The sequence below is a fragment of the Coffea arabica genome, chromosome 7c (assembly GCF_036785885.1).
Source record: "Coffea arabica cultivar ET-39 chromosome 7c, Coffea Arabica ET-39 HiFi, whole genome shotgun sequence".
NCBI lineage: Eukaryota > Viridiplantae > Streptophyta > Magnoliopsida > Gentianales > Rubiaceae > Coffea > Coffea arabica.
The window spans coordinates 16,278,838-16,349,504 of record NC_092322.1 but is presented as its reverse complement, the minus strand read 5'-3'; the positions used below and the strand labels follow the sequence as shown (position 1 = coordinate 16,349,504).

At 35.4% G+C, this 70,667-nt stretch overlaps 4 protein-coding genes and 1 long non-coding RNA gene across 21 annotated transcripts in view; 1 reads left to right on the top strand and 4 right to left on the bottom strand.

The window, feature by feature from the left end:
- Positions 1-4,800: 4,800 nt before the first annotated feature.
- On the bottom strand, positions 4,801-20,364 carry LOC113698698 (uncharacterized). Of its 7 annotated transcripts, none has more exons than XM_072058225.1 (15): positions 19,940-20,359; positions 19,746-19,834; positions 18,513-18,741; positions 18,250-18,376; positions 17,643-17,770; positions 17,491-17,560; positions 17,304-17,406; positions 15,751-15,868; positions 15,510-15,591; positions 12,909-12,953; positions 12,730-12,791; positions 11,918-11,990; positions 11,763-11,843; positions 9,455-9,535; positions 4,801-5,371 (listed from the first exon to the last, which is right to left on the bottom strand). In XM_072058225.1, the coding sequence occupies exons 2-15, from the start codon at positions 19,825-19,827 to the stop codon at positions 5,207-5,209; spliced, it is 1,446 nt and encodes a 481-aa protein (XP_071914326.1). In that variant the 5' UTR covers positions 19,828-19,834; positions 19,940-20,359; the 3' UTR covers positions 4,801-5,206. The 7 variants fall into 7 exon arrangements, 6 of the variants coding, with proteins under 6 accessions (XP_071914326.1, XP_071914327.1, XP_071914328.1 ...); XM_072058228.1 differs by lacking the exon at positions 4,801-5,371 and adding an exon at positions 5,655-8,290 and having other exon boundaries at positions 19,940-20,364; XM_072058226.1 differs by lacking the exon at positions 12,909-12,953 and having other exon boundaries at positions 19,940-20,356.
- A 1,151-nt stretch (positions 20,365-21,515) lies between these two features.
- On the bottom strand, positions 21,516-25,698 carry LOC113719424 (uncharacterized). Of its 3 annotated transcripts, none has more exons than XM_027244637.2 (4): positions 25,302-25,689; positions 23,882-24,421; positions 23,573-23,798; positions 22,951-23,508 (listed from the first exon to the last, which is right to left on the bottom strand). In XM_027244637.2, exons 2-4 carry the CDS (start codon positions 24,413-24,415, stop codon positions 23,060-23,062), a joined length of 1,209 nt encoding a protein of 402 aa, XP_027100438.2. In that variant the 5' UTR covers positions 24,416-24,421; positions 25,302-25,689; the 3' UTR covers positions 22,951-23,059. The 3 variants fall into 3 exon arrangements, with proteins under 3 accessions (XP_027098793.2, XP_027100438.2, XP_071912757.1); XM_072056656.1 differs by having other exon boundaries at positions 23,882-24,415; positions 25,302-25,687; XM_027242992.2 differs by lacking the exons at positions 22,951-23,508; positions 23,573-23,798; positions 23,882-24,421 and adding exons at positions 21,516-22,366; positions 22,464-22,818 and having other exon boundaries at positions 25,302-25,698.
- A 7,598-nt stretch (positions 25,699-33,296) lies between these two features.
- LOC140010792 (uncharacterized) lies at positions 33,297-37,038 on the bottom strand. The gene is made up of 2 exons (XR_011817937.1): positions 36,718-37,038; positions 33,297-33,584 (listed from the first exon to the last, which is right to left on the bottom strand). It is a non-coding gene; the product is annotated as an uncharacterized lncRNA (long non-coding RNA).
- A 5,789-nt stretch (positions 37,039-42,827) lies between these two features.
- LOC113699351 (DNA polymerase delta catalytic subunit-like) lies at positions 42,828-60,848 on the top strand. Of its 6 annotated transcripts, XM_072058220.1 has the most exons (30): positions 42,828-43,372; positions 43,537-43,647; positions 44,525-44,631; positions 44,910-45,069; positions 45,521-45,716; positions 45,855-45,990; positions 46,071-46,208; positions 46,811-46,888; positions 46,986-47,077; positions 49,459-49,525; positions 49,666-49,737; positions 51,601-51,687; positions 52,411-52,530; positions 52,654-52,752; positions 53,621-53,728; positions 53,851-53,946; positions 54,025-54,090; positions 54,484-54,540; positions 54,667-54,754; positions 54,914-54,993; positions 55,516-55,629; positions 56,868-56,982; positions 57,086-57,258; positions 57,409-57,480; positions 58,392-58,466; positions 58,545-58,634; positions 58,708-58,868; positions 59,804-59,877; positions 60,005-60,092; positions 60,234-60,848. In XM_072058220.1, exons 1-30 carry the CDS (start codon positions 43,129-43,131, stop codon positions 60,319-60,321), a joined length of 3,252 nt encoding a protein of 1,083 aa, XP_071914321.1. In that variant the 5' UTR covers positions 42,828-43,128; the 3' UTR covers positions 60,322-60,848. The 6 variants fall into 6 exon arrangements, 4 of the variants coding, with proteins under 4 accessions (XP_071914321.1, XP_071914324.1, XP_071914323.1 ...); XR_011817911.1 differs by lacking the exons at positions 60,005-60,092; positions 60,234-60,848 and adding an exon at positions 58,956-59,117 and having other exon boundaries at positions 59,804-59,864; XR_011817912.1 differs by lacking the exons at positions 58,545-58,634; positions 58,708-58,868; positions 59,804-59,877; positions 60,005-60,092; positions 60,234-60,848 and adding an exon at positions 57,835-58,067 and having other exon boundaries at positions 58,351-58,457.
- A 6,892-nt stretch (positions 60,849-67,740) lies between these two features.
- LOC113699328 (E3 ubiquitin-protein ligase RGLG3) overlaps positions 67,741-70,667 on the bottom strand; it is a 9,594-nt gene continuing 6,667 nt past the window's right edge. For all 4 annotated transcript variants that reach the window (XM_072058218.1, XM_072058216.1, XM_072058217.1 and 1 more), the window contains exons 8-12: positions 70,535-70,640; positions 69,804-69,931; positions 69,595-69,724; positions 69,458-69,514; positions 67,741-68,060 (exon numbers count right to left, since the gene is read on the bottom strand). In XM_072058218.1, coding sequence (XP_071914319.1) covers positions 67,977-68,060; positions 69,458-69,514; positions 69,595-69,724; positions 69,804-69,931; positions 70,535-70,640 — 505 coding nt within the window. In that variant the 3' untranslated portion in view covers positions 67,741-67,976. The remainder of the gene's footprint in view (positions 68,061-69,457; positions 69,515-69,594; positions 69,725-69,803; positions 69,932-70,534; positions 70,641-70,667) is intronic.

Here is a 70,667-nt window from a genome sequence, read left to right as displayed (position 1 = left end):
TTTTTATGCATAGTATATTTCACCAAAAATTTTTTTTCCTTTTATTCCACTTTTGTCCTTAATCATGTGCCGATCAAAGTAAGAAGTGGAAAGCAATCACATCATATTTATCTTTATGCATTACTAATGAAAGGCATAAGAGAAATTTCAATTTATAAAGTAGTTAGAAATTTCGAGCATGACAAATATTTTGAAACAACCAAAAACGAAAATTATGACGCTTTCGATGGGACGGAAAGCATGAGTGAGTCTGAATTTCATGAGTGAATGAATGATATAACTCGCACGATGTAGCAGCAGTACATCCTCCTCTTCTTCGAGCCCAGAGAGATCTATTGCACGCGGACTGGTTACAAGTTCAACAAGAGTTGCACCATATTCAATTACATCTGTCTGTCTTCTCCGGATGCTTTCCGGTCAAGAAATATTAAGAGGAAAGTGTCCCATAGTTCCCTAGACTCGAGTCGTGATGCATTAGTTTTGTATCCACTGAAAAACAGCTTCACACTCATGATCCAGATGGGATTTTTGCAGCAGCCTTCAAATCTATGTGTACAATGTTATAACAGATGCAGCGGAGCAGAAGAACAAACAATAACACAAGAATAACTTTGGGGAAAATCAGATTTTATTAGGGTTCCAATCGAAATAGTTTACAGACTAAGATAAGGTGTATATATATACAATCAAACGGATTGGATCCAAAAATAGGTCCAAAACTAAGACCCAAAATAAAACAGACACGGTAACTAATATATACCGTAAGTTCAACGAGACCCCCGAATAGCTCAGCGAAGGTCGAAGACCTGATTCAAGGCATCTCAACGGACAATTTTCTGATTGCAATGCCCAGACAGGTACCCCAAGCTATGTGCTGTATCAAAAGAAATTCCTTTCTGGCGGTTCAGTCTAGGCCTTTCTCTCCAGATTTGAGGTCTACCACATGCCCAAATAGATATTTTACAATTACTGCAGAGAGGTCATTCACATTACTGCAGATCATGCACAATAGTAACCAGCAAAAGCAACAAACATCTCTCATTTCCATTCTATCAAACAATAATAAATAATGGTTACAAGTATTCAACATATGCATGCAGTATTTCCATTCTATGCTGAGCAGTACCTTTTCAGTAAATAATTGTGATCAGATTCATCGGAAACAAACCTAACTGTAGAGAATAGATGCTACTACAAAAAAAAAAAAGCCCATTTACAGAAAATATTTATCGTGAACTTTTTCTTTTCTGCATTCAGAAATAAGATTAATTTTTTCATCTTACAATTTGGATACTGTTGCACAAAACTTGGAAACCTCCTACATAAGCCATTAAAAAATAATAGTTATTGCTTCCAAATAATTAATTTGTTTGTAAGTCAGTATCTTTTTCAATGAACATGATTTTGAAGCATTGTAAAATAGAAGACGTTTAAAAAAAGACAAAGCACAGCACGTAAATTTTAGATTGTTCTATTGTATGTTCGCTTACATATTAATAAAACTTCAATGTAAGACTCGTCCTTAAATGTTTGTCAAGGAGAAATAAAATAAAATAGAATTAAGACTTGCCCTTAAATTTCTCACAACTCCATTTGAACTGATGTTAGCCAAGATGTGATTTGAAGTAATTTTTGCAGTTTAGACTCGTCCATCTGAGGATGGTAAGTAGCAATTAAGAGACATTGAGTCAATATAGGCCACCCATATAGCATATCCCTGATGAGTATTAAATACCAATCGTGAAACCAAGAGATAAGGGTGGATTCGGCTCTGATCACCACCACGGGTCAGGGAGGAGGATTCAAATACATGACCTGTGAAGAAGTGACTCGTTCTTGCCAATTGAGCCAAATTTACTACTGGTAAGTGAATTACTAATGCAAACAGGAGGTTGCAAGTTTGACTCGTGGCGCCTTAAAAAGTTCTGGGTGAGGCCTTCACCCTCGAGTAAGAGTCTGACTCTACGAGTCCTTCTCACGCCGAATCCGGATTAGTCTCACTGAGGGTGGGGATACCAGGTGCTCAAAGCAAAAAAATAATAATAATAATACAAGCGATTAAACATTACTTAAATTGAAATCACTACTCTGTGAAAGTGAATCAACTTGATTTTATCCTCTTACTATATCATACATCCTCAATATGACTGCATGATGGATTAGATCCAGAAAAAACTTAAGGAATAGCACTAGTTTTGCTGGATTTCGACATTCATATTGAGAAGTGGGAGCAATCTTGTTTCAGTTCCATAGTTTGTCTTTTTTTTTTTTTTTTTTTTGAAAAATTTCATCTCTCAAATTTGCTATGTTGATTTTTAAGTTCATTCTACAAATATTTCTACATTGCCTTGTTGGAATCTACACCACAGGACACAAAAATAAATTTTTGACAAGAGCAAGAAGACTGATTCTCCGTAACAGCATCCAAAAACATGCTATCATCGTCATCCTCTTTGTAACACAGGACCCGATTCCTGATCAGAGCATGCACTATCAAAAACCAAACAAATAAAATATGCACAGAAGAGCTACATGGCAGATCAACAAAAGAAAACACGGCTCATTTCTTCCACAGCCACTAGAAATAATCCATCATTCTTAAGCACAAGACACTTAATGAAAACATAATCATAGAGCCAAAGAATCTGTTCCCAAGAGTGATGAAGAAATTAGTGTTAATCATTTTAATTGGTTTCTTTCGAATAAAATTCGTCATAACTATTTCCAAACATTTTAATCCCTAACAAATTGTTTCTATTCACTTTTGCTTTGTACAGCCATGACATCAAACCTTCACATTCTGCAGTACAAATTCCACCCCTCTCCTGCTCCACCAAAAAAGAACAATAATAAGAAAAAAGCAATTGGTAGGTATAAAACTTGCCAGACTCGGACAAGTGTATTATTCACATTGTGATGAGTAAGTATTACTTCCTTTTTTTTCTTTACCATTGTAGATGGTGACCTAATGGTATGCTTGAATCTTTTTGTTAATGTTGCCATGTGAGAGAGATGAAAGATGTAGCATTGGTAACATGAACAGATTGTGGTTTACTTAGCTGAAATATGATTTCCTTTTGCCAAATTCTGTTTTCCCATTATTGGTTCCACTGTCGGTCCTAGTGCCTGCCCAAAACGGGTGATCAAATTGCTCCCTTCTCAGATGGTCAACTCTCAAAGACTATTCAGGATGATTGAACTGTAACTCAATGAGTCCTCATTGATACTTGGTGATATAGTGGTCCAAAAAGATTGCTGGATTAGATATTCAAACTTAATCTGTAACGGAATAAATGATTTCATATGGGTTAATTGATAAGTAATATAATAGGTTTAATTAATTTTTGGATTAATGTTTTCTACATCTTGAGCGTACGTAAAGGTTCACTTATATTAGCAGATGTGGATACATGACACCTGTGTAAAAATAAATTTTCAAATTTTAATAAAAACTAGTTTCGTACATTAAAACCGGCTAGTGATTAAAAAAAAAAAACCTTTACCGCTTTAATATAAGAAAGATTAATTCATAATTAAATTACATTTGTGGTTTTTTGGAGTTCAAACTCTTAAAACATCCAATTTTGTTTCTAAACATTTCCATTAGCTTCAAATTCACATTAATGCACAGATCCACTTAGTTCATATGTAATGCATCATGATTTCTACTTCACAGCATGAATTTGATTTTCATTTATGAGATTGGCTTATGTGCTACTGTTACACAAATTACTCAATTCACTTGTTTCTTTCAATCTTGCATGATTTGAAAGCCTGAATTTTTTTTTTACATATTCACCCTTCTAATTTTTTTGTTTATTTGAATATTGAGATCAAGTTTGCATCTTTTCACCACTTTTGAAGAAGTGGATCTCGTTTGAAGTTGATTTTTTGAAACAAAGAAAAAGAAATGATGAGGCTAAACACATTCAAAGGAACAATTAGTATAACAGAGTTTATCCATTTTGCAATTATCAAGGCAATCCATTTGCTTCACAAACTAATATGATAAGTCCAAAAAAAAAAAAAAACCATCGTTACTCTTCTATTCCAGCTAATAGAAAATGCCTTTTAGGATTAAATTCATACAATAGTAAGCTTGATTTGAGAAAATAATGAAGAAAAATGTCTCCAAGGCATAATATGTACTCAGCTAAAAATGGGTATATAGAGCAACAATGTTTGTTTTGGTAAAACTAACAGAAATCAAAATTGTATATCTAACACAAATCTAACAGAGTACACTACTCACAAACGCATCTTGGCTAGAGATGATACATCCATAAAACCCCTCCCACCAAAACTGGAAACGAAAGACTAATGCAGTCATCAAAATGTTGAGAGTAAAGAGAAAAAGAAAGGAAAGACTCGTAAACCTGATGTCATTGTGTATACAGATTACAGAGCAATACACGTAGATGTTGGAGATGGCAGAAGGTTGGAAAGTTCTTCACTGAGATGACAGCTTTCAATACTGTTCCAGAAGTCTTCAGTTTCAACGCATTAGCGGACGCTCTATGCAAGGGAGAGGAGATTGCAAATCCTCAAGGTACAGTCAGGTTCTTGATCAAGCAAGCTCAGAATGATGATATGGTCTCAAACTACATGTTGCTCAAGGGCTCCAGTTATATTCAGGACCATGACTAAGCATGATTAAGGGCTATTTCACAAACAAGAGAAACAGTGATGCCATGTACCCCTTCCGGAAGTAAAAGTTGATCTCAAAGGAGTGGCATGTAATATAGCAAAACAAAGTTAATTTCAACCAACATAGTTTGCAGCAATATTGACCTGATAACATCGTTCAAATCTCTCTGAAATTCATAACTGGCGAATCAACACATGTTGAATAGTACCAATTCAGAAATACGAGTACTACAGGAAACTTGAATGGGCACCATAAGGAGTCTATAGGTAAAATATCTGCCACAGGCATAGATTGGTGCACTTGAGAAGGAACCTAAATCTATAAATAACTTAGTAGAATCTTTAACTCAGAACATTGTTAGTCTGAACAGTGGTAGCTAAGAGTCTGCATGTAAGCCCTTTCATCCTATCTGCATGTAAGCCCTTTCAGCCTACTTGTATCCTAAAAAGAAATTTCCTGATTTTACACGGGACATCCAATTTATATCCCAAAGAATAGAAACTACTGAATATCTTTGCAATACATAGCGAACATCAGAAGTTTTGCATGCATTTAAAGTTAGGCATACATGATCTCTTTTTCCGTGGTTATATATGGAGGAGGTAATAAACTTTTTGAATTGGCAAAAGCTTCTGTGCAACCAGATGGTGCCACACCAACAGGTGAATCCAGAACAAAGTCAGGAATTGCCACCAGTGTCTCCTCCAAAAGGGATTTTATAGTCTGTAAAATTCAAATAATCATGTCAACATGTGTAGGAAGCACAAAACTGCTAAATCATTTTCTGCAACAAACTAATCACAATCATATTAAAGTGCAGAAACGATCACAGAAAGACAGGAACAGCTGACTTCAAGTCCATGGATATGACGAGCAGGCTTTTGCACTCAGTAGCACTTTTAAGTTGAATGGAAATCCATAGATTTCAATATCTTTTTCCCAGCTAATAACAAGGAACAAATCGACCATCAATATGGACACTATTAATGGATTTTAAATCACCAAATTTTGGCACTATGTTGAGGTTCAAGAAATGGTTACTGCATGCCATATATCTGCTGCATTAATGTTTACAGGAGCTAGACAGTTTTGCATTTTACTGGGAAATAGGCAGTTAGATAATGGTTAGTTCATGGTGCTTCGTTCTATTGCAAAATCTCTCTCTCTCCCTCTCTCTCCCCCTCCCTCTATCCTTCTTTTTTTCTCAAATTGTATACTTAGTAAACAGGCAATTGATCAAGCAAGCACATTTAAACTCTTTCATACTCCTACTTCAAAACAAATATTAGGCTAGTAAAAAGATAGTCAACAATATTTGCAGACACCTTTGAGAGAACATGAAACAAAAATAAATTGACCTTACCCAAAACAAGATTTTCTTATATCATGGGATTTTCTTACATCATGGTGGTCAAACCCTACCTCTAAACCACCGCCCCTTGCCCAATAGGGCAGACAAGAATTTCCAAAGGCAGAAAAGAATTTTCAAACCACAAATTGCTGAAATAGTTAGGAGTACATGCAGCTAGTGATGCTTCTAAGATCACATTGCATGCATGGAGAAGTTCTATGAGAAATGTCTCAAACTGTTTTGCACTTTGATCAAATATCAACACTCTCATATTACTCGTACTTTCTTCAATACTGGTGCATATGATAGTAAACAAATTCAATAGCCAAAATTCCAGTTCTGATGGTTTAGAGGTTGTGAGGATGTTGCCAATTTAGTTTCCACTTCCCTCTCAGTTTTCTCCCAAGGTAAAGAGTAGTTACCTTCATCCAAGCAAGACCTCAATTAAAAGCCTTCCATTCACACAATCTCAAAACCTAGACCAAGCGTAGAGCCAGGAAAACGTATGTCTTAGAAGGCATGTACTATGAAAACCTCCAGACAGGATATCCTTCTTATGTGGCTAATCATAAAGGAAGAGGAAAAGAGCTACTGCACCAAAGAGTTCTCATCCCAAAGTAGTTAAACAATGATGCATGTTATCACAATTTTTATGTCTTAGAGGTACAGCAATAAGATTTTGTTGTCGCTAAGTCTTCCAACAATAACCAGAGTCTTCGGACAGTCAAAATAAATGCACATAAATATGCTAACTTAACATTTGGACTAATTTACCATCCAATTCCACTACAGACCACCGCAATTCAGGTTTCACATGGATTAGAATATGATATAGTATTTTCAGGATCTGCTATTCCTTAAAGTGACTGTGGAGCAGTCAAAAATTCAGCCAAGAAGACAACAATCGCTGTTTCTATCATTTTTGTCTATTATTTTTCCTACTCTTTTTTTTAAAAGAACTTCAAATTCAACTCCCATGGTGAAGCAACCAAACAAAACAATGGAGAAAAGCATTTAGAAATGAATGTTACAGATAGTGTTTTCAACCTTCAAAACCAATTTATACTACATTGGTTTTGAGATTAATCTCTCATCCTTATTTTATTTCATTTATAATATCTTTATTCTTTTAGGCTATGAACTGCAGCATAAGCCTGTAGGAACAAACATTTTGAGAACATCAGCAGTTTCAGCATTGATAAACATCAGGTTCTAATTGATGTTCTACGGCAGTCAACCCAATTCGACATTCAAAAACTAGCACAAGGTTGCCATTACTAAAACCGCCTTCAACAACAAGGGGATAACATAAAATCAATTCTCATCAGCCTATTGGTTAATACTCATGTAGAAGAAACTGTGTGCAAACAGAAAACTGTACAGTGACCAGACAGTTTTTTCTTGCTAACAATAGTACTTTTATAAAGTTATTTAAGTATACTCAAAAAGAAAAAAGTAAAGGTACAAGGAGGAAAGATCACCATGCCTTTTTTGCTATTTCTTTTCTTTAGGAGAAATGAAAAAGGTAGCCACTAAAGATGATTGAAAGCACTGCAAGAGCTTTTTAGGCAGAAAAGTATTGAACAAGCATAAGTAATCTTTAAAATCATCTTCTTTCATTGCAACAATTAAATCTTATCAACTAGCTCTTATATTCTGCAAGTTAGGCTATAAAAAACAACAAAATAAATATGGATATCTGCCAAGGCCCAAGTTGCTTAAACATATGCACTTAAATGGGCAACTGGATAACCTGTAGAGGGCCTGAAGACCGTAGCCCCATATGAGGCTTTCGAAGGGAATTATGGCTGGCTAGGATACCTTTGTTGTTATAATACTTTTCTAGGTTAGTAATGGTGCTAGAGTGAAATTTTGGAAGGAGAAATGTTGTGGTCAAAACCCACTTACAACAGATTTTCCAGGATTTTTCATGTGCTGCCAATGGAAAAAACTGAATTTCTCAGATAGAGCTCAAACCAAAACCATTGAATACACAGGAACATAAAATATAAGAAACCATAACTACCCAAAATATAATTAGCGACTGTAGACTGGAAGGCTAATTCAGTTCAGTCCCACCCAGTAAAGCTCTATGAATATTGTTAATCAGTACCACACACTTATAACTGGATGTTGAAACAAGGCAAGAGGACTAGAGGAGCAACTTCATTGTCAAAGTCCTAGTATCAAAGCTTAGTAATAAAAGGAGAACAAAGTTTCCTTGAAAGGCAACACAGGCCCCTACGAAATGGTTTTCTTCACTTGAGGCCCCATTGCTAATGCCATCCTAACTACGAAAAAAAGGAAGAGAAGAGTTTAGCAGCTGGAGTTTCCATCTAACGAGGAAGAAATTGTTATGTAGATCATACTTGGGAGGAGGTAGCAAGAGTGTCAAAATGTGCAGATAAAAATGATTGGCACTACATGGTGATGCATGCAAGGGTAAGGTAGTATAAGCTTGTGATAGAGAAGGAAGAGGCGGACATGAAAGCTTGCATTTTTAGCAATATGTGAACCGTGGGCTTTACACGACAACAGGAACAAGAGGTCAAAATAAAAATGAATACAATAAATGCTATATTGGTTTACATGTCTTTCTGGAGCAATAAGACCAGCTCAACCTGTTTAGGTTTTTAAATTGGACTTCAGAGGCGAGCTACAACTACTCTTGCATACCTCCTGCAATAATTTTTGTGTTTTATCAAATTGCAATAGAACTGTAACATTATCTCATTCATACTAAGGTTAGTTCGGAAAGACAGTATAGGGGGTGCTAGCATCCCTCACTGCACAATAAACACAATTATTATCCTAGAACAAATTCTAAAAAAAAAAAAAAAAAACTTTATGACCTCATCATATTTCTACCGTACACTGCCCAAAAATGTTGGTGTTTCATATTTACTTCTCTGAATTATAAAGTGGAACAAGCCAGGATCAGTAAAAAAAATATTCTTATGCTGGCAAAGAGGAATATGAAAAAGACAAACAGGAAAGGAAAGGTTGCACCCTTAGCAGGATATGGGATCTTTGGAATGACAGAAACAGGAAACCTCCAAGAAACAGAAAATTCCAAATAGAAGCTAAAGGGAACATTTTGATTTCTATATTTTTTTCAGGAGTAAATAGTCCATTTTGACAACTCGATTGACTTTCTCTCTGCACTTAGCACTTCAGTATGCCGTGTGTATGCCAACTGCTTGGTTATCCTACCTATAATTCAACTCCTTATTCCAGTTTTATGTTGGGAAAGAAAATATTCTTACCTGAATACTCCTTGCACGAAAAGTATTAACTAGGAAAAAAAAATCTCTATTGCACCTAACGGTCCATATTCACAGCTTAAGATAACGTGGATATGATGGTCCTATTGTAGCCAAGATTTATTAAGACAAAAATAAAACAAACACTTAAAACTAATGTCATTGACATATTTCTGTTTGATAGAAACATACCGTGCAATGTTGAAAAGCAGAGTCAACATTGCGTTTCCATAAGGCATTTCCAGGCTCAGAATGAAAAAGACCAAGCAAAGGCTGCAGTAAGACAAAAGAATTGCATAAGTTTCGGTTAGCAGTTTTAAGACAGCAACAGCTGGTATTTTACTTTCAACTTCCACCATTAATCAGGCAACACAGAACAGATAGTTGAATTCCCCAAGACCAAGTGGTGGGATAGGAAGCATCACCCAAGTTGTGGTACCAATATACATATAGGCTTGTTCTCAACAGCTTATAAAATACTATAACCACATTATCAACATTGCAAAGTAAATTGATTTCAAAAATCTTCGGAAAAAATTTAAACATGTATCCTATTCATTTTTTAAAAAGCTAAAAGCTGCTTTTGAGAGCAACCCAAAGACTGCTGCTCAAAATTTGTGGTACCAATATCATTTTAGGCTTGCTTGAAACATCTTGTAACTATAATCAGTAATTTGAACTTGGGAAGTTGATTCAAAAATCTTTGGAAAAAATTTAAAATGTGCATCTTTTTCATGTTTTTGAAAGCAATCCCAAGACTGCTTCTCAAAATCAGCTTTTCTCAAAATTTGTTGTACCAATTCCATTTTAGGCTTGTCTGGAACAGCTTATAAAAAACTATAATCGGGTTATTTGAAATTGGAAAGTAAGTTGATTCAAAAAATCTTTTAGAAGAAATGTAAAACATGTATCCTTTTGCATGTTTTATTAAGCCAAAAGCTGTTTTTACTAGCAACCCAGGACTGCTTCTCAAATTCAGCCTCTCATTTCAAAATAGCGGCTGGAGAACAAGCCCATGATTGACTCATAAAACCAAAAACACATGGAAAGAGTTTCTTCTACATATGTACAAGAAAATCTCATTTATGCAGACCCTCGTGCATTTTAAGTGTCTTCCACACAATTGAAATGCTTTGACAGCTTGTGGCATAGAGCACTAAGCTAAATTGACTTTTATTTAGGTAAGAGGAGAACAAGATAGAAATAGATAATATATCTCTGACCAAATTAGCAACTACAATTAAATCAGGAGATCCCAACAAGTACAACATATGCAAAGGGATGGAAAGCATGTGAAACCCATTTGAGCCAATCATAACAGAACATGACATATCACACACACAGACTTCCAAAGTCTCAAAATTGCAAGACAAAGAGAACAAGCCCATTTGACTTTCTTTGCCAGCTATAATGCAATACCAATGATAACACCCATAACCAGCCATTTGAAGCTCATCTACCAAGAAAACTGCAAAACTGGTCACAATAAATTCTCAAAATCTAATTTTAGTCCACAAATTTAAAATGAAGCAAATCCTACCTATACTTTTAACAGATGCACCTTACAGTCTGTAGGCCCACAGCCTTTCACTTCTTAGCTGGAAAAAAATCCAGCTAATATGCATGACATGCGAAATTAATCAATATGATGACCTAACTTTCAGATTTTTGTCCCTTTAACTGTGCAGGATAGAAGAACATGCTTTGCACACATCACATCTATTGCAGGGAAATATGCATTAGTCCCTGATTTTGCCCCTAAACAGGCAGGTAATCAATTATGCTATTTACAGCCAGAAAAGTGATTGACACCAGAGCAGGAATCCTCTTTATACAATTTCTAAACAATAAAGACCCCAATTGGTTCACATTAACCATTATGGACCATAACGACATTCTATCACTCTATCAGAGACAACTTGAACAATTGCCTTCAAGGAGTTGTTAACATATTATGCATGTAGTAAAAAACTAAAAACCTGTTGCATATGTCATTGGCCAAGAGCATAAGACCAAATTCTAATGTTTCAAATCCAAAGCATGTGGCAACTTGGACATCGTCTTTTGCAGCAGCTGTTCTATAGAATCACGGCAGAGCCACCAACTCAAAATCTGTTCTTAAATGATGGGGAAACTGATACATTGTGGAAATTGAATGAAGTGCATAAAGAGATACTTTTGATTAAGCGGTTTCTGTGATATATGAACAAAACAACCAGATATGGCAAAAGTCCATTTGGGGACAGTTAGTTTGGGCCCCACTTGCTGGAGGCTGCGATTTGTGCTATGAGTGTAAAGTGCAAGCAAGAAATGACCATATGCAACATCCTATCCGCATTAGAAGAGGAATGTGATGATAAGCAAAAGCAGAGAAAGTTCAGAGAACAATAAAATGTCAACAATTTTGCACGTATTATAACCTGTCTCGTAAAAGAAAACGGAACGCAAGAACCCCGATGTTGAAAACATTAATTGGATGAAACATGAGTAGACTTCATACCTTAACAACATCCCGAACATTTGGTTTTTGCCCATATTTGCCAAGGACTGAATCACCATATATCTGGTACTGCTCAAGGACCTAGAACAAAAATATATGGACAACTTAGAAACACAGTCAATGGCAAAATATGATGCATAATCCAACTATAGAACCTGACGCCTGGTTAGATCACTTCGAGGTGCACCATATACTAAACTGTCTACATGTCCCAATGTTTGCCATGGACTGCAAAAATTAAACTTTTTATTTAGTCAACCAGGCAACAGAGAGAGAGAGAGAGAGAGAGAGAGAGAGAGAGAGAGAGAGATTTAAACTTGGTTTTTAGCCAACCAGGCAAGAGACAGAGAATGGCTCAAAAAGAGGTAAGATCATTTCCAAAAGTTGAGAATCATGATAAAATATATAATGCAGATAGCCCTATGTGATTTGTCACTGCTATTGACAGGTGAAAATTAGAAAATCTACTAATTGGCCACACCACAATATCAAGTGCAAATAAATGAAAGATGTCAAAAAAAATTCTCATTAGGTAATACTTCATCAACTCTTTTTCTTTAATTCATGGTCCAGAATTATGCAGTGAAAAGTGACCAACAATTGTCATTTAAAATTCGAGATCTGGCATGGGCCATTTGATACCTAAACAAAAGGTAACCATTTCTTGATATCCACCCCCTTTTTACAAGCAAAGTGGAAAACAAAAGTAGAGACACAAACCACATGCATATTAAATGTAGTACCCAGATCTATAAGAGTCTCTCAATATCTTCATCGAGAATTCTAATGACACATGCAACACAAGTCACATAAGTAAAAGATTATACTTAAAATGCAAAACTGAAGCTTTGAATGACTAGATTGAAGAAACAAAGTCCACAAGAGTTCATCAAGTGCTATCATCAACCAAAAACAACGCATCCATATTTCATAGATAGGAAGCATATGGGAAATGGCTTCTTCATACTTGCTATAGGCTGCACGTCCAAGCATAACACCATGAGCACCTTCTGTTCTTGCTGCATTTACCTAGGCAAAATTTCAATAGAAGTATATCGTCACCATTCGTAATGAAAAGGCTGTTAAGTTCTAGTCGATTGTTGTCAATGTTATTTGTTTCATTGCTATCATATTTTACCAAATCACCTGATGTGGCCTCAATGAAATTTCCATGAACCATGACTTCATAATCTATCATTTGCAAAGACAGAATAAACACAAAATACTAGTAACTCCAGATTCTTTAAGAGTATCAAACATTTGCTAAACAATAAAAACGAGCTAAAGGCACCTTTTTTGTGTATGGCAACGGTGACATTTATCCATATACTACTATCTGGGATCGATAACTTCAACACCCGAACTATGCTAGCTCAGTAGCTAATTTAGTGTATTTGAGCATATACACCTTTATGGAAATTTTATGTTGGTAGAATAAGAGTTTTAAGCTTAATTGTAGTGATTGGGAATAGCAAGATTGGTTGGATAGAGATATTATTAGATGACTGTCAGGTCACTCTGTGTGTGTGCAGAAACACAGACACAGAAATAGATAAGAGTGCAGAGAAGAAGAAATCTGATCAAAGATAGAACAGAACATAGGCTTCAAACCTAAACAAGCGGGAGTTCATTTCCAAAGAATATTCTTCGTTTCATAAGCTGCCTAAAAGTGCTTGGATGGCACAGTTTTTTGGGTCAAATAGATTTGGAGACTAGAATACTTAATCTCACTATAAAAGTTGGAGACCAAGATATGACAGCACATGGTTGTCATTAGCTCACTTTACAGTTAGCCTAGGCTACAAAAGCCTCAAAATGCAATGCCAAATGCAGAAACTATGAGCCAAACGTTTTGAACAAAGTCACTACCTTAACCCAGGCGTAAAGCCAGCTTAAAACAAACAAAACAGACTTGCAAATGATATTCTAGATCAGCTCCATGTTATCATCTTGCCAAATCACAGTATTAATTTGGGACTCAACTTCCCCTTCTTTTCTAATATTCATCTGATCTTATAATATCCACATTTGGTCATGCATTTTCTGTAACCAAAAAGTTCCCCAATATTAATGTGGGTGTCCTAGGAGGTAGATATGGATAATAGCGACAAAATTTGCTAAACTTTCTAAGACAGTTGAATGGACTTGAAAGTGGGCGAAGTTACATTTCCATAATGATTTGAACAAGGCTTCCTAAAAAATGGATTCACTGTATCGAGTCTGCTAATTTTATCCGAAGTAATGTAAACCAAAAGTTGAGAGCAGACAAGGAATTGAGCTGGCTAAATACTTTGGTAATTATTTTTTGTATACAATCTATAGTGGAAGTCGTATCACCCATCTCTAACCCTGCCAGTGTAATTGGCACCTGGTGAACACGTGTCACAATCTGACTATCTTCACTAGCTTTTATGCAAGAATAAGTTGTGAGTATGTCCAACTCTCTCAGAACATACATTAATCTATCTGCCCAAACTATAATGATTATTTAAAATAATAAAAAAAAAACCCTCCAGTACCAAATTTTTATTCTAACCGTTGGAAAATTTGAATCCTGTCTTCCTTGCATCAGTTTAGTGTAGAATGCCAATTAAGATCCATTCCAAACAGAGATGCCCCTGGAAACAATCTCTCAAGGATTTGGACCATCGGTTATGCCCAGATGAAGAGGAGTACTGTGGTTTTGATATAAACAGTTGCTCTTTGCTGTTTATTGGCAACCATACCCAGTATGGGGGACCCGCCAATCTAAGAAAAAGCTTTGTGAACAACAGATCCACCAATCTTCAAAAAGAAAAGTAAAACGAAGATTAATTTTATTTAAAAATGCCATTTCCATGGAATGCATCAACTACTTTAGATAATGGTACAGACAAATCAAATGGGCAAATCTAATCCAAAACCTCCCAGAGTCATAAGTCAGTCTTCCTGCTCATTTTAACCATTTCCCCATGACCATTTCAAGTATTCCAGTATTTCCTAACCTCCCTATTAAAGATACCAAAAATCGTATCAAATCTACCTCCCACATCACATGTAACTCTTGGTCAACCGTGCTACTTTTGACCTTTCATTTTGACATGCCTCGTCTCTGGCCATGCAGACTTCTATACTAAACTCATTAGATTTCAAGTATCTCCAGCAAGTTTTTTCTACTTTTGAATTGATAAATTCCAGCTAAACCATAAACCATATATCTTACAATAATGCCAAGCTAGTAGGGACAGGGTCGAGTCCCCCTTTCCCTCCAGTAGCCCTCATATGAGCAAAAACATTTTCAGGAAACATCAAAAAAAAGGACGTTAACCGACATGTCAGTTTGTAGTGATGCTTAAAGCAGAGTCCTCTTCCTATTCTGAGCAACATCCAAGCACTTTTCCTTGAGCTCACCATTAGAGCCATCCAAAGTCCCTAAAAACCAGTTCTGAATATCCATCAGTCCCCAAAATCGTTCATTTGAGTATTTTTGTTAACACTGCTCATTTCCAGTGTCCTTAGTCATCTAGTATGCATACACAATCAATTCATACCCATGATTCCTCCCTTAGCATTACATTTTTTAATACTGTCTTTATGTGACAAGAAGGTAGATGGAGAGGATATTTTGAAAAGTTTCCACCTTGGAAACTTTCCAAATGACTGCAAACCAGAGCATAATCAATTGAATTTGCAAAAACACAACCCAAACAAATTTTAATCTTATCCAGCATCACCAATGCATACAATTAGATAATACTTCAAACTTACTTCATCTATGGTTTGTATACCTCCATTTATTGTAAACTGTAGATCGGGAAAATCACGCAACAAAGCATAATAGTATTCGTATCTGCAACACCAGCAAGTGTAAAAAGAAAGGACATTGACAGTTAACTACAATGATCAAAGGGTACCATAAAAGCTGATTTTAATTGCTTAGTAATAGTAGAACATGTCTTCAACAGAAAGTTAAGCTAGAGAAACAAATTAATACTCGTTAAATACATACTTCAGGGGAGGAATTTTTCTATTTTCAGCTGGGCTGAGTCCATTAAGTAATGCTTTTCGGGAGTGTATAATGAAATGCCTAGTAGGTGATTGCGATGAAACCTTGTATATGAAATCACCTTCAAAAAATGAGAAAAGTGAAATAGATCAGGAGAAATCCACACACATTCCTACCAAGATTTTGCAAACGCACAAAACAAAACAGAGCATTTAGCAAACACTCTTTGGTAAACACACACATACCAACCTTTTCCCAAACCTAGCCCACACACTAGCTGGCCTTCCAGACCAAACACAACGAGACTCCAGACCTGAGACCTGATGGATTGCTTTGTTATACTTTCAGATTTTGGGTAATGCTGTTGCACACTTCCCTTTCATAAGTTTTTTAGATGAAATTCCTACATGAAAGGGCTTGATTTGAAACTTCTTGTTTTAATGCAAACTTTGTTAAATTTTACAAAAGTAACAGCACTAATTGGAAAAAATGAAAGATTAACAGGGAAAAAGTCAAACAGGTCTCTATTTGGGAAGTTATAGTTACTTGTCAGCTCCATCATGCATTATATTAGATAAATGAGTGACAAAAAAAAAGGTTTCAGCATAATGGAAGCCATTTCATAGTTGCGACTTTCAATCAAATGAAACAGAAAATTTTAATGACCACTCCTCCTCTGACCCCTAGATTGTAGAAGGGTCAATTTGCTCAAGTCAACACCAATCTACTCTTATGTTGATTGAAAGTTATGTCTTCTCTCTCGAAGTTTATGATTTATTGCATTAATGATACCAAAAGTAACAATTATAAACCCAAAGACAATAGAAATTGCAAGGGAATCATGCAAAACAGTTCCATGCGACATAGACACAATACACTAAAATTTATCCTTCCGACATGGATCAAGTATATGAACCTTCAAGCAAGAGTGAGCATGCAAGTCTACGGGAACTAGCAATGCAAGAAAAGGAGAAAAAAGTTTGTATTTATGAAACTAGCCTTAAAAAGCAAATGTTGAAAAATTTTGGAAGGTCTTCCTCCTCAAACCTCCTTAATTTAAAAAACCAAAGCCTTATCTGATCCAGTTGAGTACCACTATTATAATAAGGCGTTAGCTTGGAGAGGCTTTAAATGGTATTAAGCTTAAACCATACCAAAGATTGATGAACACTACGTTACTTGAGAAAGTGAGAGTATCTTAGAAATCCATTTACATCCCGTAATCAGATAGAATATGTATTCGGTGATGGTTTACAGTGGCAATGAAGAGAGCATCACTGGATAAAGAGTATAAAATCATCCTTACTGGTTCTTAAACAATACAATCCATCCCAAAAAAAAAACAAAAACTAAGAAAATCATATAGAAACAGAAATGATTAAACAACAATTAACAGTATAGTGAGGAGATCGAGTGATCCAAACTTTGGTCCAACAATTTTAAGAAAGCCAACATTTCTTATAACAAAAGATGTGTCCTCATTTCTAAGAAGTGAGACTTTTTATAATTAATTTCAGCATGTGAACTGCAAAAATCTTTTGCTTAAGTCAACTTACAGAGCTCATTATATGAGTCATGGTCATCAACACCGATTCGGCATTTGACACTCACAGGTACATCAGTGTTTGAAGCTATAACTGACATGGCCTCAGCAACAAACTTCCCTTGTAAAAACAAATTTGTCTCTTCAGACCATATTCACATGAACAAAACTAACTCATATTTAATCAACCAGTAAAAGACCTTTGGATCCAGCATAAGACGCACGCCAAAACAGCCATGTCCAGCTACCCTTGGGCTAGGACAACCACAACTGTTGAATAGAAGTGGTTTAGTTCAAATTCAAAAGGCAGCAAAAATCAAGAGCTTCTGCATACAAGACAAAAAAGACAAACTTGAAATTGATTTCATCGTAGCCATAGGGATCTGCAAGTTGAGTTGCTTTTGCGAGGTTATCCAAATTACTTCCCCCAATCTGAAGTACTATTGGATGTTGCTCTGGACCATATGCCAAGAATCGGTTCTGAAAATCCCAGAAAAATAGTCAGTATGAGATGTCTCTGGAAATTCCTTACTAGACTCGCCAAATGCTAATTTGGCACAATAGACCTCTTTTTCCACTTAAACTGCATTTACAGATTGAAACTGAAGTGCTGGTTCTGGAAAAAAAATATTATACAGTATTTTATATGCACAGACAGTTGATCACAAAAGATACAAAAGAACATTATATCTGGCACGAGGTACAAAAGAAATGAAGATTCTGAGATAATTTAATCATAAATCTGCCTATGCCTCCAGAACCAAAAAATTTCTAAGATAATCACCAGCATAACAGTAGCAAACATGAATATTACACACAATCATATCTCCCCAGTTTCAATGATCAGAATGCTTGACGGTAAGATTTTTTTCTTTTTTCTACATCTCCATGTGATGACATTCTGGTTACCTTTTTTTCCACCCATTGCTCATCAAGAAGAAAATCTCCTGAAGACTTACCAAATCTCCTTTCTGAAAGACAATTGTCTCTGCAGCAATCATTTCTGTGTATAACCATGCATGTTTTGAGATGAGCCGTGCTAAAGTCCTAAAGTGATTATCTGTCCAATCCATCATTGGTGCCACACTGAAAATTCAACCTCTATTAGCAAGGCGAAGAAATTTCTTGACAAGAAGACACTAAACAAAAGACAAGTCATGCTGAGGAAAGTAACAAAGTCATGCTACAGTCAAATAAACTGATCAGAATATCAAGGAGTCACCTGAACCAAGGAGGGTGATAACGCAGAGAAACCATTATAGTTTCAGTATGGAAGTGGCTCCTCTTACAGTAATGGTACACCCTTGACTTTGTTGAACTTCCATAAAACAGACTTGATGACAATCTGCCATGGTTTTTCAGGACACAACAAAAAGGAGTAAGAGAAGAAATTAGTGTATGTCCAGAATACTTCACCATTCCTTTGGACCAAAGCCAGCCCTTTGATGCACCTATGCCACGAATAAAAGTGACATCACCAAAGAGGCACATGAATTTTGATCATATAGATGAATTAATAACAAAACCTTCCACATGTTTAGATTATCTACAAGGTGACATTAAAAAAAAAAAAAAAAAGACCATGGATCATTTGTCAACACACCCTACAGTGCTCCTCCTGAATCATGGATAACTAAAGAGAAACAAACAAGAAAAGAGTGTTTAAGATGATTAATTGTAGAAAAATTTGCCTCATCTGATAACATTCCCAAGTATAGGAACCATAAACTTCAAAGTAATCTTACATCATTAATCCACTTAAAATCTTAAAGCACCAAGAAGTTTAATAAATTTATCCTTATGGAAGTTTCTCGCTTGCTTGCCCTTTCTTTTATAACGCCCTTGAGATTTCCAAACTAATCTGTTAACCAACATTACTTGGACTCTGATCACAGAAAGTTAAATCTGATACCTAAAGTGCCTAATGTATGAAGCGAACAAGTCCAACTTTCTTGTGGTATGACAGAAAGGACGAAGATTAAACTTGAATAGTCAACACTGAAGCAATAATTTCCAAGCTATTAAAGAAAACCCCAATTATTTGCACATACTTTATCTCAACCCATAGGAGTGGAATGTGATAATCGTAGTGTTTAGTGTGGCTTCATCTGAACTTGATTCTTAGTTTTCATCGCATTGGCAGATGGGGCAGGGAAGAGGGTCAAAGTTATGTGGACTATGTGGTAACTGAATCTTGTACAAGCTCTTCTTTACAAAATCTGAAGACAGAGCAACCCTATCCCCTCCCCCTCCCCCACAACTACCGAAACAGAAAACCCAAAATACAAAAAGAATCTTCATGACTTCAAAATTTCTTGGCCCTCCACAACCTAAAAGGTTGTGAAGTTATATATCACTTCTTACTATTTCATTGGTTCACAATACATGTTCTTGCATTCACTACTGTGATAAGCAGCTTATGGATTTAATATTCAATAACCAGAGTTTTTTTCACCTCCCTCCAAGCAACCTAAAGGGTAGCTAGCCGCACCAAAAATGTCGTGTAAATATAATCCAACTTCACATGAGCATTTCATCGAACATCTGGCATGCAACAAATGGCTAAAGGAATTCACATCCCAGACTTGAAGAACTAAATCAACCAGCTGAAGGGAGAGCAAAGGAGCAGTAAAGGGATGGTGGATTTACGTTGATAAGGGGAGAGCTTGACGTTGTCGTTTTTGCTGCCTGATTCTTTCTTCACAGCTGATGAAAACCACACTAGCAGAAAACGAAAACTTGTGGCTTTGCTCTGTTTTTTCAACTCAACGGACAAGGAGGAGGCACGGGTCTTCACTATTGGCCTCTCGCTCAAGACAAGGCATCTTCTTTCAACAGCTGTAAGAAACACATGCACCCGAGTGATTCCACCAGTATACCCAAAAGACAATTGTTGACTTCTAGGCAAACTCACGGACCTTAAATCCAAACACACGTACACCTCTCAAAGGAATGGAACGACTGAACGAGGGAAGCTTAAGGGCCTTAACTAAGGCTTAGTTTGGGAGTTTATGAAGGAAGAGAACAGAAAAGAAAAGATAGCTTAGGAAAGAAAAGAAGAGAAGGGAAAAGATGCATATTTCGTTTGGGAGTTTAATGAAAGAAAAGAAAAGAAATATCTTTCCCTTATTTGAGAGTTGGAGAGATTTGGAAAGAAAAAATTTTATGAGAATACAACTTTACATATTTGCCCTTTCTATTTGTAAATCAAAGTCCAAAAATTAGCTTTCTTGTTCCCATAAATAGAATATTTGGACAAGACAAATTTTAAAACAATTGCATATGCATTCCCACAAGGTGAATAATACAACAAATTTGTTGCTGGACTTCAATTCTCTTGCATGCATGTAAATTGCCTCAAGTCCTTGTAGTATCTTTTAGGTATTCTTGACATATGATTTTGATATTGACCGGAAATGCCATTATACATGTTTCAGCTAGTGTTTTTGCTAAGCTGAAACTCAAGTTTACCACTAATTATTAGATTATCTCAATCTTCACTTCTTCACCACTTGATCCATTCTATTGTTTATAAAATTTTATTTGTTGATGGTTAATGCACTGACAAGCATAACGTTTGGCATTTAATATTGAAAGTTTTCATTATTTAATTTTTTTTTTTTTTAAGAAAAATCATTCCAATACCAGCTCAACTCCAAAGTAATCACATCCCACAATAACCACACGTATTTGAGAGTCCTTACCAAAGTTCTGGCGCTCTAATGCTCTAAGTTTTTCATCAACCATCTGAATTTCAAGAAGACCAAGACAATACCAATTATTGTAATTTACATGTTGCATTACTGTTTGAAGTAATTACTGAATAATTAATGTCCAATAGTACATATACTAACGTGAGCATCTTCAAGAGTAGAAAATGGCAATGCATACTCTGCAGCACTAGGCACAAATTCAAGCTTTGCCTGAGCACCTAGTGCAAGTACCAACCAGGCTGCCCAAGCACAAATAAACTAACAATTTAGTACAGTCCAATTCATCCATCCACACCGCTATCTCTGCCAGGAACATATAAACATAGATAAAATATTTTACTCAAAAAAGAAAGAGACTTTGGTTGTTAGCAAGAACCAATAAGTGTGTTTATTGGTTGAAAGACAATATTACTAAGTGTGTTTACTCTGGAGTTGAGCCGGTACCATAAAACACATAAACAAGATATACGTCGAATGCAACCCAAGTCAATAAAATGCCATGCAACCAAGTGAACTCAAAATATACATAAACCAGGTTTACATGGAATACAACTAGGTTTCCTGTAGCATTCAGATTTTCGAATTCACATGAGCATTTACTCCTGATACAAAATAATTCTATCAATTTCTAAACAAAAATACACCCAATGATCTACATATTTTCAAAACAAGAAATGTCCAGTGGGTAATTGGAATCATCCCAATTTCCAAAACTAGCTTATATCTTCAAAAGTATTTCGAACATCTGATAACACGCTCATGTAGCCAAAAGTGGCTAAAATCCATTCATCAATTTGTTCAAAATATTCCTATGCCTTTCCGATAGGCATCCAAAGAAGCTTCTTACTTTCTCGGTGTTTTGACAAAGGAACACATAATAATCATCAATCAGGTCTATCTCAACTCCAATATTAACAAGTTCATCATAAATCTCTTTCTCTGAATATACCCGTGGCCTAGATTTCTCAAGAATAGTATTACCTTCTCTTAGTGCATCAGCAACATTGTGAAGTGCACCCTTCAAACTTTCAAATTCTTCATCACATGTGACTTTTCTTTTCTTACTTTGTGTTGCTGTTGTACCTTGAGATTGTTTGTTGTTACATGCCTTTGATCGTTGTGCATCCAACTCCTTACTAGAATTATTGAAGGTCTCTAGACTGATCTCATTTTGAGATAGCATGTTATCAATCTCAATGATACTTTCAAACTGCACTCCATTTGGTTCATTCATCCAACGCATGCGTTTCTCTTTCGCTGTTTCAGCACCTTGTCCCGTTGCTCTATCTTTAGCAAGAAGTTCTTCTAAACTGTCATAATGGTTGATAACTTTAGTCTTCCACTTTATAGCTTCAGGTTTTTCCTAAGAACATGAAAAGAAAAATGAAAAACAAGCATAATTTCAATGATAAAATAAATAAAAACAATAAAGACAATGAAACAGTCTAGCTAACATATACCTGTAGAAGTTGTTCCCAAACTTCAGGTTCAGCACACCAAGTTTTTGTGAATGGGTTCCAAGAAAAACCACTTAATTTTCCATTTCTAAAGAAATCATAGGACTCTTTGAAGTGTTCCTTGAGTGTCTTCAGTCGATTCTTCAAATGACTTTTGGTAAATTCCATTCCAAGTTTCTCCTTCAACTCATTGATAATATTATTGTATGCAGTTGGTGTAAAAGTTCCATCCACGCGAAATCCTTTGTAATGCTGATCCAAAAGGGCCTGAATGAAGACTTCATCCATTGCTAGACTCCATTTCATGTTTTCCTTCATGATGCTTGGATCTTTCTTCATGCTTTTCCAATTACACAAACTATATTTGTAGAAGAACACATAACAAGAACAGAATTTACATCAAAATAAAAGTTTTATATTAATTCTATTATGAATACATGGTTTTATAGATCCAAAAACATACAGAATCTATTAGACAAAAGAAGATTCATGTGGCAACTTGTATTTATAAACTCATACTACTAATATAAGTGTACAAGTTAACAAAATAAGGATCACATTTCAACTTAAACAAAAGAAATCAGCATCAAGTCAAGTTGTCATAGTATGTAATCATTCCACATTTGCATTGCTATTTCATTCCTTAAACTTTCTCCTTGAGCATGATCTTTTTCAGCACTTATATCTCCACTTTCCTCCTCCGATGGAGATTGATTTGCCAATTCTTCATCCACTTCATTAATGTACTCCAAGTCAGGGTCAAACTCCATGAGAAAATTATGTAATATACAACAAGCAAGCACAATTTGTGATTGTATTTCAACACTATAAGTTGGTTGAGTATCTCCAATGATTGGAAACCGTTTTTTCAAGACACCAAATGCTCTCTCAATTGCATTACGCAATGATGAATGTCGCAAATTGAATAGTTCTCGAAAGTTTTGCGGTTGTTGACTTGAGTATTCCTTCAGGTGATACCTTACATTTCTATAAGGTGTAAGAAGTCCCCTTCTCAACATGAATCCAGCATCAACAAGATAATATTTACCTATACAAATATCAAATAGTTACTACTTAATTAAATGCACTAAGAATAATTAACTAAGTATTACCATTAGGAATGATTAATTTATCTTCTCTAGTGAGCGCATTTTTTATGATCCTTGAATCCGATGCAGTTTCCTCCCAACCAGGTAGAACATATGTGAATCTCATATTCAAAGAACATGCAGCAAGCACATTTTGTGTTGGATGCTCTTTTCTACCACGATATTTTGCCGCATCAATATTAGGCACCTTAACGCGAACATGGGTTCCATCAATTGCACCCACACAATCCTGACAGTTATACACTATGTCAAAATATAATTTCTATATGAATTTACAATTTTTAAAACAAGGTGTCGAAAAGTTTATATCACCTTAAAATATGGATAAAATCTTGTACTATTAAGTATTTCCGGAGGAACTTGTTCTCCCGTAGGCTGCTGAAGAAATTGATCCTCCAATGCTATAACTGCTCGTAAAACTCTATGAAAATGACGACTAACAGTTTCTCCAGAACGTCGATAAAAGTATGACATTGTGATATTTTTCGAGGGAATTGTTAATATATGGAGAAATTTAACAACTTGCTCTTGCACCGTGGCTCTTTGAGTAGGTTGTAGACCACCATGTGTTTGCAACAAGTCACATAAGCGCCTAAAAGTTTCTGGTCCCATACGGATAACCTTACTCAAATATCCATTTGTACTAAGTTGCATCAATAATTCCTCTCGTACTAAATGACATTGTGCAGACCAATATCCAATGGGTCGATCCACATAATTTGCATGGCTTAGTTTTCGAGCAATTATCATGTTTACTACCTGACAAACAATTTCAGTAGCAACCAATTGTCGCTTCCTTTGTTGAATGTCATATTCTCCATCGACTTCATTTTGTTCCTTATCCATCTAAAACTGTTTGTATTAGAACACTAAATTTACGAATGAGTAAATAATTGAAAAGCAAATTTTATTTATTTACAAGGGTTATGGAGTCATTATCAAATACAATGTCAAAATTCTAAATATCAATATAAAAAGAAGTATTTTTCTAATAGTAATGTTTTTAAAGTGCTGACATAATTTACAGTAAATAAAAATAATCCAACATCCTAATAAATAAAGATTTTTTAAATGAAGATACGGAGATATAAATATCATTTTGTCTACCCAAACTTTACTGAAAAATTCTTCATGCTTTAAATTAAGTTGATCAAGCATTTGATTTTTTATGTCTTTATTTTGGTCTCAGCCAGGAACACCTCTATGAATATAAATAGAATTGCTATAGCCTAGGAGATTTACTGATATCAACTAACGTAACCAAATATGATTTATTCTATTGCCATATGACCACCATCTTGTTAGACCTCATTTTGGTTTTGACGATCAGCCACCATTCAAAATAATACTTCTAGTATCATCATCTTGTTAATCATTTCAAAGAAAGATGCATTATTATAATAAAAAGAGGCTAACATATTGTTTATGAACTCTAGATGGATTATTTTACAATTTGAATCTTACATAGGCAAATAAACAAACAGATTGTATGCATTCAAATTTCATATCCATTTATCACCACTAAAGCTGTCATGTACCATAACCATGCAAGATATAATCACAAATCAATAATATAAAATCAAGAGTTCATTAACAAGAATTTTATGACAGAAAACGAACAAAAAATTTAGAGTATAAACAATAAGAATCTACACAAAAAAAAATACTTTTTTCACAATGCTCTAGTGAAGACTAAGCAAAGAAAGAAAGAGAGATTGAGTTAAAGAAATACCTTTTGTTTGGTGAATTATGGGTGAAGAACCAATGAAAGCCAAGTTTTCTGATATCTCAACTTGCTGGAAGTAGTGAAAGTATATGACACAGGACCACCGAGAAAGCTTCGTAGTGCTTTTAGAAATCAGTTTTTGGATATATTGGGAATAATGAATTTTTGTATCAGCTTCTAAAGGACAAACTTGTCATATTAAAAATGTCTTTTGGCGCCCCATCATCTTTCCGTCCTTTTCTTCCCACTTTTGGGCGGAAAAATTTTCAACAATTGGAGGGAGATTTTATCCGTTCATTTCACTTCTTTTCTGTACTTGTTAAACTCCCAAAGGAAAGAAATAGTTGTCCTTTCTCTCTGAATACTTTCTTTTCTGTCCATTTCATCCTATCCAAATGAAGCCTAAGACAAGGCATCTTCTTGTCTGTTATAAATTCTGTACGATAGACTGACACCCTAGGTTTTGCCAGATTATTTGGGAAATATATATACTCTTAATACATTTTCTTTTAAAAAAAACTCTTAATATTTGAATTTTTCAATTGTGTAAAAGTGCCAAAGTACTTCGAGTAATATTCCAATTATGTAAAAGCATGAAAATTATTTGAAATATTTGGATAGGAGGTTATTTGAAATATTTATTTGAGATAATTACTGTAGCACATTTTGTGATGTGATGTATGTGAGATAAAAAGGTGGGTAGAAATTGTGTTTATGATGTAAGTAGAAAAAAATTTGAAATTTTGTTTGCAAATCTTCCTATCCAAACAAACTCATTGTATACATGCCTGTTTCGTTTGCAAGAGGGTGTAATACTTTTATAATACAAGAAAATTGTTCATAAACAAAAATGGATTTTTCTATATGTGTCCATAGGCCACTCGTTAACACAATTAAAATTCGTCTAACCTATTATATTTATATATATATATATACATACTAACAATTATTATCTTCTCTTGTATTTATATATTTTCCCTTTTAATATTATCTACCCTCTCATCCTCCTTTGTATTTATTTTCTTTTCCTTATTAATCTTATATTTCCAAAAAAATATGACACTTGAAATATATTTTAACGATTGCATAAAGCACCCGTTAGACAGACCTAACAAAAAAATATGTATAAACACAACTATTTGCTGCTTGTACACATTTTTTTTATATTACAATATAAACTAGGCATGGTGTTAAAATATCATTAACATAAATTTAGCTAGCCCTATCTTAAATATTTGGAAACATGGGTAAAGTAAATTTAGCTACCCACTCGATTAAACCACCAAATCAACCAACTCAATTTTACCAAATTCGAACTTGGCAAACTTTCAATGTAAAACATGAGTTCGACCTCTACCTCAAATTCGAGCCTAGTCAAACTTGAGTTTAAGTCTATTCAAGTTTAAAAAATAAAAAATACTTATTTTATTTTTAAAAATGAATAAAATATATGTAATTTTATTATTTAAATAATATATATGAGTGTGTGTTTAAGCCAACTCGTGAACTAACGAGTTTAGTTTTTTTATACTTGCCATATATTTGACAACTCGACTTGATTGGTTTGAACTCAATGTTGATGTCAAGAATCTAGCATCAAAAAGAAGATATGAGAAAGACGAGTTGAAAAGGAAGAAGGAAAAGGAAGAATGCAGGGAAGATGAGAGAGATAGAGAGAGAAATAAACAGATGAACTAGAAATTAGAGAGAATTGACTTGAAAATTCTGATATTGCTCAATAACTTCCAACCATTTAGAAGTATAAATACACGTTTATCCTTCCTAACCAATCCAAAACCCTCCACTAAACTACAATATTAACAATCAAAGATATAAATTATCCAATACATTTGGGGTCATGACAATACTCCCCTCTTAGAATGCTTGTCCTCAAGGATTGAGTTTTGAAACTAAAACCAATGTTTTGAAACTCGAACCGTTAATTGAATCGGCAAGGTGTTTGAGTCGAGATTAATCGGTCGGACCAGTTCAACCTCGGTTCAATGAATTTTTTAAAAAATAATTTATATAAATATATATGCACAAAGTAAGACATGCACTGGACTAATTTAAGATTTTATATGATAAAAAGTTTAATATTTTGAAAGAACTTGGATTTTCACAAATATATTTTTTAAATTATTAGTTGAAACAAATAAATTACATTTCAATCTCAATATTATCTACCAAATAAATAATCTTATATCCAACCCAAAAATACCACAATATTCTGAAATTATACAAAATTCACATCTATGAGAATTAGACACCGTGAGTTTAAATTTTAATTCACATTTTTTGAATTTAGAGATTGCAACTTAAAAAAAGTTTGGAGTTTGGAGAAAGTCAGGAAAATAGAAAATAGAAATGCAAATTTGATAAGAGACAAAAAAGTGAGTAGATGTGGCGTTTAATAATTAGTCATTGGGATTAAGGAAAACCTATTTTTTTTTCAATTCAATATCCAAAAACAAAAAAATCACCAGTTCAACGGTTCAATCCGGTTCGAATTGTTTTTTACCAATTTTTATATCCAATCAATCCAAAATATGAACCAAACCAAAATTATGAACAGTTCGTGGTGTGACGGATCGAACTGGCCGATCCGATCTAATTTTCAAAACAATGCTGAAAACTGGAGAAATGCAACATTCACAGAAATCTTGTGAACTATTTTGGTCAACATCAGACAATCAAATGCAGCTTCATAATCTTCTAATACTGGTTGCTTTCCCAATGGCATGTGCTACTCAAGGACGGTGCAACAAGGGAATTTATTTGATCTCACCCTTCCAAAACTCTATGAAATGCTGTTTTCTAAGTTGGAACAACTCCTTTTGCAACAAACGGTTGTAGCCAATTCCTAATACTAGTCAATTTCTGAATTTTGAGCTTCAAGTTTTCTAAGTTATGCACATATTTCTTAAAGAGTAAATGTGAAACTCTTGAATGTAACAATTCCCTCAAACTACCAGTGCCACCCTTAAATATAGACGCACACTCAGTCCAGGGTCTACTAATATACTGGTTAATTATTGTAAGAAGTTGCTCAACAATTACCAAGTCCGCCGGTAACTTACTTGGCTTCAACATTGAATCAAATACCTTTTTGAACATATCAAAGAAGCCAAGCAAAAGGGAAAAATAATCTTCTATTGTCATCAAGCTCTTAGAAGATGTTACACATTTCAACTCCACAAATGGATGTTTGATCTTGGTATACCAGAAATCAAAGAATATCTTCACCTTAGTAGCTGTCAATAGCTCCTGCAAAGTGATTTTTTCTTCCTCGAAGAGTCCAGGAGTGTTGCACGGATGCCTTCATAAAAATTTCAGATTCTGCAATCACATTCCTCCTTGAATTAAGATTGATTTCTCTGGAACTAATGAACCACTAATTTAATCATTTCTACATCCACACCAGCTTGGTAACGACTAAGGCCATCAAAAACAAGAATGACACGTGTATTTGATTCAGTAGCAGATGATGAATCTTGATCATCAGCAATATCTTCAAGGAGAGACATGCAACCAATATTCAATTTTACCCACGTGACTATTCTATAATTTTGATTTGGACTTTGATTAATACTTCTTGTAAGAGTGCCACCTTTGAACCCAGTAATAACTTCAATCCATGGTTTAATCACAACTTTGGACTCCTTACCTCTGCCTGTTAATCGGGCCTAATGAGTCGGGTTTTTATAAGCCCAAATTCAGCCCATTAAATTTATAACATTTTCGAATTTCGGGCTATGAGTTTCGGGTTAATAAATGTGAACCTCATACTCGACTCACATAATATTCGGGTTGTGAGCCTTATTCGGGTTTAACCCAAACTCATATAAAAATTTACTCAACCAATAAAAAAAGTTAAAGTTTTAGATATACATTACCAATATTGCTCTCAAAAAAACCGGTAGAAGGGTTGATTTTAACTTTTGGATGGAAGAGGAGCTGGTAGAATAAACACTACTTGTTAGTCTAAATATCAACAAAAAATCAAATAATTAATGAAAATTTTTAAATATTGCTACTAACCAGTAAAATCAGGATCAAATTCTTGTTCAAAATCAATTTCCTTAGGTGCATTTTTAATCCAATCTTGAGTACAAATTAATGCTTCAACAGTGGAAGGTAACAATGAGCTACGAAACTTGTTCAAAACACGTCCCCTTGTACTAAAAGCACTCTCAGATGCAACTGAAGAAACAGAAATAGCTAAAATGTTTCTTGTCATCATGGACAATATTGGGAATTTGGCTGCATCAGTTCTCCAATAATCCAATACATCAAATGATTTTTCTTTATCAGCCTTGCTTGGATATATCTTTTCCTCCAAATAAGAGTCCAACTTTGTCTTGTTACAAGTGCTATCTTCTTCCTTATCAAAACTATAAAAATCATCCATGTAATTCTTCTTTACTGTGGAAGAAGTGTTGTTGCCTGTCCCCGTAGTTTTTTCATTTTGTGAAGTTATATCCTGCTAACAACTCACTTCATAAGCCTTTACATACTCGATGAAAAGATTCTGAAGTGTTTTGTGAACACGATCTAACATATATGGTGCTAAATAGCTCTCATAAATCTTGCTAAAGATGGTCTTTAATTTTCTCATTTTAAACCCGGGATCTAAAACAAAAGCTACAGATAGCAAGATATTTGGCTCTTTTTCTAACTAATATTTCTCAAATTTCACCAACATGTTCACTGCCATGCTTCCAAGAAGTGGACTGTTCTCTATAGAAGTTTCCCTTAATAACATGAACACATGGTAGATTATTCGAAGAAACACATTAGCTGTGCAATATTTGTTGCCAGAGAAAATTTTTGTGACAGTGTAAAAAGTTTCTAGAAAACCATGAACAATCCGAGTTTTTTTCCCAATCATCAACCAATGGAGGATCCTTGAAGTTCAAATCACGAGTTTTCATGCGATCATAAGCTCTCCTATAATGTAATGCAGATTCAAGAATTAAATATGTTGAGTTCCACCTTGTACATATATCCAGAGATAACATTTTGCCTTTAGAAATACATTCCTGGTCAGCATAGTGTAGAAACTCAAGTTTTCTCTTAGCAGACCCTCTAACATATTTAACTGCATTCCTAACCTTATGAATACAATCATTAATCTTATTCAATCCTTTTTGAACAATCAAATTAAGAACATGACCCTAACAACGAACTTGAATATTGCTCCCATTTACTAATAATATACCTCTAAATGAATAATGCTCTTGCAGGTATCTAGCAACAATATCGGGCCTGTTTGGAACCTGAGTTTTTTAGAAATTTGTCTAAAACTTTACTGTAGTGTACTGTAGAAGTTTTTGAAAAAATTTTGTAGAAATTTTTGTAAGGTGAAAAATTTTGTAGAAGTTTTTGTAGGGTGAAAAACTTTTTTTTTCCTTCTCTTTTTTTTCTTTCTTTTTTTCTTTCTCTTTCTTTTTCTTTTTCTTTCTTTCCTTTTTCTTTTCTTTCTTCTCTTCTTCTTCGTCTTCTTCTTCTTCTTCCTTCCCCCTCCCCCTTCCTCGTTGCCTCCGCCAACCCCAGCAGCAACTCCACCAATGCCACCTCCCGCCACCCCTCTTCTCCCTTTCCCCTTCTCCACCCCTCTGTCCCGCCACCCCCCTCTGCGCCTTCGCCCTCTGCCCCGCTACCCCCTCTGCCCTGTCACCCCCTCCCCACCCCTGCAAAAGCTCCCCCGCCACCCCTACAAAAGCTTCCCCACCACCTCTCCCTCTCCCTTTTCCTCTGCTGCCACCTGAGTTTTGCAGCAACAAAAATGATTTTTTTTCCAATGTTCCATCTCCCTCTCCTCTCCTTATCTTGTCGGCAGAATAAACAGCAATAGCCGAGTGTAATTTTTTTTTTTTTGCAATTTTTCTTCTCCCCAAGTTGCGGGAGGGTGAAGGTGGCGGGGAAAGGCAGAGGGAAAGAGAGGAAGGGGAGGGAGAAAGAAAAAAAAAAGAAAAAAGAGATTTTGGAAACCAACATATCGGTCAAAGGGAGAGGGGAGGGAGAGAAAAAAAAAAAGAGGAAGGCCGGCAAAAGTTGGCCGGAATAGTTACCGGTGCCGGAAGCGGTGGTGGAGGTGGTGGCCGATTGGGTGGGCAAGGAAAAAGAAGAAAAGTTATAGGGAAAGTTTTTTGTGTATTGTTTTGAAGTGTGTAAGTAAAAAACTTTGATAAGTTTTTTGAGATTTCTGTAGCAAAAATTGTTAAAAAACTAGTAGCTAAAAAACTTGATCAAAAACTTCACTTCCAAACAAGCCCATCATTAGTTGAAGCATTATCCATAGTTATGGTGCATATCTTATCAATATTCCACTCTAGCAAGCAATTGATAATTATATCAGATAGATTCTCCCCAGATACCTTCATTGGAACCAAGACAAAATTGATAATTTTTTTATGCAATTTTCAATGATTATCTATGAAATGAGCAGTCAATGCCATAAAAGGGAGATCCGTTTTAGATGTCCAAGTATCTGTTGTCAAACATACTCTTAGTTTGGATTGCAAAAAAATCTCCTTCAATTTACTTTTTTCAAATTCATATATTTTCATACAGTCACTTTTCATTGTATTTCTAGACACAAATTTAACCTTCGGATTAAGACTCAGAGCATACTTCTAAAATGATTTATCTTCAACGAAATTGAATGGCAGCTCTCGATTAATTATAAGCTTTGTTAGATCTTTTCGACTACTCTCTTGATCGAATTTCCAAACAGAGTTATTAATTTGATCTGAATTACTTTTGGAGAAACTAAGAAGTATTTGCCCTTTTGACGATTGTCCACTCATGGCTCTTTTGTAGGCTACACATATGCTCCCAAATATATGTTGATGCAAATGAATTGTTCATCTTTTGCTACAGCAGGAGAAAACTTTCTTGCAATAATTGCAAGTACATTCCTCTTCCTTTGGTGAAATCTTGGTGAAATGGAGCCAAACTTTGGACCTCACATTCATTTCTCTTTTCCTCTTTTCACCTTTATTTGCTTCTTCTCCTTCAAGTTCTTGTTCAGCTGCAGTTTTTGTTGCTTCAACATTTGTGATTGTAATAACAATGTCTTCATTGTTTGCATCTGACATTTAATGCCAAAAAAAGGAAAATTGAAAAACATGAGAAGATTGAGAGACGGAGTGGAGACTGGAGAGTGAGAGCTTTTTTTTTCTTCTTGTGTCTTCTGTCTTTTTCTGCTCTTTCTTTCTTCTATGTTTTTCCTTTTCTCTTTCGTTGCCTCCCTCTCTTCTCTTTTTTTTTTTCTTGGATCCCCCTTTTCTCTCTTCTCTTTTTCTTCTCATTTCTTCTTCTTTTCTTCTCTCTCTTTTCTCTTTTTCTTCTTTTAGCCGTTGTCTCTTTCCTTGTTTTTCCTCTTACTCCTGCCGTTGCTCACCTGCTCAAGTTGCTCTTCTATGCTCAAAAGGATGGATGGCTCATGATGGCATACACTTTTTATTTTTATTTTCACAAAAACTAATGGGCCTGTTTGGAACCTGAGTTTTTAGGGAGTTTGTCTAAAACTTTACTGTAGTACACCGTAGAAGTTTTTAAAAAAATTTTATAGAAGTTTTTGTAAGGTGAAAAATTTTGTAGAAATTTTTGTAAGATAAAAACTTTTTGTTCCTTTTCTTTTTTTTTTCTTTCTTTTTCTCTTTCTCTTTCTTTTTCTTTTTCTTTCTTTCTTTTTTCTTTTCTTTCCTCTCCTCCTCTTCTTCTTCTTCTTCCTTACCTCTTCCCCTTCCCCGTTACCTCCCAGCAGCAACTCCCTTTCCCCATTCCCCCGCCACCCCTCTGCCCTCCTTTTCCCCCTTCCCCCGCCCACTGCCCACCTCCCGCACTGTGGCGGTCCCACTTTCCCCTAAGGCGAATCAGAGGGTTGGCGGGTCGCCTGCCCAACTCTCGTCGGGACTCACACAAGCAAACCGACCACTAATCCACGTATAACTTAAAATCAAAACACATTTTGTCATCCGGACGTGCCAAACCTTTAAACGACTGGAATATTAAATCACATTAACTTCAGAGATAACATTACCAATGAACATCCAACCGTTCACTCTTAAATACATCTCCGACCAGTTCAACACAACCTACAAATATACATTATAAACCATACAGCAAACTCATCAAGCTCAAATAAATTCATACAAGCCAAAACTTAGGGTTTGCACTTTTCCAGCTTCAAGTGATAACCCAAAACAAAGATACAAGTACGATTCGAAATAATATTTACATAACGATAAGATAGACTTCAAGTCTCTCGATTTCCAGAACCTGTTAAGGAAAACAAATATCGTGTGGTGAGCTAAAACTCAGTGGTGCCCAAAACATGCAATCATATAAGGCAAGTAACGAGTATTAAAATTCAACAATTAGGAAAGCGTATAACAGCACACGGTAGGATACAGGGCTCTTAGGAGCCATTCTCCGGGCTTGATCAGAAGTTACCGTAGTTGACCCTCCGTCAACTCTCACTACTTACGGTCCATGTAGAACTCCTTATTTTACTTAACTCCGGCCACCGATCATACCCCAGCTCCGGGCCCGCACGACAAAATAAAAGAGAGCGGTAGTACTCGAGTATGCCCCCTGGATAAACTAGTCGAGAGATTCACCCAACGACGTCATAAAATAAGAAATTACCAGGTCAGGATAAGAGGCCCTCCCACCCTTAAGGTGTGGTACATTCCCCTGCCTAGTGATTTAGTACTTGAGATAGGATAAGAGGTGTTTAGCAAGTATTCCAATGTTTTAGCATTTGAGATAGGATAAGAGGCCCTCCCACCCTCAGGTGTGGTACATTCCCCTACTCAATGCTTAGCAAGTGCAAGCAGGATATTTCACGAAAATATTTCAAGCAAGTCGCCACTTGAAAGAGCTAGTGCGATAAAGTACACACTGCCCACTTCGATGGATCAGAAACCATTTTCCAATTATCACATATCAAGTCAAGAAAGCACTTTAATCAAGTAGGCATAGAACAAGTAAGGACACTCACCAAGAGTGAAGTTCAAAGGTCAAGCTGGGATTCAAAATTCCACGTCCTTGCCATACCCTAGAAAACTAGGTTTTAAAACTATAAGTTTTACTATACAAGTGCTTGATTTATATATAAAATTATCGGGTTTTATAACTAGATTATTTTCTCGAAGTAACTTAACCATTCTTTTGAAACTAAAACTAGTAAAAGTGATAAAACATTCCGTATGGTTTCTTTTAAGAGAAATACTTTTCTTTCTAGAGGTGCAAATAGAACTTATTTATGTCAAGTGAGTTTTCTTGCCGAACAAGTTTTCTATGCCTTTTGTTTAAAATTATTAAAATCATGTTTGACCTTTAAAGTACAAATATAACACTTTCAATTTCTATTCATTGTTTTGCTTTTGGAGCTTATTAACATTATTATTATCATTATTATTGTTATCCCCAAACCTACCTATCTTCAAGTTTATAACTTGTACAACATTCCAGTTAATATATTTTCTCAATCGGATATTAATTATAACTTATAAATACCCCGTTATCCTTTGTAACTTACTAAACTTTAGTTTTGTCTATTATTTTTATTTATTCTACTTCTCTAGCGTTTCACGTTTTAAGTTCTTTAAAGTATTTCAAATAAGAGCGAGCGATTGTAATATATATATATATATATACGTATTACTTCAACCGTTAATCCTAGAATCTCGAAATTTCGTAAAAAGTCAAATTCCTCCCTTGTTTTGTCAATCAAGCAAAATTCCAGCAATATAACGGTTTAACCAAAAACACATTTTCCTCAAATAATTTCTTCAATTTATGTTCAAATCTTTCATGCAAGTTCGGACCAAGCCAATATAGAAAAATCACGATTCAAACAACCAATTTCACCAGGGTTTCGTCGATCATTAGCCCTAGGTTTCAACAAGCTCATATCAGATCACATTTAAACAAAATAAATTCAAGGCCTCCAAGAGATTCCATCGACTAAACCGCAAGGTTTTTTTATCCACCAAGTAGAAATAATAACAAGTAATTCCAGCAGTTAAATTCATCAAAGCTTTAATGCTTGGAAAAATCACTCAAATGGCCAAGGGCTTCATCAATCATTAGCCCTTAGCGTCCATCAATCATTTCTTGCAGCAATATAACTAACCATTCAAAACAGCAATTTTTAGAACCCAAAATTCGCAAAAGAAATTTGGAAAACTCCTTTCTTCACTCTTGTTTAAACTGAGAAATTTCTTGCACATCAAGTGTTTCGTAGCTAAGCAGATTCCGAAGTTTGAACACACATTTCTCTTGCATTTTGAGTATTATGTTCCAAGGAAAAATATTCCAAAAACATCCTGCAATTCCAGGAATAAACTGAAAAGCTCTTGCTCACCTCTCGGCTATATAAAAAAAAATTCCAGCACTTGGGTGTTCTTAACTCCAACTTTTCCTTGGCCAAAACAGGGTATTAGTTACTCAAATTCGACATGTAAGTTTTTAACTATCCAATTAACATTTCCAGTTCAAGATTATATGCAAACAACAACTATAATCATCTCAAATCTCTAACTTAGGTCTCTCGGATTACCAAAGAAATTTCCAGCAGCTAATTGGTCAGAAAAATCCAAGTTTTTCCTCGGCTGAATCATTGTTTAAGTACCCAAACTAACATGCAAGGTTGCTTACTGAAATTACTTATCATTCCCAGTTCAAAACAAGTTCGACCAGCAGCTATAAACATCCACAGTTCCAGAAATTCATCCAACTAGCCTCGGATGAGCATATATGCAGCAGCTTTCGGTTTTAATATTTTTTTTTCTTTAGTCGAAGTAATTAACTACATGCAAAGCTCAAACACGTAGTTATTAACCAACTAATCACAACTCTAAGCTCAGATTACTTCAATTAATCAAGATAAAGCTGCATTATCAAATTAATTCTCGGAAATTCTGATTTCTCATGCGCATCAGAATTTCTGTTTCATTTAATTTTTCTGGTTTAAACCAATTAATTAACTACATGCAGAGCCTAATTAACTTGTTATTAACTAGCTAATTATGGTTATAAGCTTAAACAACAAAATTAAACCAAATCAAGCTGCATTAATCAAGTTAAGCTCTCGGCAGCCTCAAACTTGTACACATCAGTTTTCTTCTTTTCTTAATTACAAATCCGGCTGCCTAAAATCACATGCATGTTCCTAGATGACTTAACCTTCTTGTTTTTAATTGGTTAAACATTTAATTGAGCTCAGATTGTCGCAGGGAATCAGAAATAAAGCTACATTTCCAAACCAGTTCCTAGGCAAAAACATTTTCATCAAAACAGAATTTTCTAGTGTCTTGAATTCATCAATCGATTGCACAAGCAACACATGCAGGCTCTGATATGTCTTTATCTATTAGTAATTAACCTAATCTAGCCCAGCAATTACCTCAGAAACAACTCAGCTCCCACACGAAAATCTGGAAATTTTCTTTCCTTCCTCTCGGCTTCACGCGCAAGTTTGGTTCTGGTTTGATGAGTTGCGGCTGGGATGGTGAAGTGCAGCTTGGTTGAGGTTGCAAATGGCCACGGCTGGGAGAAGGGAAGGTACAGGATCGATTGCTTTCACTCGTGGTCCTCTGATTTCTGCCCTCAGCTCGCGATCAGAACGAGAGAAAGAAAAATTTTTGCAGCTTGTTTTCTATCACTTTTGCTCTCGGATGGCTGGTTTCTCACCTCTCTCTCATTTACTCTCGGTCTAAGGCAGAGGAAAAGATGAGGTGTTGTTGTGAATCAAAGATGAAGTAGTGGAGTGTGGTGGTATCGCGGTATTGAGAAGGAAGAGGGAATGGCTTGCGGTTTTGGAGGAGTTGGCGTGTATGAAATGGTTTGCGTATAGAATTGGTGAAAATGTGATTGGCCGATTGGGGCGGTGATTGAAATGCGGTCAGAGGGATTGTTTGGTTTTGCATGGAAACGTTGGGGTTGTAAGGGCATTTTAGTCTTTTCACTTTGCTTCCTAACCTCTACTTAAATTCTCCATTCTAACTTAATTCCAAAAATTATCTCCAAGTATGATTTGAACGCCTAATTATACACTAGTATACTTAAACCATTTTTATCGAATATTTATCGATCACAATTTAATATTAAGGTTCCTAACATTATTTAGCGATTAAATTAGTTATCAGAATTTCCAATTATTTATTCTCAAGAAATAGAGTTAGTCTAACTCGAAATTTATCGATTTAGTAATATAGAATCAAGTGAAATAATAATTTAATACAAGTGTGTCAATTTGCATATAAAAATTATTTTTACGCACTTATTGTGAAAACAAAGAAGGATAAGACTATAATTATCGAAATTTTCACGCCTTAAGTATGTTTAGTATACTAGTATCATGCTTATCTAAAATTCATTGATTTTCATCTTAACGCGGAAATTCGTATTAACATTTAACATTAGCAACTAATTGGAATTAATCATTGGAATTTAAATAATTTGTTTTAGATAGTAAGTTTATCGACTCAAGTGTCATTAATTTAGTATAAGGGAATTTAAGTATTCTAACATTTTATATTAAGGCGAAAAATTTAATCTAACTCTAAAGATATTAATTTAGTCTAGCAAAACCAAGAAATTTCATAACTTAAGAAAATTATATTATTTTTCTCATAAATCTATTTTTACGTACTTAATTGCGAACAAGTAAAAGTAATGCTAGAAATTATTAAAGAATAAAAGAAATGCAAATGAAATATACACTGGCTTATATATCTATTTTTTTTCAGGGTTCTCACACGCACCCCCTCTGCCTTCCCTTCCCCCGCCCACTGCCCTTCCTCACCACCCCTCTGCCCTCCTTTTTCCCCATTCCCCCCGCCCACTGCTCTTCCCCGCCACCCCTCTGCCCTCCTTTTCCCCATTCCCCCCGCCCACTGCCCTTCCCCGTTACCCCTCAGCCCTCCCTTTCCCCCGGCCCCCGCCCACTGCCCTTCCCCGTCACCCCTCTGCCCTCCCTTTCCCCTGGCCCCCGCCCACTGCCCTCCCCCGTCACCCCTCTGCCCTCCCTTTCCCCCGCCCTCTCCCACTGCCCTCCCCCGTCACCCCTCTGCCCTCCCTTTCCCCTGGCCCCCGCCCACTGCCCTCTCTCGTCACCCCTCTGCCCTCCCTTTCCCCCGCCCCCTCCCACTGCCCTTCCTCGTAACCCCTCTGCCTCCTCCCTTTCCCCCGCCACCCCTCTGCCCTCCTTTTCCCCTTCTCCTCCCCTTCGCCCTTCCCCTGCAGCCCAGCCGCACCAGACGCTCTGGCAGCCCAGGCTCAGCCTTTCCTTTGCTCCACAGCGCACCAGACGCAGCCCAAGCTCACGACCCAGATTATTTGCACGCGCGGAGTGTGGGACGAAACGGCGGTGGTGGTTAGCACCGACGGTGGTGGTGGGTTGGGATGGGGGAGGAAGAAGGAAAAAAGGGAAGGGAATTTTTTATGGTGTGTTTTGGGTATGTTGAAGTGTGTAAGGCAAAAAATTTTGAGAAGTTTTTTGGGATTCCTGTAGCAAAAATTGTTAAAAAACTAGTAGGTAAAAAACTTGCCAAAAAAACCGGATTCCAAACAGACCCATTTTTTTTTTGGTTTTCTACAACTAAAACATAAATATTATATATAATACCTATATATATAATTGTATTACTAAAATATAAATATTATAAATATTACCTATATTATATTATATATAGGGCCGGGCCTATCAGGCTTGAGCCTAATAAAATCCAAGCTCGGTTCATATTTAATGTGAGCCTAGTTTTGAGGTCCAAGCTTAGCCCGACTCATTGATATTGTAGGCTCATTGGGCTTTTTATAGGGCCGAACGGATCGGGTTTGGGCTGGCCTAACCCTATTGACACTCCTATTATCGATGATTCCAGTGAAATGCTCTTGAAGGAAAACAACTACAAAAACCTCCATGAGGTTTCCCCGCTTCAAGAAGTGTAACACAATTTGGTGTCTGCCTTCAAGACACTAATTACATAATCTACAATTAATCTAAGAGTTCCTAACAATATCAATAATCTGAATTCTTCAGCCCCTTTCTAATTCTTTTCAAGAATAGCTCATTGCTGCTGTATACCGGGCTCATCAACTTTATCTTGCAATGTTTCTCTTTCTAATTCATGACGCGCCTCAAAAGATTCAGACATATTATTCTTTCCTTTCATTAATTGCAGGTCGTGGGACTCAATATCAACTTTCTCTTGTATACAAATTCCATGAGTTTCATTCTTCGTATCATCCATCAATTGACAATTTAATATGATTTCGTCACATTTTCTCATCCTTTCCCCAGAATTTTCTATAGAAATCATAATCAAATCACTGATTGAAACATTTCGTAGTAAAATGTTGCCTATTTCTTTCTTGTTCGACTCTTCCTCAAGATTCACCTTCTTAAAACGAGAAACTTGATTCTTGGAATTGCTTTAATCAAACAAGTGTTGTTCCTCCACAACAAATCTTTGATCGCTGTCAAAGCATTCTTCCATTAGAACCCTTTTTCCACCATTGAAGGCTTGAATCAACAGATCAAACTTTTGGTCTAATCTTTCTATTAAGGTATCTAATTTCTTATTGTTTTCTTGAAAACTTGTATGAAGATCTTCACTAAGGTTTTGGTGGAATTCCTGGCAACTGCACATTAGTTTTTGCAATTGTAGATCTTGATTCTTGAAGTGCTACTCTAGAAGTTCATATATGGCCTCCTCCTTCGCATCTGTTTCTACTGGTAGGATCTCAGTTTCTTCTATTATTGTAAATTGCAAACCTTTTGCCGTGGACACCAAAATCGTGTAGGTTTGAATGCTCTGTAATTCGGGATAATTCCTAAGAACAAAATTGAAAACTAAGAGAGAAATATGAGAAAAGTTAAGAAGAAAGGATAAAGATTCAGACTCAGAATCAACCAAGGGAGAAAGTACTGAAAGTATTGAAGAAAATTCAAGCCTTGAAGATTCTATTGAAGAATTTACTGGAGAAGAAAATTTTGATGAAATCTCAAAACCCCGAACTGAATATGGCAACAAAGTCAAAGTTCTTCATCCTGATGAAGAGGAAGAAATTGGTTAAACGTCCAGTAGTTAGAAGAAAACATCATAAAAAATGAAAGGAACTCAGATCTTTACAATTGATGATGTACCTTCATCAAAGTGGGAAGAAAAATTTCAGAATTTTCGTGCTTAGATGATTATCCAAAATATTACTGAAGAATCTCATTTTGAAATTTTATCTGACTTCACTGCTCAATTTTTAGGAATCCTCAAAGACTGGTAGGCAAGTTTAGGAGAACAAGATAAAATGTTTTTCCTAACTAGACAAGAATTTTTTGAAAATATTAATATCTTGCTCCTCATGTTCATTGGAGATGTAAAAGAGAGTAAAGGAACAAAAAGAAAAGAATTTTTTCAAATGAAATGTCTTTCTTATGATCGAAAAGATCTTAATAAATATTTCAAAAAAATGATTCAATTGTTTTTTATTCTAGGTGTTGATCTTAACTTGAAACAAGCATTTATAAGTTCTCTACCTAAATCTCTTGCTGATGGTATTGAAATGTATATACATAATAAATATGGTTCCATTTAAATTTTCCTACAGGTCAGATCAAACAAGTAGTCTTTCTTTCCTTGAATAATTTGTGGAACAAACGAAAAATTATTCAAAAATATCTCAAGGGAGATGTCTGTTTAGACCAAGCCTGTAAAAAAATCCGAGCTGATAACAAAAGGAAAATGCCAAGCTTGCAGTCCTTCAAGCTATAGAAGAAAGAAAAAGTTCAAAAGGTTCAAAGGTTTTAACAAAAGTCACCCAAGAAGATCTTTCAGGAAAAGGTGGAATACTTCTAAAGGAAAGAAAAAAAGTTTAAAGGCAAGAAAGGAAGCAAATGTTTCATTTGTGGAATATCAGGACATTTTGCAAAATATTGTCCTCAAAATCAAAAGGAAGTAAAATTAATTTCAGAAATTCAGGATGAATTTCAAACTCATTTTTCTAGTTTAGAATTTGATTTTTCTGAACAAGATGTTACTGATAGTACTCTTTTAGCATTGTAGGTACCAGAAGAAATTTTTTCCATCAAACCTCTAAAATCGACAGATACTTATCCCCAAACATTAGTTCATATTTTAATGGATAAGTACTCTAAACCTATTCCAGTCATTGCTTTCTTTGATTCAAGTGCTACCATATCCATTCTAAAAAAGGATATTTTACCTGATTCATATTGGATTAAATAAATCCATGATTTCAAAGCGGCTGATGGGGAAATTTTCCAAACAAGGTTTGCGACAAAAACCCCATTATCATCAAAAACCCCATTATCAAATTTCACAGGGAAAGATATCATTCTTGGATTTGATATTTACAGACAAAATCATTATCTCCTAACCTCTTCGGAAATCAACTTCATTTTATTTTAATGCTATTTCTCCTCCAAACTCTTTCAAGCGCAGTTATCTATAGGAATTTTTTCATACTATTTTAGACCTTGATGAAGAGCATGAAGAAGCCTAAAGGTACATATTCCAACAAAACCAATCCATTCCACAAGAAATTTGGATAGGACATTATGGTCCTTGGAATTATCGTACCATTCATCCCCATTGGAATACAATTCAAAAAGCCAAGAAAAATTATCTGAAAATGATAAATGATAGTGCTATGCAAGACTCACAAGATCCGTATGACCAAGGAGCAAGTTCTTCTGCACAATCATCAAAATTCAAAGGAAGGACAACAAAGCAAAGATATCTCAACAAAAGACAGAATAAAAGAAGACACATGGATCACATTGAGATGTACAACATTACTGATCCTGATAGCACTCCATCAGACACACCATATGAGGATATCTACTATCCTACTCATGTCTGAAAGAAGATTCAATGGATCCCACAGTAAAGTCGTTTGTATTTTAATATTCCGAAGAGTCATTTTACTGCTTGAAAAGTTATTTGGTTGTTTGAAAAGTCGTTTGTATTTTAATATTCAGAATAGTTGTTTTACTATTTAAAGAGTCGCTTGGTTGTTTGAAATCTCATTAATATTCCAAAGAGTCGTTCTACTATTAAAAAAGAGCTATCTTTCTGATGTATAAATCCTCGAATGAAATGAAAGAAAGACAGAAAAGTTTGAATATCAGAATTTTACTAAGAAATCATGATAGGCTAAACTCATTCTTATTCTCTTTACACAGGCAATGATTCTTATGAAAGAGTAAACTCTCGATTGTTCCATAAAAGTCCCTTGAACTGTTAAAAGTCATGAGGGTTAAGTGTTGTTCGGGAATATCTTGGAAAATCTTGAGTTGCTCTGAAATTTTGGCGTCGCCAGAGAGAAATTGATTTGAAATTCTAATATTACTCAATAGCTTTCAAAAATTTACGAGTATAAATACATGTTTATCCTTGCTAACCAATTCAAACTCCACTAAACTATAATATTAACAACTAAAGATATGAATTATCCAATATATTTGGAATCATGATAATTGACCAAACTCGAGTCAAACTTTGATTGAATCGATTCGTATGCAGTCTGATTCGTTTACAACCGATGTTATACTTAACCAACCGTACCTAATTGAATATAAACCAACTGTATCTGTCTGGTCCTCCCGGTTGGACAACCGGTCCAGATCCGAATCCAATTTCAGGGATCCGTTCTGATTTGTTTTTACCGTCCAATAATCCCGTGAAATTAAACCCTTAAAAAACCCAACTACAACAATTTGGCGGGAACCCGACTTCCCACGCTCCACCAAAACCCTCTCTCTCCTCCCCCGTTGGCTTCTCCTAACTCCGGCGATATGAGCAACACCGGCAACAGCAGAAAACGGCCTCCGCCGCCGGCGTCTTCGCAACATCCGCAGCAGAAGCACCATGCTGCGATGGAAGACGACGAGGGAGACGAGGACAACTATTACCTCGACGAAACCCCACTTCCCCTGAACAAAGAAGACACCCAAGCCCTGCGTGAAGCCGAGGAGCGGCTGCAAAAATGGAAGCGGCCTCCGCTTTCTCAACTTTACACCTCACAGTCTCAGAGCATCGGTATGTTGTTTAATTACCATTTTGACTTAGTTATTACTGAAGTTGCCATTGCTGTATTTTAGCCTAATATGGATTATAATGCTGAAGTTTAGGGTTTGTTAAAAATGTGAAATTTAATGGTTCTTTGAAACTTGTGGTTAATTTTGTTTTTTTTCTTTGAGTAGTATTTCAACAGCTGGAAATTGACTATGTGATTGGCGAGAGTCATAAAGAATTGCTGCCTAAGTCTTCTGGTGTTGCTCCTATTTTGAGAATCTTTGGTGTCACCAAAGAAGGTGCGTTTGTATTCGAGTATTTCTACATTTATTTTGGACTAATATGGGTCTGGTACTGACCATATGGAGCTGAATTTGTGGTCTATTGAAGTTCTTACAGAAAATATGAGTAATAGCATTGTAATTAAAATAGTTAGTGTTTTTCTTTAACTGCTGAGCTGGAGTAGTACCATTCTAGTATGTCTTTTTTTTTGGAGGGGGGGGGTTGAGTTGTTTGGTCTGTTGGGTTCTGTTTCAATTAGTTAAACGGGATTGAAATTGACCAACTGATTCTGCATAAGTTTTGTAGTTAGTTTTTGGTAAATTTCATGCTTGGTTGTGTCTTTGGAAAGTTTAACAAAGTTTAACAGTTTTTCTCTCTCTCTTTCTATACACACACATGGCTTATTGTCCCAATAAGTAAGCTATTTTCCACACATAAGGAAAAACTGATGATCTTTTCTCTTCACATCTGTGGCCACAAAAAGTGGTACTTCAAGACATCAATAAATTGTTCAGTGATATTTTTTGAACTAGAATTTGTGCAACTGAAAATCGAAATGGGGCTCCTTTATGGATTGGATAGGTTTGGAAGTATAACTTTTGTTAATTCAGTCTTTCAAGTTTATGCTTCGTGTTAGATGTTGCTATGTTTTGATAAATATGAATATACTGGAATTAGGATGTTGCGCTTGTGAATTTAGTGTTTGATGGTAATGAAGAAAATGCAGATTATGCTTATTCATGTTCGCATAATCTTATAAAGGTTACATAAATTGGTACATATAAAGTAGTTATAAGCAGTAGTCCTATTTATTTGTGTTTATTTATTTTCTTCATTTTTTGCATTGAAAGTTATCATACAAGTATTAAGCAAGCTGTCTCGGTTGTTGGCCAGGACATAGTGTTTGCTGTCACGTACATGGGTTTGAACCTTATTTCTACATCAGCTGCCCTCCAGGAATGGGTCCTGATGACATTTCGCGTTTTCATCAAATTCTCGAGGTAGGTACTCTTTCAATTCATTTTACATATGTCCACCCTGTATTTATCTTCATCAAATTCTTGAGGTGCCTCTTTCCTTGCAGTCTACATATGTGCACGTTTGTGGCATCCTGTTTTCTTAGAAAATAAAGTCACGCAAAAAATTGAATCTCCTGTCCATGCATTTTATCCTAAAACTACTGTCCCATTTGGCCACGAAAATAATTTTCAACCCTCTCTCTCTCTCTCTCTCTCTCTCTCTCTCTCTCTCTCTTTTCATTCCTTGCTTATTGGTGCAGGGAAGGATGAGAGACGTGAACAGGAATAGCAATGTTCCTTATTTTGTGCGGCGGGTTGAATTGGTTCAGAGAAGAAGCATAATGTATTATCAACAGCAGAATTCTCAGCCTTTCCTTAAGATAGTAGTGGCATTGCCAACAATGGTTACCAGCTGTCGTGGTTAGAATTTGTTACACTGTTACCAGGCTTATCACTGCAATGAATTGTTCAATGTGAATTTCTGTACAAAGCATTCATGGTTTCTGGGCTATCAGATTGATGGTTTATCCTTTTGCTGAAGTGGAAAAATCTGCCGTGGCCTATTTTAGCTGTTATGTCTTTGTTATCAGAGATGACTTTTTACATGCTGCATTAATTGGTCCGTAAGTTTACAAATGTGCCTGGTAAAAAGACTCTTCAAGTGTAGATTAGCCACAAATGTATATGCTCTGCATCCACCTACCCTGGAAGATGAAGGAAATGAGGGTTACAGTGTAGACTGGACGTATAGCAGTGTAGACTGGATGTGTAGCAGTGTAGTAGTGTAATTAGATGATTTGTTTTTTTGGTACTGATATATGATTTTACTGTTGTTTTTTTTGTTTCCATCTAACATGACAAAACTTATTAGGTATCCTGGACAGAGGCATACAAATTGATGGGCTTGGCTTGAAGAGCTTTATGACGTATGAGAGTAATATTCTGTTTGCTCTGCGATTCATGATTGATTGCAATATTGTTGGTGGGAATTGGATTGAAGTGCCAGTAGGAAAATATATAAAGAAAGCGAAAAACCTGTCCTACTGCCAATTGGAGTTTGACTGTCTGTATCCTGACTCTAAAATGCTATTAGAATACATGTAAAAAACAATCTTCTATGGTGTTGAAATCAGATCTCTTCTTGGCAGAATTATATTGAATTGTGCATTTTCTAGAACAAATATTTCCTTAATGATTGGTCTTAGTTACACAGACTTAGTTAGCCATGTTCCTGAAGGAGAATTCTCAAAGATGGCTCCCTTTCGCATTTTAAGTTTTGACATAGAGTGTGCAGGTCGTAAAGGTCTTTTCCCTGAGCCCATCCATGATCCTGTTATCCAGGTTAGATTGTTCTCATCCCCTGATGGGTAGAGAATAGCCTTAAAGCTTTTTCAGAATGACATTCTCTTCTTGCATTTCAGGTGGCCAATGTAGTTACATTGCAGGGACAGGATCAGCCATTTGTTCGTAATGTAATGACGCTTAAGTCGTGCTCACCTATTGCTGGCGTTGATGTTATGTCCTTTGACACCGAGAAAGAGGTCTTACTTGCTTGGCGGGTAATATGCTCAACATAGAAGCTTCATTGTTGATTTTGATTAGTCATAGTTGGCACCTTTCTTTCTTGGGTGGTATGGAATGGGTTGTTTGTGGCAATGTCATATATTGTTCTAAATGAATTGTATTTTCTAGTGAAAAGAAAGAAGTTAGAGTAAATCCAAAAGGTACTGGACCAATAAATCTTTACAAATAGCCACTTGATACACATATACCACTAATTTTTTTGTTAAAATGAGCTTCTGTCTGCAAATGCTTGGTAGTTTAAGAGACCTTTGATCTTCCTTGGTGAAATTTTCGTTGGTTGTGATGGTGCAGTGGTGGAAATGTTGCGTACTTATGAGTTCCAAAGATTTCACTTGGAAAGATGCATTTTTATTCTGCATTCACAGGAGAAATTATACAAATTTTGCATTTACAGGATACAGTCTACAAATTTCTCTTATTACTAATAGCGGCTTATCAGAAGCATGCCAAGTCTTTGATAGGAAAAGGCAAAGTTCAGGATTGAAAAACTAAAGGCAGCATTCTTTGGGCAATGTGATTTTTTTCTCTGCTTTGGTGCTTTTATTTCAGCTTTATCTTTTTCTTTTTAACATTTTAGGATTTTATCCGTGAAGTGGACCCTGACATTATAATTGGGTATAACATCTGCAAGTTCGATCTGCCCTATCTTATTGAGGTAGAGGAACCTTTTCACATTCCTTTCATGATTAACCTTCCATGTGTTAATGCCTTTTCCAATCTCAAGTATTTGATGTGCATTTGATGTTGTCTAGAGAGCTAAAGTGCTAGGAATAACAGAGTTTCCTTTACTTGGACGGATCATAAACAGCAAAGTCCGTGTCAAAGATACTACATTTTCTTCAAGGTAATTATATTTTTGACCTTTCTTTTCTCTGCCTGGCAAGCTCTGATGAAGATCATCAAATCTCACCATCCTACTATATCAACAAAGCAATGCATTTGTTCTTTCTTTCTTTAGTCATTAATTTTTATTTTGCAACTAAACACCTGGTGAATCTAAGTGGAGTATTGAACTTGATGTGATACTGATACAGAGTGACACATGGATATTTATCTAGCTGCTGATTCTCATGTCTTTTTTTTATTTTTATTTTTTATACAAGTCCTTTTGCTTTTGCAACACAAGATGTGCATTTTCTGTTGGTCTTTATCACCACCTTGTTGAGTAATTACCTTATCTATCCTAATTGTCAAATCTGATAGCTACCTGTTGAACACAAAACCCGCCTAGTTGTTTAGGTTATTTACGACTCTGCCCCTGTTGACTTTTCTAGACTTGGAAAATTATTTGAATTCCTTGCTTGTTGCCTTTGAAATGTTATAGTTTCTATAGATGAACAGATAGCCAAATAAATATGGAGAATTGAAAGATTTTGTGAGAGGAAGGAAGTTACGATGAAAAAGAACCATCTGAAAGAATGATAAAGGAAGCAACAGAAGGTAGAAGAAGCTCAATCACTTCCTAATACTGGATTTTTCAGTCATTCGGTGGTTTTTGGGATATACATTTAATATTCCTTGCAAGGCCTTTATTAGAGAACTGGACGAAGAAATTGCTAACTAAAACCAGAACTTAATGTTTAGGAGATGGGATTGATCGGGCCAATTTTTCAACAGCACGGTCATCTGGAAATGGTAAATATCCATAACTCTTGTTATATGGCAACTAAGTAAAGCCCAAATCCCCAATTTGCCCTTAACAGAGATAATTGAGATGTTGCAGAAGACTGCAAATGAAATCCAGTTACCTATAGTAAGTCAAGTGTCCTACATGCTGCTTGTTGCTTTGCTTCTCGTTCCGTAAGGTTTTGTAATGCAACCTCATTTTGGTCTGCTTCTTGCAAGCATATTTCATCCAGTTTATGTGCATTGCATCTCTAGTAGCTCTGCTTTCTAAGATAAAAGAGTCAGACAGATGGAAGACAGCATACATTGAGGAAGGGAACAAAATATTACTTCACTTAAAAAGACCCATTTAGATAGTTGGCGTCACCCTTTAACATTTATGTGTGAAGCACCACATTTATCTTTAATGTATGTTAATATGCAAAGTGAACATGCAACGGTCATGTGTTTTTGTCTTCAGCTCAAAAAATGGATGGGAGCATGGTCTGTGTTTTATGTTACCTTTGAGTGCTGCCTTTGCTTTATCCTACTCTTGTTTAGTCCTTTTCTTTGAGATATAAGTCACCCTTGTTTCTTATCTATGCTCATTTAATATAGTTTTAGCTTTTTGTCTCTTTATTTCATCATACAGACCACTTCCATATAATTTCAGGCTATAAAACTTACATGAAAAATGTTGTTTATCCTCTTTCAAACTAGTGTCTAGTTAATTTGCATTGATTGAGTGGATGCCCGGTCTGTCACGTGTAAAAGGAATTCATGTTCTTGGATGTGCAAGTCAAATACAGGAAAAAGAAGATACCCAGAAGGGAAAAAAGAAAGAGAAAAAAAATCAGATTATGACACACTTATGAAAGAATTCTAGGAAACAGATGCTCCCTGAGAGAATATAACAGGTTTTAAACATTTTTCCACATACAAGGAAAATTCAGGACCAAAATCACTGAACTTTCAATTCAAAATCTGCCTGAAGATAAGGTTATTTTTCTTTGGTTCCTGCTATACTTTTCTATTTTCATAGCAGAATAGAAAAGTAACTCTTTAATGGATCTTGTAGGTATTGGCTCCATTCTTTGCTGTTGGAAGCGGTTAACTTTCTATCTCTGTACATATGTGACATCCAGTTTTTCTGGGCCTAAGTTTCTTGTTATCAGACAATCCAATGTTCACATTACTGGAGAATGCACTTGAATGGACAAAGCTGATTCTCAATGAAGTCAAATTAATCATGAGTTAGCCATAATTGACAAATCACCATAGTTGCTTGCCTTGAAAGGCTTAATAAGACAGGACTGAAGCTGTTAAAATATACGCATTTGAGTTTTCATATGCTGGAATGAGTAGAGTAAGGAAAGTTCATTTTATTTGCAAAGCCTCCTATTAATCTGTGGAAAATGTTATCAGTATCATCTTGGAGTTGGAGAACCATATGAGATTTTATGTGGGAGTCCATAATAGGTTTTAAAGTTTAATGTATTCTGTCCCTTGAACTGTCTGATGTCTGGGTACTTATATATTATGTTACTGTTTTAAATTTTCCTGTTGTGTCAGGTAAGTAACTGAACAACAATGATTGATTGTAATTTTTTGGTAATGCAGACAATACGGTACCAGGGAAAGTAAAGAAGTTACAATAGAAGGGAGAGTTCAATTTGACTTGCTTCAGGTTTTGCTTATGAGGCATTTACCCCTATGCTTTCTTGGGGATTTCTTTTTGTAAATGTCTTCTTTATTCAGTCATGGTGATAAGATATTTCACTCTGAGATTTCCTCAAGTCATTTTTTGTGCCATGTCTTTTGCTGCAGGTTATGCAGAGGGATTATAAGTTAAGTTCGTATTCATTGAACTCAGTCTCTGCACATTTCCTTAATGAGCAGGTAAGGATATTTTACATAGTTTAAGGGTACATAGCATTCTGTACTTCTAGTATTGGTTGGATATTTTTTGTGAAGGCACTTGCTAAATGGACATATTGTGTAGGGATCTTTGAAATTGGTCAAGTTGCTTTTCCTTTCATTATACTCCCTATGATATCTTTTTTGCTAAATTTATTAAGTGTTTTTTTTAGAAGTATTTAGTATTTGAGTATTGAATTGCTCTTCTTGCATTCTGTCAATGGGAAGAAATGAATGTGCATTGCAGAACAACTTCTTTGAAGGGGCTAAATTTTAAAATCAGTATAGAGAAGTCGTGGCATAAATCAATTGGACAGTGTTCCTTTCTTCTTTGGATGGGTAGACTTTAAGGACATAAATTGAGGAAATATGAAAGTAAGAGGAGGGAGTTGGTGCAATAGTAGGAATGGGAGCAGAATAGAAAATCTTCAAAAGAGTTCCTAAAATGATGGGGGCGCTAAGAAATTCCACTAATTAAGGTGCCCATTTGGGGGGGGGGGTGTTGGGGCGGTTACCTCCCTTCACCCCCTGGTTCCTCGGTCTTTGCTGTAAAGAAATCTTAATATGCAATTGTATTTCAGTTTGAAAAGCAAATCAGATTAGATCATAAAAAGAGTTGAAAGCTTGTATTTGAACACCAAAATGAAGCATAAGAGAAGACTAGGTTGTATGTTATAGACCAAGACTTATTTCTCCCTGTAAAGATGCATCGTGGATAAAACTCAGACCAAAAGTTTTTGGATTCATTTGTTGGTTTAGAAACTATATGTATTCTGGCATGATCAGAGGTTACATTAATGTGCCTTAAAAGTCTTTTGTGTTTATTTCTTGTATGTATTCTTGTAGAAGATTATTTCTCCTTCTAGTATAAATAGAAGGCTGTCTGTTTGTGAATGCAAGCTGATTCAAAATTTTAAAAGCAGCTGATAGAACAAGATGGTTGTTTGTTTTGGGATGATTTATGAATCTGTAAGAATGGTTTTGTTTGCCTCCTGGACTTCCGAGTCCTGGTATTGCTTTCCACATCTATGACCATTTTATATTTGATCCTAAGACTAACACCCCCACCACCCCCCCCCCCCCCCCCCCCCCCCCAAAAAAAAAAAAGAGAGAGAGAAGTCTTGGACTGAATTCTTAGCATGCACTAACAAAATAAACATATTTATATTAATATATTATTTTGGCTTAACTGGAGTTGTAGGCAAGCGTCTGGTAATCCTGGACTCATCTGCCAATCTGGGCTTTCATGGTCCCAATCATATTAATCAAGTCTGCACCTGGTCCTTTTTTGTCATACCTGATGGGTGAACAAAAGGTAGGATTTCAGGGAGAAGGTGACTTCTTTGACAAGGACCATATGACTAGATATGTGCTTTCCTTGGAGAACATTTTTCTTCTCCTTAAGGTCACATGGTTGGTAGTTGTCTGGGTGGGTAAGCAAGCCCAGGAAGGGAGATTAAGGGTACAGGCTTAAAAGCTGGTAACTATCCAGTCGTAGTTACTTTTCCTTTCAGCCTTGTGCTGGTGAGAAATAACTGGTTCTGTTGCTTTGGTTTTTACACATAAATATACATTACAAAGATCTTTGCTGGCAAAAGCAGAACATTTATTTTTAGAGTAGCTGATGTTCATTCACTGGTTCTGCAGTTTGGGAATAAACCATTGTTCTTGTGCCTTCTAATGCATCTTGTTTCAGAAACTCTCTCTCTCTCTCGCGTATAGGATATACTTATCTGTTTGGATTTTAAGACATTTGTTGAAATTTTAGTTATGTGCAGAAAGAGGTTGTATATAGGATATATCTGTTTGACTATGGTGCGCTCATTAAATATTTTATATGTGCAGAAGGAGGATGTTCACCATTCAATCATATCTGACCTTCAGAATGGGAACTCAGACACAAGGATGCGTCTCGCTAAGTATTGTTTGAAGGTGTGTGCATTTGTCTTTCTATATGTTTTTCTTCTTTGTTGCTGTTGTTGTTGTTGTTTTTTAAATTTTATTGTCTGTCTTTTATGGTTGCTACAATATGCTAGATATATTATTATGTTGTCTTGGGGAAATTTCAGGGAATCTACTGCAATAGTCCTTTTATATTGGAATTAAGGGTATTCTTGTTGAGACAGTGTTGTTCTCTTTTGACTTCTGAGGTCATGGGTCTTAGAGGAATTGACCTTATCCTTTCTATGGGTAGAGTTTAGCACTGCAGGAGCCTCGTGGACCAGCTTTGCTGTACGGTACAAAAAGTGTTCTGTATAATTCATGCTCCTAACCTTTGACCATCTTTTTCATTTATGAAGCTAGAAATCTTCCTTTTCCATTTCCTTTCAAATATCTTTGATTAACTCGTCTCTGAATCGTGAAAGAAGAAGCTGCACATTCGTCCACTCTTGGAGGAACATGAGGCACATACAGAGTTGTTTTTTTGAATGGACTGGGGATGTTAGGGTTCCAATTAGATGTCTGTTACTTTCGATTTCTTACTTGATATTCATAAAGGTCTATGTTTAGTAAATGTTAAGCTGCATGGAGTTTTTTTTAAACTCACAGGAAGTTGCTGGTCGGATCTTGAAATGTTTGTTGTACATCTGATGGTAATCAATAAGTTCAGGGGCATTTTACGTTGAAAAACTTACTTTAGTAGATTTGCTGTAGGATGCTTATCTCCCACAACGGCTTTTGGACAAATTGATGTTCATTTACAACTATGTGGAGATGGCCCGAGTAACAGGTGTCCCTATCTCATTTCTTCTCTCAAGAGGGCAGAGCATTAAGGTTGGTTGTAAGCTTTGCTACCATTTTGTTCTTTTTCGTATAGAATAGATTTTAATTTATTGGAGTCTCACTTATCTCCCTATATTTATAAGCGGATGTGAAACTTGTAACAACTGTCTTCAGGTGTTATCTCAACTTCTTAGGAAAGCAAAACAAAAGAATCTTGTTATTCCCAATGCGAAACAGGCCGGATCTGAACAAGGAACATTTGAGGGTGCAACTGTAAGCAATTGATCTCCTTTTCCTTTATGAGGTTTAAATTCATATAAGAAGTGTATGACATAGTTTTGTCATCAAGTCTTTGTCCTGTTATGATGTTTTTGCTACACAAGATTGAGCAACTATGTTGGTTGTATACTTCTGCTGAACTGTTTCATTTCTGATCTTGTTAGGAGGAGCGTTAAGGTGGTTCCGTCAAATCATTAGAATTTGTTTTGCCATGTTCTGAACTTGCTTGATAAGACATCAACTGCTATCTTTCATGTAGTGACCTGGACTAATTAGGAGAATATTATTTGATAAGCATATTATCTTCCATTTACTGATGTTATATCAGAAGCAATTAGTAGCTCCAGCAATTAAGCTATCTGGGTGAAACTTTGATGAACTTGAATAGTGAAAGGGAAAACACATTTGTGCTTATAACGCTGCTGCTGTTGCTGCTTTTCTTCAATTTCTGCTAATTCCCTTCCAATGCATGCTAAAGTGGTAGATATTTGTTCCCCGAATAAGGAGAACATGATGTTCCTGATTTTCTTCTAAAATCCCGTATTTTCTTTAATTAGTTTGCAACTCAATTTTGTGATGTAATGCAATGAATATGGGCATGTTAGAAAGATACTTACAGGTCGTATTTTCATTACAGCATGGACAATTGTTTCACTGTCTTGAGATGCCCAAATATAGAAGGAAATTAATTGGGCTGCTTGTATTGAATCTGCAAATTTTTAGTGATGGTGTTTTGACTTCTTTGGGTGGATATAATTTTGGCATAGAGGTTTCAAAAGTATGCATTATGATAGCTTTCATATTCATCTGACTTGGAGCCTCTTATGGTGGTTTTATATATTTGACATCATTCCGTTGACAGGTTTTGGAAGCCAGTGCAGGATTTTTTGAGAAGCCTATTGCAACACTTGATTTTGCATCTCTGTATCCCTCAGTTATGATGGCTTATAATCTGTGTTACTGTACATTGGTAAGACATTATTGTTCCCATATTTCCCTGCTGAGAGGGGAGGATGGAACTGAAATGTGTTATTGATTGTTTTATGATTGGATCAAGATGGAGGTATGATTGATCTGGAATTTTATTTATAGGTAACTCCTGAAGACATGCGTAGACTTAACCTTCCTCCAGAATGGGTCACTAAAACTCCATCTGGTGACACATTTGTCAAAACAAATTTGCAGAAGGTTAATCTTTCTATTGATGCTTTAATGCATTTGTATACAGTGTGTGAGTTTTTAGTAATGTGTTAAATGTTGCTTCAGGGAATACTTCCAGAAATTCTTGAAGAACTGTTGGCTGCTCGTAAAAGGGCAAAAGCAGACTTGAAGGTGCTACTCACACACTGAATTTTGTTGCAGTTTCTATATCATAATATTGGTTAGTCTATTATATATATTTGTCTTGCAATGTTTAAAGGCCTTTGGCTTTGGGATTTGATGACAAAACTTTTCAAGACTAAACTATGTTTAGGTCTTGAAACTCCACAAGATAAGTTGATAAATGTCATTCACTCTGAGAGGTTGTTTTTTTTAACCACTTCAGGCTTTCTTGAATTGTTAGACCTTACAGATTTTCAAGAGCCAATGCAGTTGGTAATTTGACAAATATTAGCATTGGTCATTGGAGGGTTTTCTAAGTTACACTTCTCTTGAGAGGGTATCCCTTCATTACTATCCAGAAAAATCTTATGCATGCAGTATTAACTTTACAGTTTTTTTTAGGAAGCGAGGGATCCTCTGGTAAAAGCTGTTTTAGATGGTCGTCAACTGGCTCTGAAGGTAATGAGACCTTTGAAATTATCGGCGATTTGTAGACTTGTAATTATGCCCTTGACAAGTCATTTTGCTCTTATCACAATGTTTCTGAAGCAATCTAAGTTGTTCAATGTCTTCTGAACTTTACAGATAAGTGCAAATTCTGTATATGGGTTTACGGGAGCTACAGTGGGTCAACTACCTTGTCTAGAAATATCTTCGAGTGTCACAAGTTATGGTAATATGTCCTGATGACCTCTTTTTTTCTATTTCCATTTTTCAATTTGTTTTTGGGGGATTGGGATTCTAATATCATCTCCCTTACTTCTTGAAACGGTATTACCACGGATTTTGTTTCACAATTACCTGATCCATTTGACCGGCCATAATGTTGAAGGTCGACAGATGATTGAACACACCAAGAAACTGGTGGAAGATAAATTCACAGTGCTTGGGGGCTATGAACATAATGCTGAGGTAAACAGTTTATGTTTCTTATTGAATCCTTTTCAGCCTTGGCCTTTTGATAACATCATATGATGTGGAGAATGGCTTGTAAAGGTATCATAGGATTATGAGAACTAACAAAAGCCTGTTAGTTTGTAATGCTGGAAAGTGGAATAGTAGTTTCTGGTTTCTCTATCGGTTCAGAAGATAACTTGGGATGGATATATTATTTAATTGTCAAAACTATAGATCTATGCCTGCTCTTATGATGTGTAATCTTCATTGACAAGAAAAAAAAAGTGGAATTGTAGTTACTGATTTCTGTATTAATTCAGAAGGTAACGTGTGATGGATATTTTATTTAATTATCTAAATTGTAGAACTATGCCTGGTCTTATGATGTGCCATCTTCATTGACAAGAAAATGAAAAGATTAGGTGTTAGTTCACAATTTCAGGGCTGCACGAGCTAATTGTGAGACAATGTGGTAGGTACATTCCTTGGTGTACCAGATCAGTAGTAGTTTGTACTTGAACATCACTTTGTTATCAGGTAATATATGGAGATACAGATTCTGTGATGGTGCAATTTGGCGTCCCTACAGTTGAAGAAGCTATGAACCTAGGTAGAGAAGCTGCTGACTACATTAGCGGAACTTTCACGAAAGTAAGTAATGAAACTCTTCTTTTCTCAATCGCTAGTAGCTATCCTTGGTTCTTTTAATACCACGTTCAAGTTTCTAAGAATTATAAGAACCTAAATAGGTTCTTGACTATTTTCTAAGAAATTCTGTTTGATCATTATTTAACTTGGTTCTTATGTATAATATGGTTTTCTGTTGTCAAGTGACTATTTTTTTTAAAATTTATGTAATGTCTGCAATGTTCTTGTTGTTTTATATGTTAATATAAACTTGTTTTCTTTCCTTTCTGTTTACTTGAATGATCTCAATCTGGGTCTTAATTTAACCATGGCTTTTTGCCTGAGTGGTTAATCAGTGCATTTATTTTCTCTAAAGACACCTTATATGGAAGTTTGCTAACATGTACTTCATAAACAAATTGGCTATGGACCTGCAACCTTTCATGGACCTTTTATGTCTTAGGACAGTAATTGAAGTTTTCCCTAGGCATTAAGTTACAGCACTTTGCAGAGACAATGGCAAGGCAGCCAGACCAGAATTCTGAAAGTTGATGTCGAGTGTGATACTGTTCAAATGCATCAAGAAGCAGATTCATTTTATGCTCCTGACAGCATATTTCATCATCTACCTATTCATATGCTGAGGAAACTTTCAGATCAATTCTGATTAGGAATTTCTGATCTTATTAGCTTGGTAGAAAAATAGCAATGAGGAATATGTTACATGTGCATCTTAAACAAACTCGGTAACCCTTATTCATTTGATGTTGGGTGTGCCTCTGGTGTTGAAGAAGAGGTCGTCAATTCCATATGAGGGACCTTTCTTAAGAATGAGCCAGTGCTCTAGCAACCCATCTGGAGCTCTTCAAGTACCATTCTTATACCTTTAGAGATGTATCTGGCTGCTACTTGTGGGATTCAGAAACTAATTTTTTTTTGCGCAAAGTCAATGTTCTTGATAATCAAACCTCTAGGTAAGACTTGAGTGAAAATCACACACGTCATCAAAATCAAAATTTGTAGTTTTTTGTTTTTAGTCATGAATTTAGCGTGAAATACATACTTTCGAGATTCTTAAATTCCATAACATTCAAATATCCTAGTCCTTTTCTTTTGCCATTTTATATATCTTTTTTCTCAAACCTTGGTAGATTTTAGTAGCAAAACTAATAGACAGTTTTCCATCTTCTATGGACTCTCCTTTGTCCTCTCGTTTTCCTTTTTCTTATTTATTTTCTCCTGTGTCTGTGTTTATTTTATAGCCAATAAAGTTGGAGTTTGAGAAGGTATATTATCCATATCTATTAATTAGCAAGAAGAGATACGCTGGCCTTCTTTGGACAAATCCCAATAAGTTTGACAAAATGGATGCTAAAGGTGACCAAGTTTTCTTTTCCTGTTTTTAGTCTCAGAATAATTTTCTTATTGAAAATTATCACAGTCGACATAGCTGATAAAATATTTCAATTTTCTCTTTCAGGGATTGAAACAGTTCGAAGAGATAACTGTTTATTGGTCAAAAACCTTGTAACTGAATGTCTTCACAAAATACTAATAGACAGGGATGTTCCTGGTGCCGTGCAATATGTCAAGAATACCATTGCAGATCTTCTTATGAATCGTGTGGATTTGTCTCTTTTGGTGATTACTAAGGTAAGAAAACAGCTTTTATTTGGAATTGATTACATAATCTTAGTAGTTCTTTTACTTACTAAATGTGAAGCTGTCTGTTATCTTGACCAATTAGGAAATTTAATGAACTTTTGGTTTTCATCTCTGGATCACCTCCTCTCAATTTAATAGGGTCTCACAAAAACTGGAGATGATTATGAAGTCAAGGCAGCACATGTTGAACTTGCAGAGCGGATGCGGAAGGTAAGTATTTTTCAATTGGCCCATTTTCACTCAGCATGTACTTGTTAGAGGGTCCTTGGACCATACTTCAGATTTAAATTGAAGAACACAAGTTAATCTTTACTTTCTTGCAACTTTAAACTTGAAGAGTTGGTCCTTTGTTTTTAAATCCTCCTGCCTGGCATGTTTCATTCAGTCATCCATAAATGTTTAATGCGCAATTTTGCAGAACATTACTTTGCCTTCAACTTTAAATTCTCAACTACTTGATATGTATGCCATTCTTCAGTAAGCCTTAGATGTATAGTTCTATTTAGACAACTGGCTTCTAGTTGTTGGAGGATAATGCATAATTGTTAACCTGATGTTTTTTAGTTCCTGCAGAGGAGCTGTTTTTCGTCTCAGTTTTTCCCCAGTTTGGTTTCTCTTCCCCGGGCCCCCCCACCACAAACAAAAAAAAAAAAAATCTTGAAAGATGTTTCCACTGTGGAAGACTGGTATATACGGCCTTAAAGTTTTAAACTCAATAAGATTCCATAACATGTTGGTTAGAGGGATTTATAATTCAGGAAGGCTTCCAGATCTTTGAAGATGAAAGAAGTTCACATGTAAGTGCAACCTTGTCTTGCACATGCATTTTCAAATTTGTCAAGCTAAGACAAAGAAGCAGATTGTCATTTGAATAGAATAATATTATCAAAACCATGTGATATGCTTTTCCCATTGACGTGGTTATATGTTTATTTATTAAGCAGATGGAAAGTCTAATTATTTACATAAAACCTAGTCGGCTTTGATGCGTGCGCGCTTCTTTTGGTTATCAGTTTATGTATTTCTTTGCTGTTGTCAATGGCCTCTAAAGGATATAACTTATCCCAATTAAAAAAAAAGTTTGTGAAGGATATAAATAGTGGTTGTTGAATCGCTGACAGCGTGATGCTGCTACTGCACCAAATGTTGGGGATCGAGTTCCTTATGTGATTATTAAAGCTGCAAAAGGTGCCAAGGTAATGTATTGGTTTATCTTGTTGTTCACCAAATTTGTTGCATTTGTATTGCTCAGCTTTTGATGAGTTAATAAACAGGCTTACGAAAGGTCTGAAGATCCTGTCTATGTATTAGACAATAACATACCTATTGATCCCCACTACTACCTTGAAAACCAAATCAGCAAGGTTAGTTTTGAATATGACATTTTTGTGTATTACTATTTTTCCCACTTTACTCCTACTAACATTGCATCTACAGCCACTACTTAGAATATTTGAACCCATTCTGAAGAACGCTAGTAAGGAGCTTCTTCAAGGGAGTCATACAAGATCCATTTCCATCTCTACTCCTTCCACTGGTGGCATAATGAAATTTGCTAAGAAGCAACTCACCTGCATTGGTTGCAAAGCTTTAATCAGGTAAATTGTCAATTGTTCCTTGCTTTTTCCACATCTGACCAGTGCCTACCTGTATCCTTAATTCTATTGTTCATTTTTTTGCTAAAGCTTTGATGAAAATGTTGATGGGGGAAAGGGCTTCTCTGTGTGAGGAATAGCCTTGCCACTTTCCAACTGGAAGGAAGTGTCCACAATTTCGTGCAGCTAAAGAAGTGCAAGCTGCTAATGCTTAAAACATCCAATTTCTTATAAGTACCATATCTGACTCAGGTTTACAATCTTTACATGGAAGGGATACAACTGTTAACATCCTGATCAAAGGGTTGATCCCAGGCATCAATTATTCATCCTACTGTTACTGTTGCATTTAGGGTTGAGGTCATGCATTTTAGCTACTTTAAGAGTGTAATATGGCTTCTTTGTCAGTTTTAAAGAATAGTTGCATGGGGCTCAATCTAGCTTGGAGTTTTGTGAGCAAATTTTTGCAGCACGTACTTGTAATTTCTCAACTTAGCTTTTGGCCTACTGATGTCTTGGATTGGTTTATATAAAACATTTCCCTCCCAAAACTAGATTACATTATTAACCTTCCTTGCATTTTGTGAATGTCCTCATGCCACTCGATACTAAATTAATATCTTGTAAATAAACTGAACTCTTAATCTTTGTATCCTAATAAGGACCAGAATTGCAACTTGCAAGAGTATCTTGATTAGATGTTGAGCTCATATTACCTGAAAGTGTTGGTGATCCACATTGTCAACTACTTGATTAATAAGTTTTTACCTTTTAAATCTGTTGTTTAAATCTCAAAAGTTTTGCAAAGATTAATGATTATTTTATTTTTTATAAGGAATATTTGAATGAGAACTATGGTATTACATTTTATGTCGGAGAAATGGAAAAAGCACAACTACGTTGATCCATGGTTTAATCATCCTTCTTTACTGTGCCAGTAATACAGATCACACACTTTGCTCGAACTGCAAGGGAAGAGAAGCTGAATTGTATTGCAAATCAGTTGCTAATGGTAGGCAGAATTTTTCCCTGTGCTTTTGTAATTGAATTCAGTTGCCTCTTTTGGTTTGGCATATGCCTACTGAATTCGATTTAGGAACTTATCGTTGAAGAAGTAATTAACTTGGATGTGATAGCAGTGTCCGAGTTGGAGAAGCTTTTTGGAAGGCTATGGACCCAGTGCCAAGAGTGCCAAGGCTCTCTTCACCAGGATGTGCTTTGCACAAGGTTTGATATCATTTGAACTCATAATTTATTTAATGCTTGTTTATTGGAATTATTTCTCAATTTATCAGCTTCTTTTCCCATGTCTCTTAATCTCTTTTAGATGGTTAAGTATTTTTGTGAATGTTACTTTGTCATCCGTAGTCGGGATTGCCCCATATTTTACCGGAGGAAGAAGGCACAGAAGGACATGGCTGAAGCAAAGCTTCAGCTAGACCGGTGGAATTTCTAATGATCAAGACTGGCTGTCTCAAGTTCCAGAAACCCATCCTCCTCACCTCTGCCTCTTCTTTTTCTGCTATGAGCCTAAACAAGTCCAAAAAGCATGAAGCAGCCATCTAAATTCTAAGGTGTCTCAAATTCAGGAGGAAATTGTGACTAAGAAGAGAAGACACATCAAGCTAGCAATATTGAAGCAGATGTTTTGGTGGCTTGACTATCTGTACAGGTTTCGACTGATTTTTAGAGCTTAAAAAGAAAAAAAAAAAAAAAGTTACTTTGAAGGTCTTTGAGTGTAAAGGATCTGCCACTTAAGTATTGATCTGCAGCTGATTAATGCTTGGTGAAGGCCCACGTTTTGGTGAATTAATTGGACTCAATCCGCTAATTGATAGGATTAATGTATTTGCTAAAGTTTAAACCAGATTATGCACCTAGGTTGATTTGTATTAGCACTATCATTTGGGGTGTGAGCTGTTTTTGAGTGCCATGAATGCTAACAGATGCGTATGCTAAATGTTTCCTTTCTTTTCCTCCTTAGTTTGCTTGACGTGATTGTAAAGATTGGGTCCATTACAGTAAACTTGGAATTCTTATCTAGTCAACTGCTTTACCGATTAGCAAAAGCTGCACGTGAACTGGTTTTAAAAAATTAGACCATGAAGAGGCAATGTATCTGAAACATCTCATTCTTAGTGCTTTGTTTTGGCTGCTAGAAAATGTTTGTTAAACGTCAATAGGGACCACGAAAAGGTCCTGTAAAATGCTAGTAAATGAGTGGAAGATCAAACTGATGAAGAAGTTGCTAATTATATTTGGGAATTTTGGAATGTTTCATGGATTTCGCTCTATTGAGGATCAAGGCATTGAATGGTGTGAGCATTTTTGTGGTTTAAGCACGAACTCGCAATTTTACCCACATGGGGTTAAAACAATACGCTTAGGGCTGTCAACGGGTTGGGTCAGGGCCGGAATTCATTATTCCGGACCCGGATCTGAATTACTATACCGGAATCGGATCTGACCCGTTTATCCGACGGGTCTTTTATTCTATGTTCTGGATCTAGATCCGGCGGGTCCTGGATCCGGATCGGGTCTACCCGCACAAATTTAGCAAAATTTATAATTTCTAATAAAAATGAGAAAAAATATATTTGTAAACTAATTTCTAACTAATGCAAAGAAAAAACCAAATAAGAAAAGAAATCAAATTGATTCTACTCAAATACATCACCCTAATCAAATTATATTGATAAATATATATTTTTTAAATTATTAATTCATTTATATCCGGATCCGGGTCTAATACGGGTCGGAATACTATATTCCGTATCCGACCCGTTTTTTTGTTTGACAAAATGGATCCGGATCTGGAAAACGGAATTAAATCCCTACCTATACCCGCAATAATTTCACGGATCCGGTCCGGGTCGGAATACTATATTCCGTATCCGACCCGTTTTTTTGTTTGACAAAATGGATCCGGATCTGGAAAACGGAATTAAATCCCTACCTATACCCGCAATAATTTCACGGATCCGGTCCGGATCCGGGTCTAGACCCGACCCGTTGGCAGGCCTAAATACGCTGCAGGCTTGATATCATATATAAACCCAAAAAAAAAAATGCATTAATTCTTGAGTAAGTATTGCTAATTTGCCTTTTTCATGATTAGAGGGATAAACTATCCACGAATTCCTTGAATAATTAATCCTTCAACAATTAATAATGTCAAATTTTGATCCTTTAGTCCATTTTCACTGTCAAATTTTGAATCTACAGAACTAAAAAGCACGTAACTAACTTGAAATTTTGACTAAAATCATCCTATTTTAATCACAATTCCAAACTACCAATGCTTTTAAAGTTAATTCCGGAAATAGGGAATTCTTGAATAATGGTCTAAGCAAGCACTCAGTGAGGACCTAACCCAAAGGTGTTCCTGAACCTAATGCTCTCGCAGTCTATGAACTTAGGTTTATTTTCTTTTTTTCTTTTAATTTTCAGTTTAGTTTCTTTTTTCTTTTCTTTCCCTTTTCTACTGACAACTGGAGGTGAGATTTTCAATCTTGACTATGCTTATACTAGAGATGAGACAATCAACCTTGACTGTTGTTCAATCCAAGTCAATGAGTGTTTTTGGATAGAAGATTCAATCTTGAGCTCTTGCCAACTCAATTGAGAGGTGTGAAAAATGGATTTGTTTTGGAAAATTATCCTCCCCAACTTCTATAGGATGGACTACACTACTGAATTTATTTCCGCCTCGTGGCCTATATGTTTGATTAATCCTAGAACAGTAACAAACCAGAGTAGCTTCATTTGGTTCCAATCTCTCTGGCGCCCTTCTTTAAATTTCAAACTTTTATAGGCTGAAAGAATATTTTTAGCTTTGGAGCCTAGAAGTTTATTTGAATTTGTACGCCGACACTCTTATATTCTTTTAATTGGTGCTTTGAAGATTACATATTATCTTCTTTTGAAACTGGCCAACGACACCTTTTATTTAGACATCATTTGGGTCTTGTGCGCATGGCCCACCAAACGGATCGAAAGTAGAATTTAACGAGGAACCTGCTGACTTATCTGTCTTCTTTTGTTGATTTTGTAGATAACTCATATATTCTTATAATATTTTGCAATCAGTTGAAATTTACCGTATTCCAGATAAAGAAAAGTATGAGATAATTAGCCATTCCAAGTGTATAATAAAAAAGGTCTATTTACTTAGTGAATGGACTTCTCTATATCAAATCCAGGAATATATTAAAAAAATTCAGAGAAAAGAAATACAGAGGTAAAGTTTGAAATAGTTACTTGAAAGTAGAAGCTTTAAAATTTTGGCTAGAGCTTTAAAGATTGACAGCGTAATAACTATTGAACACAAACTTCAGAACTTTTATTAAGCATAAAAATACAAGAGAACGGCGTAATGAAGGATAAACACTTAGAACATTTGCTTTTACAACACTCGATGCCCTTTCCTTCTCATCTTGAAGGTTATTTTATAGCTATCAGAATATTACATACGAATTTCATTTGTAAACCTACACTTGCATTTGAAATTCATTTGAATTTGTAGGCCGACACTCTTATCTTCTTTTGATTGGTATTTTGGAGATGACATCTTATCTTCTTTTAAAACTGGCTGACACCTTTTATTTAGATGTCATTGGTGCTCGGAGTGATCCATTTATTTGTTGCTTAGAGTGATCCATTTGGTGGCCCATGTGCACAAGACTCAAATGACGTCTAAATAAAAGGAGTCGGCCAGTTTCAAAAGAGGATAAGATGCAATCTCCAAAGTACCAATCAAAAGAAGATAAGAATGTCGGCATACAAATTCAATTGAACTTCAAACGCATGTGTAGGTTTACAAATGAAATTCAAATGTAATATTTTGCTAGCTATAAATAACCTTCAAGATGAGAAGGAAAGGGCATCGAGTGTTGTAAAAGCAAATATTTCAAGTGTTTATCCTTCATTACGCCTTTCTTGTATTTTTATTCTTAATAAAAGTTCTAAAGTTTGCATTCAATATTTATTACGCTGTCAATCTTTAAAGCTCCAGCCAAAATTTTAAAGCTTCTACTTTCAAGTAAGTATTTCAAACTTTACCTCTATATTTCTTTTCTCTGAATTTCTTTAACATATTCCTGGGTTTGGTTCTAGTATCAAAGCCATACCTATATTTTGTTTTGATTTAGTCCCTTCATTTAATATCTAAATCATGCATTCATCTTATTATTTACAAGACATCGTAAATAATTACCTGTTCTAATGCTGGTAAAATCTTGAAACTTATAAGACGGTTGGTAAGCCCATTTGAGTAATAGGGTGTTCCACACTTAGATTCGATTGTTCCCATTAGAATAGAACAATTATATATGAGTCTTAGATAATAAAAAGATGGCTGCATTCTTTAGACATTTAATGGTAGGATCTATCTCAAAGCATTCGAATATAGTACAAAGTAACGAATATCATCTACCTATGACAATTCTAGAAGAAAAAATAGGACACATATAGGATAGGAGCTCTAGATTTCAAAACAGCTTTATCAGTCAAAATTCATGAAAAAACCATATCAATCCGAGAAGAATTTCAAACAATTCCCTTTTTGAATCATTCAACAATTCAGAAATATCTTAGTAAAGGATATAGATATCTTCATTTTGGACTAATACAAGTAGCAATAAAACCTTTACTTCATTAAGGAGTAGATGCTCCAATTTACTTAACATTAAGAGATAAAAGACTCAAAAGATACAAGACTTCTTTATCAGCCATGATTCAAATAAATGTATGTAATGGACCAATATATTTTAATTGTGCCCCTGAATTTTCTATAGATATGATTGACCCACATGTTTTATACTCTATGGTATTAGACACTCATTTACAAGGAGATGAATTTGAAAAACATAGTAAAAATTTTGCTATAATGTATAGAATGTACTGTAGACCTTTATCATCACAATTAAATCCAAAATTTATAATGACTCCAACCCTAAAGAATGAAACTGTAATACTTCAAGTAGAAGCAGATAGGCTAACGGTATATATACCTAAAAGACTATAATGGAATAAAATCACAGTACCCACTGAATTTCAAATACAAAATCCTCAAGTTCCAAGAAATTTAGAAAGAACAGAAGTAGAACAAATAATAGAGAAACATGATGGAAAAGTATTCATAAAATTTCCTTCATATAAAGAAAGATCATCAACTTCTTCAAATTTTCCATGGATGCCAGCTAAACAATCCTATTCTGATTCTATTGAATTTGTATCCCCTATTGAAAGTAATTCAACATTCAAATTTAAAACACTGGTACCTGAAATAATAAATCAAATTAGTCTGATTCCTCATCGACACATTCACAAATGAAAGGAGAAATAAATGTTATAAATAAAGCTAATTTTAAAATTATTTATAAATATTTAAAAGAAGATTTTAATGATGAAGAAAATGCAAATAAAAGAATTTGGTTTGCCCAATTATCACCTTTGTGTAGAAAAAATTTGAAAAAAGAATTAAAACAAAGAAAGTTTAATTTTCCTTTATTCACATGCTTGTCATTTTATACCTAAAAAATGTGACTATATGATATACATGAAAAACCTCAAATAAATTTGCAAACTAATTTCTATAAAAAATAAAATTTGAAGGATAATCAAGTAGTTACATCAATTCATCCCCTATTACAAGAAATTAGAATAAACACTATTGAAGGTGATATAATTGCATCACCATTTAAAAAGAGGAGAGAAGCAGAATCAAGTACAAACAATAATGTAAATTTAGAAGATATTAAAAAACTATATTAGCAAAATAATTATACTAACTAGATTCCAAGAGGTACTATCGTATAGCTCACTCACGAATCTTACTCAAAGATTATTTCCCTCAAAATGTTTTTGGCAACCAAATAATCCAGTAAAAATTTTAGACTATTATGAGTTAATCCTCATGGACAATTAGTCGAAATTTATCCTATTCTAAATAAAGAAAAATTTGAGATAATTAGTCATTCCAAGTGTATAATCAAAACGGTCTGTTTACCTAGTGAATGGACTTCTCTATATTCAAAAAGTCAATCTCAGTTCGATTTATTCCATATGGATTCACATACCAGGTTTATAAGATGGCCTGGTACTGTGCCTTTTTATTTAGGCCATTCAATCATTCTTGACTTTTTACTTTCAAAGAAAGTTGTAGTAGAGAATTTTCAATCTGGTTTCATCATTGGTGGAACTGGTTTGGACCCCGGAAAGAAATTGTACCTCCAAGAACATTAATAGGATTTCAGACCTATTTCAAAAAAGTCACGGGAGAAGAATATACAAAGCGAATTCTGTTTCATATTCAATTTAAAGTTCCATGAATTTTTTGTTGGAGCTTTAAAATTCATCAAGAGATGGAAACACCACTTCCAATGTCTTGAGTTCGAGAATTCAAAATCAAAAGGTGGGCAGGACTCAATTTGGATTTATGTGATTAAGAAAATGTTATCAAATTTTTAGAAACAGGAGAAAAACTCAAATGGTTAGTTCATCAGATTTCAAAAGGAAGCACTCTAGACACACCTCAAAAGAAAGAACAAGCATCATCATCAGATTTGGCATCAAATGAATTCTTACTCAAAAAGATGATGTAGAATCCCGAGATATTACAAGAATATATGAGCTATCTACAAAATCAACAAAAGAATATAGATGAGATAGCAGGTTTCTCGTCGAATTCCATTTTTGATCCGTTTGATGGGCCATGCACATAAGACCCAAATGACGTCTAAATAAAAGGTGTCGGCCAGTTTCAAAAGAAAATAAAATGCAATCTCCAAAGTACCAATCAAAAGAAGATAAGAGTATCGACATACAAATTCAAATGAACTTCAAATGCAAGTGCAGGTTTACAAATAAAATTCAAGTGTAATATTCTGATAGCTATACATAACCTTCAAGATGAGAAGGAAAGGGCATCGGGTGTTTGTAAAAGCAAATGTTCTAAGTGTTTATCCTTCATTATGCCATTCTCTTGTATTTTTATGCTTAATAAAAGTTCTGAAATTTGCATTCAATATTTATTACGCTATCAATCTTTAAAACTCCAATCAAAATAAACTCATAATAGTCTAAATTTTTTGCTGGATCATCTGGTTAGGAGTAGAAGCTTTAAAATTTAGACTATTGTTCTGATTCTGGAATAAAAGGCATTTACAAGAACCAAAATTTAGACTATTTTGATACCGCAACCAGATGATCCGGAAATAGGGAATTCTTGAATAATGGTCTAAGCAAGCACTCTGCGAGGACCTAACCCAAAGATGTTCTTGAACCTAATGCTCTTGCAGTCTATGAACTTCAGTTTATTTTCTTTTAATTTTCATTATAGTTTCTTTTTTCTTTTCTTTCCCTTTTCTAGTGACAACTGGAGGTGAGATTTTCAATCTCTACTATTCTTATACTAGAGATGAGAGAATCAACCTTGACTGTTGTTCAATCCAAGTCAATGATCGTTTTTGGATAGGAGATTCAATCTTGAGCTCTTGCCAATTCAATTGAGAGCTGTGAAAAATGGATTTGTTTAGGAAAATCATCCTCCCCAACTTCTAAAGGATAGGCTAACACTTCTGAATTTATTTCCGCCTCATGGCCAATATGTTTGATTAATCCTAGAACAATAACAAACCAGAGTGACTTCATTTGGTTCCAAAATCTCTGGCGGCCCTCCTTTAAATTCCAAACTTTTATAGGCTGAAAGAATATTTTTAGCTTCTTCTTGGTGACCCCTTCCGGGGGGAACAGAAAAAAAAAAAAAAAAACCATAGAAGAATACGATAGAAAACACAAAAAACGGAAAATGCAATGTAGGAGATGATAATAGGTAAAGTCAAAAAAATAAAAATAAAAATTCTGAGACACTTCCTTGGAATCAACTGTACATATTGCTCAGCCATTACTGAAATAAAACAATCGTAAGAGGAAACTAATTCACAACTATGTTACATGCAGGTTACAAAGTTACACAACATGAAATCTAATGCCTTCGTCCTCGAAAGATTTAGTGGCTTGGAACAGAGTACAACAATCTTGTTTCCTGTGACCTTCATGTATTGTACAACTACTGCAGACCTTCAAATGTTTGCCAGATGAATTTCATGATCAACCATAGAGTCTTATGCGAGTTTTGATGGGCTCCCGGCACAAGGGGCACGTCGATATGGTGATGCCACAATCCTTGCATGTCTGTTAAAGGTTTCAAAGCACAAAATGAGATGCAGAGTAGGAAATTTTGGGGGTTGGGGGTGGAGGGAGAAGGGGGTTTGGGGAGGGTGTATGAACAATGATAATGTGATGGTCATTCAGATCACTGGCATGGATCTCATCTTAACATACTATAGTAACACATTTCAAATAGATTTTTCACCTTGACTGAAATCATTGCCCATAGATAGTTCCACAAAATAAGAAAAGAAAGAAGAAAAAAGAGGAACACATTTAGCTATATCAGATTTGATCACGTAAACCTACCAAGCAGGGAGGCAAAAGAGCAATTAAGTTTCAAAGAAACAAGAACAATAATCCTAGCAATTGCAACTAACTAAGGGAAACTAAACAAATAAAAACGTCCTCTAAAATATGTTCGCACTAGTCCTTTTTGTAGATTTACCCTTGATGATCCACTTACAACCTACATTTATTCTCGCCCCAATTAGACAAAAGTCAAACCTCAAATTTTGAAAATTTTTATGTTAATAAAAATCAAAGATTTGGAAATCATCAAGACAGAATACAACTCTAGCATTGTGACCAAGCATGTTTTTCCAAGGATATAATTGAGTGAGAGAAGGGACAAGTAAATATCAACCACTGTTGAAGGAAGTCACAGGGGTATGCTGGCTATTTGCAAACTAGATTCTCAACTGAATAGGATACAAGAAAATCATGAAATACAACAGATGTAAACTTACAATAGAATTGTCGAAGAATATAGGAACCACCAATAACAAGGTGAGCAAGTAGGCCAAGGCCAAAAAAAAAAAAAAAAAAAAAAAAAAAAAAAAAGTTTCCCAATGAATGAAAGCTTGCTGGTAATATTTCTAATAAAAGGTGATTTTAATAACACCATTTACAACCATAAATTTTAGCTTTTAGTCTTTTGTGAAATCAATTTGATGCGAATTAAGTGTGTAAAAATGAGAGAGAGAGAGAGAGAGGGGGGGTGTGTGTGTGCGGGAAGAGAGACTAGCTGTTGCAAAGTCTAAAAAAATAACTCACAAGATTGATTAGTTTTAGTGTCAGAAATGCATAAAGAGAAAAGAAAGAACAGGAATAACAAAAAAGAGGAAAGATTCGGGTGGAGTGACAAGAAAGGGAGATATGTGTAGATATAGGATAACAAAGGATAGAGTGCAGAGTCATATTTTGGCAAACTTACATATTAATTAGTATAGAATTACAAAATTGTAGAAGAAAAATTTGTCATGGCTTAACATAATACATGTTGAGTTCATCATCTCTAATGTACAAGAAACCTCATTCTCTGCTTATCGACATTTCCCAAGGACACTAAAAACTGTTGGTTCAAATCATAGACTACATTCTCATGCTAATACTAGTTGATAATTGATTAAGATACCTACCAGATGTCCACATCCAAAAGCCATATCCTTCGGATTTGTCAAGCATATTGGGCAAACCTTGTAAAAATATAAATTGAGTATATATCAGAGCATATCAAGCATAGACGAGTCCATGCAGGAATAGTTAAAGAAGTTACTTGATCTGCTGGAGGTCCATGGTCAACTGGTTCAAAGCTTGTCACATGTGGGGATGATTTTAAAGAATTATCATGATCTATAACTTCACGTGGAGGAGGGAGTACCCTACTTCTGGGACCTCCAGAATTTCTACGAGAAAAGCTATACAGATTGAGATTCCAATAAATTCTTGAACAAATAGTAAGCACAATAATTAACTTGGTCTTACTCATTGAATGGTAGGCTTAGGGCAGCTCTGTATTGGAAAGGAATTTCCATCAGAGCAGCTAATGCAAATGATGCCTCTCTTTTTGCCATATTGGTGTGCTCGGACATGATTTTTGTGAAGTTCACAAACTGAAGGATAGCATAAGTAAAGATTAAACAAACATCTAATTCTAAAAATTTCACTTTTCTTGAATTTAGCAATAAAATTTTTTATCCACACAAAATTTCATCTACTGTACATGGATCAGCACTTCCTCTTTTGTTCTTTTATTCCCTTTTTTTTTTCAGTTGGGTGTTTAAAGGGTGAAGAGGGAAGAGAGAAGATACTGAGATGAACATAAAATTCTACAGAAGCAAAAACCTGAAGCTTTACATTCCAAAGACCTAATGGAAACTCCGTGCACGTTGACATAAATTTTTATAACCGTTAAATGAAACAACTAGCATGTGCTAAGCTTATGTTAATTACAAGCAGAGGAAGGGCAAAACTGTATTGCACTAAGGAAAAGAGACTATGTTGCTCTACCCTTACAACAATGGACAGCAAAGGATAAAATGAAAGAAAGACCAGAATTTTATTTGACACCAAATAATACGTGAGACAGGTTGAGTCAACTGCAACTGTAGATAAGTTAATCATGCAAAAATCTACAATGTGGACTATCAAGTATACAGTTGCCTGGAGTATGTTAATGTTAAGCACAAAATAAATTTGATTTTGTTAGCAAGTACCTGAAAATTGTCAAAAGCACGTTGAGGAATGTTGTCATCAAATTGTTGCATTTCATCCCAAGGTCCATCCCCGACACCAACAAGAATGATTGAAAGAGGATATTCACTGTGCATTCATATTATGTTAGTAAAT

Excerpts from the sequence above, each read along its gene's own strand:
- LOC113719424 (XM_027244637.2), bottom strand. The coding sequence starts at position 24,415 with ATGGATAAGGAACAAAATGAAGTCGATGGAGAATATGACATTCAACAA. Across the intron at positions 23,799-23,881 it reads GATTTTATCCATATTTTAAG|GATTGTGTGGGTGCAATTGA; the intron begins GTGATATAAACT and ends TATAACTGTCAG. Across the intron at positions 23,509-23,572 it reads TAAATTAATCATTCCTAATG|GTAAATATTATCTTGTTGAT; the intron begins GTAATACTTAGT and ends ATATTTGTATAG.
- LOC113698698 (XM_072058225.1), bottom strand. The coding sequence starts at position 19,827 with ATGAAATGCTCATGTGAAGTTGGATTATATTTACACGACATTTTTGGT. Across the intron at positions 18,742-19,745 it reads TTTAGGTTGCTTGGAGGGAG|GTGCATCAAAGGGCTGGCTT; the intron begins GTGAAAAAAACT and ends TTCGTGGCATAG. Across the intron at positions 9,536-11,762 it reads ATGTTCGGGATGTTGTTAAG|CCTTTGCTTGGTCTTTTTCA; the intron begins GTATGAAGTCTA and ends GTCTTACTGCAG.
- LOC113699351 (XM_072058220.1), top strand. The coding sequence starts at position 43,129 with ATGAGCAACACCGGCAACAGCAGAAAACGGCCTCCGCCGCCGGCGTCT. Across the intron at positions 49,526-49,665 it reads TTCAATTTGACTTGCTTCAG|GTTATGCAGAGGGATTATAA; the intron begins GTTTTGCTTATG and ends CTTTTGCTGCAG. Across the intron at positions 58,467-58,544 it reads AAGCTGCAAAAGGTGCCAAG|GCTTACGAAAGGTCTGAAGA; the intron begins GTAATGTATTGG and ends GTTAATAAACAG.